General features: G+C 38.7%; 1 protein-coding gene across 1 annotated transcript; it reads right to left on the minus strand.

The window, feature by feature from the left end:
* Positions 1–608: 608 nt before the first annotated feature.
* On the minus strand, positions 609–32,552 carry LOC119722501 (cAMP-dependent protein kinase catalytic subunit alpha-like). Its single transcript, XM_038192658.1, has 10 exons — positions 32,303–32,552; positions 18,702–18,763; positions 17,809–17,937; positions 15,454–15,552; positions 11,796–11,878; positions 10,168–10,294; positions 9,941–10,036; positions 6,777–6,899; positions 5,998–6,162; positions 609–5,470 (listed from the first exon to the last, which is right to left on the minus strand). The coding sequence occupies exons 1-10, from the start codon at positions 32,349–32,351 to the stop codon at positions 5,345–5,347; spliced, it is 1,059 nt and encodes a 352-aa protein (XP_038048586.1). The 5' UTR covers positions 32,352–32,552; the 3' UTR covers positions 609–5,344.
* Positions 32,553–54,723: the final 22,171 nt, after the last annotated feature.

Genomic DNA, 54,723 nt, shown 5'->3' on the forward strand with positions numbered 1-54,723 from the left:
AATAAAACAAATCTGTTGAATGTCAAGAGAAATTGTCAAACAATGATATGGCCCGAACAATTAACCAAGTGCGTTCAGTGCGAAAAAAAAATATATTAGTCTAAACGAAAGTCAACTTTCATTGAACGAAAACAACATACTCGTTTTCCAGACGATAACTCTAGAAATACCCGATGTATCGAACTGAAATAACATCTGGTAATTTGACAAGATATTATGACACAAATCTGTTGAACGTCAGGAGAAATGTCCAGAAAATTTGAATAATATAGTTCGAACAACCCAGTGCGTTCAGTGCAAAAAATACACTAGTCTGAACGAAAGTCAACTTTCATTGAACAAAAACCAACATACTCGTTTTCCAGACAATATTAAACATTCTTTTCGGTCAAAATGAAAACGGTAAGGGGTTAACCTTGTGCAAATGTATTTTAATTAAATGGTGAAGAAAATTAGATTTTTTTTTTCTAAATCATCAAACATTATTTTGGGTCAAGATAGTCTTTTTTTAATTAACCAAAATTTCTGGGTAATAATTAAATTAAATTAGGGTAAACTTGTAACAAACAGATCAAACACTAAAAAAAAAAGGTACCACACTGCACAAATATTAGTCATAGACTTTTATTTAACATCTTTGGATCCTCAAATATTAAAAAGGCATCCATTTCTGAACACAAAACTTGCAGCACTACACTGTAAATGGGCAATCTACCAGACTGACTTACGAACAAGTTGAAGTTGATGTCATCAGCGAGAATTTAACAGCATCCTCTCTGGTCGAATATAAAAACCAAACGGGCAATACTTGGAGCAGTGGTCTTGGTTGAAATACATGCCAGCAATACTTGGAAAATTGCAAAATGCACTGTACATTTCAACAGGATAATTGATTGAAAACAGGTGTTAACAATAGGTACATGTACAGAGGGAGCTGGGCCGAGTTCAGTTTTTGCAACCTAACTTAAACTGCGAGACCACGTCCATGTCGTTTTCCCTTTGATTATAAAGAAAAACTGCCATGTTCACTCTAAAAGGGAAGGCCCATGCTGCTTTATACCGGTTTGAAAAAGCAAGGCATCCTGCCAAAATTTATGAAAGATCCTTCTAGGACATCTCGAAACCACTGGCACAAAAACACAACTCAATAGAAACTGGGTAAAAGGAACTCTCAATACAATTACGAAAATTGACTACATCTACTCTACAAAAGCGACCTTTTTTTTCGTCGAATATTACAGAGCTACATGAGGTTTTACATACACGTACAGGGTTTTTTCATCTGCAGGCAACTTTCAGAAATTTGATGCAACATTCAATAATAAAAACCCAACAGATATACTCATCTTCCAGAGAACTCTGAATTTGTTTTGTTTTTATCTTACAATATCAATGAACAAGCAGACTTTTTAATACCAGCTACACATGAATTCATGGTACACAGTTCAAGTCCAATGGTTTTTGTTTTTTCTACATTTATAAATTTACAAATGAAATAGATAACACGCTGTTTTCTCTGATTTTTGAATATTTTTGTATATAACTTTTTTGTTACAAGCATTTCTTCTTTAGTTTTGGGACTTTTTTCCAAATGGTTAGAAAAATCAGTGCCCCAAGGAAACAGCAGTTTATTTTTTAATCAATTCAACAATCTTATGACAACCAACACGACTGAATTCCAAAATTATTTACATCACATCAACTTGCCCCAAATGTCACAATTTTTTTTTAAAAATGCCCCTCCTGAATTCAACTTTAAAACCTTGACAATATCAGAAGTGTATGTTAAACCACTTCTAAATCTGAATAAATGCTAATTGAACCCAGTTCCTCAAGTACAGAAATCTGATCAAAAATTATTCATCGTATTCATTTGAGTATCTGACCACCTGTCACATTCAGAACATGGAATTATGCATTCACATTAGCCAATGGGTTTCACAGTTCTAGACCCAAACAAAAATGAAAGAGGGGGCTAAAAAATAATTAATGCATAATTAAGTTTTGAGGGCCTGGTTTAGCTTTAAAATCCCTTGGGAAAAATTCAGTAAATTTACAAACTCACAGGAAGTAAATGACACGGGTGTTAGGGTTGGGACATGGGAATACAAAATATTACCCCCACTTCTAAAATGAAGCGTTTAACAGAAGACCACTTAAATAATGTTGAATTTCACTGGGATAAAGTGGGAACAAAATTCTAAAAATCAACGATCGCTAAGGGAACCCTTAATGAAGCCTTGGTGAGATATAACTTTCGTGTTTAAGATGTCTGTGTTCAGTCTATAAATTTGGGATCCAAGGTGTGACAATTTTCCTGTCCCTGTTACCTTGGTAGTTTGTAATTTGTCATTCAAGTATCATTAAGAATGATTTCATACCATTTTGTTTTTGTTGGGTAGGTAGTTTGCTATTCATAATCACTCTTGGAGGACGACTGCATTAGGGAGTGCATCAGAATTATACAATCATAGATGTCAGATGTAACAGGGACAGGGAAAAAGTGGGCCCCAGATTTACCGAATGACCCATACAACATGGGCAGAAAGACACGGTTTTTGAGAGAAACAAAATGCGTCATAATACTTGCAGCATCTTCACAGTCCCACAATATAATATCAACAATTCTGTGAAAGGTTTTGCTACACTTACTTCCTTCTTTCATCCGATTATTTCCAGATGGACCATCACCATTTTACAAAAATTAACCTAACCCCTTGAGTAATTTACTAGGAGCCTTCCTCACTCTTGCAAAATCCAACACCATGGTAAACTCAACACCCAAACTGTTGGACTCTTGATTATGGTGGTATGCCTGACCCCATGTAAAGCATAATCAGTTTACTAGTGCAGTACTCGCTCCCACAAATTCCAACAAAACATTCAGTTGGATTTTGAAGGGTTGAGCAATAGGGTCAAGAAGGCTAAAAGTAAGTGGTGGGGTACAATTTTTGAACTATGAATACTTACAATAAACATTTTGTGCTTTGTATTTTCAAAATAGGTTGATTTTTCATGACTTTGCTATGCCCCCCCCCCCCAAGAAATTTAAAATAATTCACTCTTTCCATACTTTGGACAGAGAAATTACAACTCCTCAAAAATGCTGAGAAATGTCATGGGGCTTAAAAATGAAAAATTTGTTTGCAAACAAAGATCTAGATACTGATCTTTTAAATCGTTAGTCACATCCAAAATTTCAGGGGGAAAAAAAATCTGTTTCCATGAAACTGGTGAACGGAAAAATATTCAACAACTTAACTTTCTGAATTATGGTACAATAAAGAAAAACAGATTGATGATTGTTTTTCTCTAACTTTTCTTCCCAGAAATAAACGGTTGCCAGCGAATATACTGCAAGGTAGAGAGAGAGAAACAGGTTTTTATATTCACATGGCCCTTCAAAATGAACAGCATCTATACAAACAAATTTCTGTTTACATACAAACAAACAAAAATTAATTTTACAACCCAATTTTTTTTTACAAACCAATGTATTTTAGGACTAGGCCTGGCACCATGTTATGAAGAGGTGTCAATTTTTGGTGGGTTTGTGGCTAAATAAATTTAGTAAAAATGTTCAAAACATTGGCTGTTTTGCATTTTCTGGTTTTATTTTAACTGTCTTATCGGGATTTTTCATTGGATGAGTACAGGCATGCGTGTTCAAGATTTGCCCAAATTTAGGGACTACATGCAGATTCGAATGGTCCTAGTTTACCACACAATAATCTCTATCAATCTGCACTAGAACAAAGAACAATACGATTGTCTATTTTTTTGTTTAGCCAAATTCAACAAATATTTCAAATATTTATTATTACAAAAAAAAGTTTCGTCATTAAATAAAGTCTGAGTAATGTACATGAGGTACATTTGAATGTTCTTAAAGAGGTTTTCTAAAGAATGGTCCCGCTACTAATTAAGGAAAGTACGCCCTCTTGTGGCCAGTTATGAAAAGGATCTCAAGAGTTCTATAAATGGGTTTCGACCGCACAATGAAAAAATTCAAATTTGGTTTTGAATTGTTTTGTTTTCATGCGAGGGCAATTGCCGATCCCCATCTAAAGAAAGGACGTGAAAATCTGTCCAGAAGCAAGAACGGAAAAAAAGTGAAGCATTCCTCATCTCAACATTCGCTGGAGATACTTTTACGAACAGACACATACTGCTTACGGCACAATGTGATCATATTGCACCATAATAAAACATCATACATGTAAAAAATCACACTAAAAAAAAAAATTTAAATCAATATACACACACTACTGTGTAACGTCCATGTATAATTCACCCGATCCCAACAACGCGATTTCTCATTTTTTAAAAGTGAGAATATATAATTACAATATTTTTTTGTCAACTGTTTGAACAACAAATAACCAACAGTAGTAAACAGCTAATGAGAACATAATCTTTTACTCGCATTAAACTCGACAAACATCATGAAACATGGCAGGCAGACCTATATACAATTCTCTCTCTTATATATATTTGTTTTCTTTCTTTTTTTTTATCTCGTAAGAGGAAGGCAGTATACTCTAAATTTCCAAATTTTTTGCGGATAAAAAGTGGGCGGAAAACCCCCACAAAAATTGTCAGAGCCTTTCAAATCGAAACAAAATTCTGTAATACGTGGATTGGAAAACTGACTTGAAATGCTTTGTTTTGCTGAGAACACAAGTTAATATTCAAGACTATTTACATACTAATGTCATCCAATGCTTGAACACCCTTCCCCCCATCAAGGAAATTATAAATGTTATCGGCGAGACACACCCGTTTTCAAAATGGCCTGCCAAGTCATGCATGTACTTGGAGCGACTCAAAATCAACCCAAATAAAATTTGGTTTCCCAATTTCCAAAAAAATGTGTGGACTACTTCTAACACATACCTGAAAAACGGCCTTAAAAACCACCTTCTCCTGTGCTTGTCCTCTACAAGACGGGAACAAATCCATCATCGCCTCTGCTATTTTTGCCAGATGGAAAGAATTCAACCAGTTGATTTCGAGACGGTGGATTGGGGTAGCTGTTTTCGAGTCGGACTTGTCTTCGAGAATAGCTTCATGTGTGTCCTTGTAAAACGGACTGTGGCCGATTATTCTGGTACGTATACATGTAGACTCGTCAAGCGTTTGGTTCTTGATCTCGCACTTGATACTTGATCAGTTCTGGACTGGACTTCGTTTTATCTCCGCAAATTGACTTGGGAACAAAAGCCAGCATATGTGTTGTATCAATTGAGTGCGGTGTGGTTGGATTTTTGACTGGGAGGTGTAGGGGCGAGGGGTCTCTTTTGGGGAGGAACAAGGAGGGGTTCTATAGGGGAAGGAGTCCTGGTTAGAAATCGGCAAATTCCTTGGCACATTTTTCTGAGGAGGAGATGCGAAGGACCTCTTCTTCGTAGTCGTCAAAGTTGCTGGGATCGCTGGCGCTTTTGACTTTGGGTACGAAGGGCGCTTCGACCTGTGGAAGTAAAATTGGAGGGGAAAAAATGGATTTTTGGGATTGATTACTTTGATTTGTTTTTTTAAAATAAATCTTTAGTCCAGTGTTTTAGAGCTGTACGTAGCTTTGAATTCTGGGAATTTAAGCAAAATGAAGTTTGTGGTTGGAGGTTTAAGTACTTACGTAACACAAATGACGCACATCACATGACATTTTGACTGGTAACCTGTATCCACCAAGCACAACTCAGCATATTATATTGAGCTGAGCAGCTTCATGAAATTGGCCCCTGACTAATTAAAGAAGGCAAGAGCCATTTCTGAAACTCTGGCTCCACTCCAGCTCCTGTTATTTCCAAAATTTGGCAGAAACTGAGCCTCCAAGGGTACCCAACTTTGTAGACTTGTTTGAAGTTTAAGAATACAGCTTGAATAACTTTGGCCAAGAAGGGAAGGGCGGGGAGAAAGTGAGGGGGGGGGGGAGAAAGTGAGGGCGGGACAAAGGTCAAGGGGCCTGGGGAGGGAGGGGGGATTTCATGAATGTACCTTCTTCTGATAAATTGCGATCCAGTCCGTGCTTCCAAACCACCTCGCTCCTTTGATGTCCGCGATGCCGTTCTTGAGGTTACCATAGCGTTTGGTGAGGTCCACTTGGAGTAGGTTGCGCAGCAGTTCCTTCAGGTCAGCGCTGAAGTGCGATGGGAACCGGACCTGCAGGGTACCAGTTGGGTTTAGTATTGCACAAAACACTGCTTGTGTATAAACTCTTATTCCCACAACCACCAAGACGAGGTAAACCTAATGAAGTGGTCCCAGTGCACACAATTTCTATCTGCGCACGGAGCCCCATATGTACTTCAGACACATTCACCTACATGCGCTGAAAACTCCCAAAACCTAAATTACCGTTTTCATATCAAATGTAATGAAAATGCACTTTATTCCTAATCTTTCCCCATGCTTAGCATGCAAATTCCACAATTTAATGCATGGAATATTTTATGCCGAGTCGGAAAAGGGCATGGTACAAATCTAAGTCATGTATAGTTCGCACTACACACGCGCGAACACGCATGCGTACATGGTACGTCTCGTCCATGGGGTTCTCAAAAGTGGTCAAAAAGTGCCCTCTCTTGTTTGTGCACTGAGCGCATGGGCTGGATTTAGCGCATTTGTTGTTAGTACGGGGTAATCCTATACAATAGCACTGCCCGTCTCACAAGTGACAATCGGGGAGTCAGTCAGTCAGTCAGTTAGTGGGGTAGGTGCAAAAAGGACAAAAGGTTGGCCCTCTGGGATCTGAAATACAATATCAACTGACTTACTTTCCCTGAGACGATTTTCTCGTAGATCTGAATAGGCTGGTCGGCAAAGAATGGCGGATAACCGGCCGCCATCTCGTAGATTAAGACACCCATGGCCCACCAATCAACAGCCTTGTTATATCCCTGGGAAAGAGAGAGAGATAAAGAATCTCTTAATGAGGAAGGTGTAGAACTACAAGAATGTGAATTAATTGTATGGTTTGAAATCACGGGGTTTGAAATACTGGGCCGGGTTGAGAAATGTACATGTATAAGTGTTTGTCTGGATGTGTGTAGTGGTTTCTTGTCATGTTATGTTTTCTTCACAATTTATGTCAAATGTTACACGTAGAGCTGCATTTGGGAAATTACGTAAAATCTAACGTACGTCCGACCACATGACGTACATGTACAAGGTCGTTAAGGTGGTGGTACCTTAGTTTAGTCTGTAATCGTTTTCTACTCATTAGATGTAAACAAATTAGTGATGTATCACATTCACTTTTCCAACAGCAACTCATTAAATTGTCTGACGTGTACGTCCAAATTTATGGAATTTCCCATTTGTCAAAGTCAAATTTCACAATTTTTTGAGCTTCTGTTTTTTTAAATTTTTTCAATTTCTTGGAGCTTTATTGTTATTTCTGTTTCTTAAGAATGCTTTTAAAAATGGCTAAAACCTTTTTTTTGTGCTTTTGTTTTTTGGCACAGGTCCTATAAAAAACAACAGTTCTGAGGTAGCGAATTCATTTTAGCTGCATGTGTACTTTCTCCGTTGTCGGATCTTTACCACGAGTGATTTTGTTATTCTTCCTCTTTAACAATAAAAAAAGAAAAATTAAATGCCAAACTCCATTGCATTCCTACACAAATACAACACTGGTAGTCTGCACTTTAAGATAAAAAGAAACCGAAACACACAAAATAAACACCTAGATTACATGTATAATACCAAAAAAAAATTGATACAATTAGAATAATTATCATTTTGACAATACCATTGGACAGGTAAGGTCTAAAGTTCAGGACAGTATCTGAATTGCGGGTCGATATCCTGTCCTGTATCGGCCCAGTACCAAATAAGATAACAACCCTCCCCCTGCACAAACAGTATTACCGGCGAAAACCTCGCTGTAGGAGACACGATGGGGATAGGCTAAAGAAAACAAGGGCAGTCCTACATTGCACTGCCTCTACAACCGTGTGTGGATGGATATGCACAATGCTTGCATTGATTGGTCTGTGGACTGGCTACAAGATGTCACAGCCGTTCATTATAATGTACATGTACATGTACAGTGTTGTGTGCTTATCTGGCTGTACATGTACATGGTCCGGGCATATGCAGTATGGAATAGGACACTCATATATGCACTACATTTGCATGTTTGTCCAAAGCATGATTTTCTGAGGGTGTGTGAAAAATAGGTGCATGTACATTCTGTGTCATATTTAGTTAATGTGAACCTTTAAGTCTCCTCACTGCCTAAAATGTACATACTTACATGTACACAAACTGACACTAAGACTTGTTGATAGTTTTGAGCTGGATTACATGTATAGGCTTCAAATTGACAATCTGCGCAGGAAATAATTAAATAAAATGTCCACCAGTTTTCATGTTTATGTTCAATGAACATGTTGATAGATTAACCATTTTCTGGAGTAATTATTCATTGATTGAACCGATACAAAATTCTTCCAGATATTGATGGCAATTTTCAAATGCTCTTGAACTCCTTCTAAATCACTGTTTTTCACCATTTCATTTGCCACACAATTAATACATCTACAGCTTAATGAACTACATGTACAGTAATAATGCTTGGATTTGAACAATAAAAAAAGAGAGATAAATTTGAGGTTGTCAAAGCAATTTTCAACAGGTCATGAAATATTCATGCAATCACCTCTTTCAAGAGACATTTTGTTTTTCACAAATTCATTTGGCAAACAATTCATACATGTACAGCTTAACCTCCAACATTTTGCACTTATGTTCAAATGAAGGATACCCAGCGCCTCAACCCTTCAAAATCATCCGACAGTCCTGTCTGGCTGCTTCAAAACAATGCATTCATCCCCAATCCTCCGAAATCCTCCTCTTCTTCAAACACCATTCATCCTCAATCCTCCAAAATCCTCATGTGCTGTAAAACACCTTTCATCTTCAATCCTCCAAAACCGCCATGAGGATTTTGGAGGAGTGAGGGTTAAATTAAATGTAATATTGAAGATTTGGCAACAGATGTATCCGTCAATGAAAAATAGATTCACATAAATATTTAAACAGCTGCTTCCACTGCAGAGTCTGTCCATAAATCCGAGAAACCAAAATAAACTAAACGCCGAGAGTCTGCAAGGAAATTTGGATTCAGTGTCAGTCATAGACATTTCTGAGAAGGAATTTGCATAAATTCCAAAAGCACGGTGAATCAAAACAGCTATCAGAGAATGGATGAGATCTTTAGTGATTAAAATGAAGTTCACTTATACAGTACGTATGTACGGTTGTAACCAAGTACATGTACGTCACTTACAAAAACAACCCTGTCTGTTTTGAACACCGCGATTTGTTCTTCATAAATATTAAATGCCACGTTCGTAATTACCTTACGCATCTTGGTGTTTATAAGCGAGGCCATGTCAAAATCTAAAAATGGAAGATTTATTTTGTAGCGGAAATACAGGCTGTTTATATGAATGCACATATGCTATATTTGTAAGATATTTTTGTAAAAACTGTTTCAATTTAAACTTGAGATAAATGGAATAAAAATTCCGGAGTATTTACAAGCCACTCTTTTGAAAAAAAAAAAAGTGGCCTTTGATGGAAAATACAAACAAATATATGAACAGAAGTTTTCCGTCACCAAAATGATGTCAGCTCAATATATGGACAAATTAGTCCCAGGAGTAGAATGTTCTTTTCATAAGTTCTTAGACTGCACTGAGTACACAGAGTTAGATTTTGGTTTTGGACCACTAGCTTGAACTCTGGAGGTCGTTCAAAATGGCTGCGATATTCACTCTTTCAACTGTCTCTTCCCTTTCAAACATCGACCTTTTAAAGTACTTTCATTCAAATCTTCCAAATAATTTGATCGGCAGGACTCTGGGAGACAAGTCTGAAGTGAGTGAAACTCGTTCTGTAAAGTAACAAATACAGACATTTTGTAACTAACCTTGCTGAGGATGATTTCTGGGGCGAGATATTCCGGCGTCCCGCACAACGTCCACGTACGGCCCTTCACCCTCTTGGCAAAACCAAAATCTGTTACCTGCAATGAGTAAAGAAATAGCTCGGGTCAAATTCAGAAACAATATCCCCTCAACGGAGAAACAGAGAGAGTTGGAGGAGGGGGGGAAGGCCCCACCCCTAGGTGAGAGCGTTGTTGGTTAAACGTCTTACCGAGATGTAGCCCGTTTTGTCGATGAGTATGTTCTCTGGTTTGAGATCCCTGTAGATGACGTCCAGGTAGTGTAGGTACTCAAACGCAAGGACTATTTGCGCTGCATAGAATCTTGCATGGGGTTCACTGCAGACAAAAAAAAAGTGGAAAAATGGAGAAAAAAAAATTAAAATAGTTTCAAAAATATTATTTTTTCCAATTCAGGAAAACTAACATCTGGGGCAATTTTCTTATTTCCCTTACTTATACATGTATACAGCATTTTGTGAACATGTATATTTCTGTAAAATTTCAGCCTGTTCTTGAAGCAAAGATTATTTACAAGAATTACAAAATCACTGAAGAAGAGATTGCTCAGAAAAGGCCTTGTCCTTGAAAGCAAGTGCGTCAGTAGACAGACTCGCCAATTCCAAGAAATTTGGCTCTTTGAGGTTGTGTTCTTCACGTTTTATTTCGCTTCCGTGTTTCAGCTTCCGTGTTTACCCCTGCCTAACCTGAGGAGCTGTAGTCTCCGGATATGGTCATGCTTGAAATCATTTTGCATTTTATTTTTAATTTTGTGAGTAGGCTCGAGTGGCAAAGGATCAATATGATAAAAATGCAGATTCTGGACAGCAGCGCTATTAAACTGTGAAATCTTCACCAAAATGTACTTTAACCCTCCATTGCCCTTATTAATCCGCAAGAATATGATTTTTCAGCAAAAGGAATCACATGTTTTGGGGTAAGCTACACCAAATTAACCAATATTCCCTTGTCCTCTTATTAACCAATTAAATATTCTTCAGGATTTTTTTTTTCAGAGAAAAAACAGCAACGCATAAAACCCTCCCGACCGCACTGAAAATTTCAAAATGATATTTGAAAATATTTCTGTCAAAAAGTGTATTGGGGAAAAACAAAATTGTGGAGAGTGCAATTGGCTGCAGGGGATAATAAAATGGTGATTGAAATGCCGTGCAAATGTAAACGCTGAATACGTTTTTGCTCAAACACCTGTCTGTTTATTGCGTCTTATGAGCAGAGGCTTAGATGCAGGATTTAAGCAAAGTATTTGAAAAGAAAAAATAATATATTTTAATACCAATGCAAGAGGATTATCAAAATAAGCATAGTTTCAAGCAGCTGTCAGGCAGACACAAAATTAAAAAAAAAAAAAATTAAATTTTACAATTTTTTTCTTCAAAACTTTAGAGATTACTATACAAATACATGCTTTTAATAAGACAAGATAAGTTTGCGGTAGCACCATGTGAATAAATGTCTTTTGTGAGTATGTGTGGTTCTGAAAAGAACCGGAGGGACTCAACATTGCGAACAGTATGCTCTGCCCGTCGTCAGGAGAATGAGGGATTCCTACCGCAAACTTATCTTGTCTTAGTATCTTTCCACCATGCAAACCTTCAAATCTCATCATGCTTTTAATAAACAAACATAACTTGTTTGGGGTAGAACTACAAAAATTTGTCACAACATTGCTCACTGTTAAGCAAAGTATGTAGGCAGGAAGCCTGTTTTAATATTTCAAAGCTTGAGTATCCCATACAGAGCATAATTTTCATGTACAGTGGCTCGGTGAAATTGCCCTAAAAATCCCCAGCAATCAAAGAGGAATTTATTCCGGTACCTGAACCGCCCGATTCGCCGTAAGTGTGAGAACATCTCTCCTCCGGGTATAAACTCCAGCACCATGTACAAGTTGGAGTTGTCCTAATAAACAAAACCAAAAATAAATGGAAATAATGAGTCATTCAATTAAAAACAAGGAAAACAAACTATAAAATAATTTTGTTTGTTTTTAAAGGTTCAATAATATCTAGAATACAAGAAAACTGAAAATTGCAATTTGTAAAGGAATTGCATAAAGAAGATTTTAAGCAATGATACATGGAACGTCTTGACAATGTACATGTACTTGCAGTATTAAATGTACATGTGTGTAAACATCAACTTGTTCTCATGGAAAATGCCGTTCTTGAATTCCAAGAAATGATGGCCCTGAAATTTATTCTCTGAGTTTGCACACATAAAGACGATTTTTATTTGGATACATTTTCCCTTCCACCAAATGTATAATGCATGGTAAATTTCAGGTGCATTAACATAAGCGGAATGTTCAATGTACATGTACATGTACACGTAGCGTTCATTCATTTTATCACTATTTAGAAGTGCATGTATGTGTACACAGTATATGGGGAAATAAACAGAAGCGCCCATATACATGTACATGTCATGCAATTACCGATGCCCTACATTATCAAGATCACCAAGGACAACCGTAATAACATCTTATGCACTCGTCAGAGCGGATAGATTCAACAGCTCTTGCATCCAAGTGATGCCTAATTATTAATTTCCAACGCAACATGTCGTTCTCGACTCCTACGGTTTACATTTACCAGATAAAGCGAGGATGTAATTCACGGGGGATGCATTAATGGAAGTCTAGAATCTTTTTTTTTTAAATTTGGCCTGACTGTTCATGCAAATTCATAACGACAGTTCTCAGAAGACCCCCACAAGGCTCATTCATCGGGCGACAAGTGCGAAGGCGACGGAGAAGATGGGGTGTGGAGACGGTTACTATGGGCCGAGGTTGCCCTGGCGATGTCAGATAAACGACGATGCAATCGACGCGGGCGGATGGCATCACCGACGCCGGGGTATTAAAGACCACTTTTCATGTATGCTGAAAGATTTTTTTTTTTTAATGATGAAAAGGAGTGACTTCCTTAGTATACCCAAAAAAAAAAAAAAAAAAGCCCGTCACCAGAAATTTGATTAAAATGGCCTTCGGACTGGCAAGAATGCGACGTTAAAAATTCCCCGAAGCAAATATTTAGAAATTAAGCCACGGGTAATTCGATTTCACTCCTCATTTTCAGGAAAATCTGTCAGCCAGTTTGCGTGGCAAACTGAGTAATATAATCATGTCTATGAGCATAATCAGTGGGCATGTGTTGTTTTCAACACTACTTATACAAACTGACATTTGATCACGAGATGCACCATATTAAGTGATCTACATGTATAAAATGAACATATTACATTTTTCGGAACAGTCTCTTTCAATCAAACTGGCCTGTATTTTATCAATTTGGGCTTCACTTACAACGTATCCAATGAGTCTATGTACGTGTATATAATTAGCCCTATGTTAGAGCTGGGACATCGCTGTGATTTAATTACCATTAGTCAATGGCCAGTACTGTCAGGTTTTCAATAAATGGCGGCACGCATGGCCAGCCATCCATGTCGTTTGTAATGCTGCCTCCTGTACAATGTATCGGTACATGTACGTCCAAGAAAAATCTCTTCACACAATGCTGAGGCAACAACATTTGTGATATCCTTGTTGCACATACCTATTGATGGCAACCAAGGCAGTGAGGCCATTTACATTTCTACATAGTTAATATGAATTCTCACCAATTTTTAATTATCAAACCATTAAAAACATACATTTTAAACAATAACAACAAATCATACAATGTCATAATAGCAACCTTAGTGCCACATTATAAACAAGTTGTAGTAATGTGCGATGTCTCAAATGAATTTTCACGTTACAATGATCAGAAAAAGTATTTCAGATCAGCAATCGACCACAACTCTTGCATACTGTGCTGCAAGAATGTGCAGTAGTGATACCTATTAGAAGAATAAAGTTTACGTCCATCGTATTGCAAGAAACAACTGACGGACAAATGCCATGCTAACGACAGTGAACCCCGACAACTGTCTAATTTATACAATGTGCGTCATTACTGTGATCCTCAAAAGCTTCATAATGTCTTCTTGTAATAAGATACACGTACACACAGTGCACCATGTACATGTACAGTATAGCATTACCATGTACAAAGTGGGATACCTCAAGCCATATTAACATTAAAGGCATGCTTGTAATTCAAGTTCTCCAATAAAAGTCTAGTTAAGGACTCCTCTACATGTCCAAGATCTCTTTAGATCTTACACATTTTCATCATTCGAAAATGACTTATAAAATGCGGCCTCCTTAATCCTCCTTTCCCTGTAATTTTTCAAGAAATCCAGGAAATAGATTTTTTCCTTGTTTTTTGATTCATAAAAGATCACTATTTTTGAAAGATAAAAAGTATCTACAACACTCTCCTAAGTGCTCTCCTTTAACCATTTTGTTTTTGCCTATTTCCCCAAAATTATTGCCAATCATCACTGATCATGTTATTAATATTGATTGCCATTTACTTTATTTATGTATTTATTGCCATATTTGTTGTAATTTATTTCAGTTATAATTATTGCCATTTATTTAAATATTTACTGCATAATTAATTGGATTAATAGCAAGCTTTTGAAACATGTTTTGGAAAGTAGTGGAAGTCTTCCAAGAACAAGGAATATATTTTATTTTTGAAGTGAATGAAGTTCATGGACCTGTGACCGTGCATAAACAACGAGGTGTGATTAGGGCGGCAAAAAATAGAGGAAATATTCACTCAAGCGGGAACGTGATTAGAGCGGTTTGGACACGTGCGTTCGTTTGCACGTGACCACGGTTCTCGGTCTTTACCCCCTAGGGCATGATCTGAGGAGAAGGGGCCTCTCAAGTTAAAGATTTTTATCAGTCGCCGGAGCCATTTCTCTGAAGCTACGGAAAGAGAGGGGTTTTTTGGGGGGGAGGGGGGGGGGGGAATAATCCAAGGTCAGTGACCTATTAAGGGTCAGATGATTTCATTAAGTCAGTAGTGCAATGGTTCGTTGGACAGGGAGGAAGGTTCAATCACTACAGGTGTGCCCTTTTGGTCAATATAGCTGAACACCTTCGATTTTTGTTAAATTTGTCCCTTTTTTCCCAATTCTCTTATATGTATGATTCTTCATATTCAGGGCCAAATTTCATAGCGCTGCTTAACAGTTAGCAGAAAAATTGTGCTTACTATAGCAGAAAATTGTGCTAACCTTAAGCACTCTTTCATGGAGTGGATGTGCTAAGGTCTACGCGCATGGAGATTTATATTGTTACGTCACTGGTTTAAGAAACTTTTTCCTATGAGGTAAGCGTGCCTTTTGCTGTGCTTACTGCTTACGGTCTCCATGAAATAAACGGAGGCTCTGTAAGCAGAAAATCGTGTGCTTAGCGCCATGAAATTGGGCCCTGATCACTTTATTCAATAAGAAGATCACAGCGTCCGTTTCTTTCTCAATATCAACAATTAGCCGATGAAGGTGATTTATGTTGCTAAACAAGTTTAATTTCTTTATTTTTTTACAAATTTTGGTAAAGAAATGGTTCTTACCTTGAAGTGAAACTCTAAGCTAACAAGGAAGGGGAAGCTGATGGATTGTAAGATCTTCTTCTCGTTCAGCGTGTGTTCTACTTGCTTCAACTTCACAACCTGCGACGGGGAAAAAACACCATTTAAAAAAGTGAGATCTATCTGGACCTCTGCATTTTACGGTACGAAGCATCCAGACTTGTATGACTCATGACTCGGACTCGAGTCCGCCTCGAGTCCCATTTTCTGTGACTCGGACTCGAGTCATGATGACAAATGACTTGGACTCAGACTCGATCCTGCAGACTCAGACTCGACCTGCGTGACTCGGGACTCGAACTAAAGAGAGGTGACTCAGACTCGGACTCGATGTTCAGTGACTCGAACACAAATCTGGAAGCATCAGCCAAAGGCTGACACTGTGAGGCAAACTAATGACTCAGTTTAAATTATATTTTTTTGTATCCTTAGAGGTTTAAAATTAACATCAACATACATGACACTTTTAAACAATGTACATGGACATGTACTTCATAAAACGACAAGTCTCATAAAATGTAAAGTCAATGTCAATTTAGGACACAAACAGTTTAACTTCCTTTTTTTCTCAAAAATGTTAATAGGAAAAGGCACTGGACTTCAACACAGGGTGAAAAGTAAAATCTTATAAAAAAAAAAAATTAAATGCATTTTCTCAGTTGTTCTGAGGTGTGCACAATTTTTCTTTTCATGTCCAGATGATGGAATATCGTGAATGATTGCCAGATACAGCTAGAAACTTCCGAGTGGCCAAAATTTCAATTTCTGCCTTGATTTATATTTTAGTTCTCATTTGCTGACATGTACATTCCGCAACAACTGAGAATACTTCAATATCAATGCCAATTGAAAAAGGAACTTCCTTCTTGTAAAAAATCTCCTGAATAGAGCTTCGGTTTATTGTACCAGTACCTTTCGAAAAACCTATTGATTAGGTAATCTTTGTTGCGCTGTACGCATCATTCACTATTCATGACTGATCAAAGAGAGACATGCCACCGTGGGGAAAGCATTCTCCGACAGCCTTTTGCCTAAATGGCCTTTCCAATCGGGCTACGCTTCGCTTGACACGCTGGCTGATTAGTGACTGGCGCTCCTGACCTAAAAATAGCCGGCGCCTTAAAGGGGCAACGCTCTGCCTTCATCATTTTGGAATGACAAGGGGCTGAGTTTCATGGACAGGCTATGCAGAATAAATATTGCTTATCAAATTCTGATACTACAGATAATGTACATTTGCTTTGGCTGTAATTTTCAGAAATGGGTGGATTTGGGAGTAAATATTTTATAGCAAATATTGTTACACTGACCTGTTTAAAGTTTTGGTTCATAGATGCTGGAAAAACCACCCAAAAAATACTGTTCTCGTAACCTGGTTCCCTGACCCTACTTCAGACCAAAAATATTAATTTATAGATGTCAGGGAATTGTCAGGTCAGGGAATCCGGACTAGCTGGCTTGCACCCGTTCACGGATGTGTAACCGATTGCAAACAGAATGTGGAATAACTAAATTTGGTAAATTGGGGGCAGTATTCGGAAGTGTCAGTTTTTTCCAGCGATGGTGCAGCCACTTCCCATCGACCCAAGGTTGTGCTATTTCCAGCTGGAGCCAAATAATTCCGACATAGCCTTAGATTAGCCCCCAAAATAATAGTTCTGCTTCCGTTTACCTTGCCTACCCTATTTTGACAGCCCTACGCTAATTTTTGTTGGGGGAAAAATGAGAAAAACAACCCCAAAATCATCAATTACTTCCTTTTACCCTTGAATACATGCAGACACCTCCATATGATCGTACACAAACAAAAATTGTCCCCCCCCCCCCCAAAAAAATTTCCCTACCTACATTTACCGACCCTACATTGTGTTTTCAAATGCCATGTAATCGGAAGCAGAACGATATTTTTTTGGCCTTTATACGAACCTGCCCAACTCCATCAAAATCCATCCCTCATTTTGGTGGATTTTGGGGGACTTGGTTCTGCAGGCCTAGTTTGAAAAAATGATGGAGTATGATGGACTTGGGCCTGGAGGCCTAAAGCAAAGCAGGCATTGGAAGCAGTGTGATTGATGGATTTTGGCAGACTTGGTCCAGTACTTAGTAAAAGACAGTAGGAGTTAAGGTCAACCAGTTTTTGCTGAGTAGATATTTTATTCGCTTAGCATTTCTTTTTTACTTTTGACAGCTTCATGAATTTTCTTTTGCTGAGTAGAAATATTATGCGCTTAGCATTTCTTCTATACTTTGACAGCTTCATGAAGTTGTTCTCTTGTGCTTACTGAAGGATAAGATATTGAGATGGAAGGGGGGTTTAAGGTAAATTTGTTTCCATACCTTTTGTTTGTCGAGGATCTTCATTGCAAAAAAATTACCGGTGGCTTTGTGCTTGACCAGCATGACTCTGCCAAAGGAGCCAGTTCCTAAGGTTTTTAATCGCTCAAAGTCGTCTAGACATGCTGTGTTCTGCAGGAGAAACAGAAAACAAGAACCAAAAACCATTATGAGATGGGGCTTCAAAATATTCTTCTTTTTTTTTAACTTATCAATTTTAACAATCTGGAAAATGTGTTACTCATTTGGAAATGGTTAAAATGGTCTTTCGTGAAAATACTTTTTAAGATACAAAGTGTGCCAATAAAAGTGCAACATTCAGAAAACAAATAAGTAAAACTGTTTAATGTTTTTTCTTCTCCAATGAAATTATATATTACATTAAAGCCCGACTACATTTACATGTATTTCTCTATCCACTCCGAGTCCTTTTTACCCCATTCCATTTGGGTCCCTAGATCCAGAAACACAATCAATCAAGTGAAAGGGTGTAAATTTTACTTGGGCCACTCTCACCTGGACTGGGTTAAGCATTGAATAGGCATTGAATAGGTATTGGATTGGTGACATCACATGTGAAAGTGGCCCAAGTAAAATGTACACCCTTTCACTTGATTGACTGTATTTCTGGATCTAGGGACCCAAATGGAATGGGGTAAAAGGAGTGGATTGAGAAGAAGTCAGGCTTTAATGTAATATATCATTTCATAAAAATAAAAAAAAAACAATTTTTACTATTTTTCTGGATGGTGCACTCTGTATATAAATCACATTATATTTAGTGCGCGTGAACTAGCTTAAGTGTTGGGTAACAGAATGTACTTCAAGCACTCTTGTTACTAGCTTAGACAGCGCCCTCTAGTGCATGCCTAAGCCCATCAGGTTGTTGTACTCACTTGTGTAGGGGTGTCCCATTTCTTCTGACATTCCTCTTTTGCTTGCGCTAGGAAGTTTTTCACTGTAAACAAAAATGGAGTAAAAGGTAAACGATTAATACTTTGCTAATTCCTGTTTTGCAGCAGCTTCGCGAAATACACGTAGGCCCTAATTCAAATGGGCAATGAATGTTATCGACAAATCTGAGAGCTTTCAATTCGTCTTAAATTATATGTTAAATAACAACTTTGATCAACTAGTGTCCCTGTTTATGCATCCGTAAGAATATCAGTTTGAGTGAAAAACAAAATTGAGTTGGCATACACACAAAACATCGTTTCCAAAATCTAAATCTCACGTGAAAAAAATAGCCGTTTGTTTATTTTTTTTTTTTTTTAATAGCGCTGCTTATATATTGAACCATGTTATAGCAGATACCTTGAATGGTTTATAGACTTTCCACTGCAAAATAAAATGTGGATTTGAAAAAACTTTGGGTGTTGATCAGTCCATTTCTCATTATCAATTCACATTGAAATCAGGCTCTTAATTTTTTGGAATGAAATTGACAACCCAGGATTTTCTTCTTCTTAGATATCAGGAATTGTGTGTGAACTTTTGTGAAACTGTAGACAACTTTAGGTTTTTGAAAATTTATTAATAAAACTTTATAATAAGTGGGATGATAACGTAGGAATATGCATGGAACAGGCACATGACTGTGGAATTTTGGCATTCATTTTCTCGTCAGGTTTGGTGATACGACTAGCGATGTCGATGTCCATGCTCTGTCATGAATGCATGCAAGCAGAACGAGTGAATTATCTACTAATTACTGGTACGAACTATGAGCTAAATACGGTATGCCCTTGCATGCTAATGCACAAGGTATCAAAAGAACATCGCTATGAAATGTGGCATGCTTTTTGACAAATGAGCTCTTAGTACACAAATGGAAAGTAAAGTATAGCATAATGAAAGGTCCATATCACTTGCTAAGTTAAGTCCTTCAGAAACACGACTACATATATATGAAGAAGTCTTTTTTTTCCCACCGCATGTAGACGACTTTGAATGTATGTGTTTTAACCTTCAATGCCCAACATGCAAGTTTTATATTCACACAAAAAAAATCCAGTAAATACTACATGTACACATGCCTAATAAGTATTTCTGAACAAGCACATGTACAGTATGCATTCATCATCATGAAGAGGACAGAACATGCTGTAGGCTCCGTGCAGAAGTACCCCCTCAACGGTAAGAAAGGGAGAGTTGGGGGAGACCACTGGGAGAGACATTCCAACGCATTGCTGATGATGCCCGACGCTCACGTGAAGACGCTATGGCGTTGTGTACATTCAGGATAAATAACTTCGCACAATACTTCGCGCAATACGCGTACGATTGCGTACCAGTACGCTCACACGGTGTGTCCTGTCCACGGGGCTCTCAAAAGTGGTCAGAAAGCGCCCTCTCTTGTTGGCGCACGGAGCCCCATATGTACTTCAGACACATTCACCTACATGCACTGAAAACTCCCAAACTCTAAATTACCGTTTTCATATGAAATGTAATAAAAATGCACTTGATTCCTAATCTTTCCCCCATGCTTAGCATGCAAATTCCACAATTTAATGCATGGAATATTTTATGCCGAGTCGGAAAAGGGCATGGTACAAATCTGTGTGCTCTGAATAAACACACAGCGAGTTTACCATTGATGGCTGCCATAAAATGTACAGGTGTATGATGTACAATGTAGGTGAGTCTGTATAAATTGTTACATGTATATCCGGCCTGACATAACCAGCCCATGGTTTATCATATCTACTGGTACGTGTGCATGATTAATTTAAGTAGAAAATCAACAATCAGTGAAATTAACTCTAGGAGCAGTTTACTCTATTCGAAAGGCAATTTACAATTATCTAATTATTTATCGCTCAGAGAAACTGTTCTGCCTTAAGCAACCAATACGATCTATGCACTTTCAATAAGGGGTTCTTTCGAAACCTCATCTTCATTCCTTGCTTCAGGTGATTTTACCACAAGAGTCAGGGTTAACCAGTTAAATCTACATACTGCACTCGGCACATTTGCTACATTTGTACTTGCCGTAGCTTGACAATGGCAGAACACGTATGCAATATCAAAATCTTAGAAGTAGACATACACACCGGCACACGTAAAAAAATAGTTAGACAATATTTATTTCACAATCAGAGAGTGGCAAGGTGTAGACGCTACAAAGTACAATGCATACCACAGTCAAGAGAGAATGCATTTAACGATTATAATTTCCCTTCCACCAAGCCTAGCAAATGATTGTACAAGGTCTGAACATGGACTGAATGTGAGGGTAATAAAATACCCAGTGTGCATCCCTGTAAAATCTTGCATGCTTAACTACATGTTTGCTATCAATATAATATGGACTGGCATGCCTATTGTCAGTCCACATTTTCATTATAAAATCAGTGTCAAGATCATCACCAGTTTACACCTGGGATGCTCTAGGGAACTTCGTTGACAGGTGAGAGAAAGAGATAGTGCCTGCACACTAGAATGTCACCCTGTGGCCTGGGTCATTACTATTCATGACTTGTCCTGTACATTGACCAATCAAATCAGTCCAGTAGGACTCAAGGGGTCAAACGGCAAAGAACAAATGAGATAATCATGGTTCTGATGGTTTTTTTTTTAAAAGTATATTGCAAATTTCCCAAATATGTTGACAATTTTTTGTTTGCTTACAAGTTACATGAAATATTAGTAGCAGCACTAGAATAGGACAGGACTGTACCGGTACATGTACATGTACATGTAGGTACAGTACAACAGCGGGGCAAACTAAGGCCAAAAAAGAAAGAAATAGTTCTGCTTCCAATTACATGGCATTAAATAGGGTGGGTAGGTAGGGAAATTGTTTTTTTTTTGGGGGGGGCCTTTTTTTTGTGTATGGTCATATGGAAGACTCTGCATGCATTCAAGAGTAAAAGGTAGAAATTGATGGTTTTGGGTGTTTTTTTTCCTCATTTTCCCCATAAAAAAGATAGGGTAGGGGCTGTCAGAATAGGGTAGGTAGGGAAACCGAAAGCAAAACTATTTTTGTTTGGCCTAAAGTAATATGCACACATACATGTACATGTACATAACGTTTACATGTAATTCAAAATTCAATTCAATTTGACTAGAAGGCACATGAACATGTAGCTGTAGAGTTTATGTTACCTGCTGTACCGGTACATACATTGTAATGTAATAGAACTAAAGTTTACCCATGAAATCTACGGAAGTAAATAATACCTCACCCTGGCAGGAACTCAGATTAAAAGCCGTGGAAAATCAGAAAAATAACTACAAGTACTTACTGGAGTCTTTTGTTCCTGGTCGAATCACTAAAACAAAATTGTTGGAAAGCGGTGAAAAGCTTATATAAAAAAAAATACTTGGAAAGCTGTTGCATCAGAATATTTGGAAGCGCAAATTATCATGATTATAAATGCAATTGTTCAGGCAGCCAACAGCATAGAATGTGCCCAAAATATTGTTTTAAAATTAAATTACACAAATTGATAATTGAGATTCCTAAAAAGTAAGCAGAGCATTATCCTCTCAATTAGAAAGAACAGTCCTCTCAACCCCCCCCCCCCCAACAAAAAAAAACTGTGTGGCTGTAAGACAACAGTGATGTACATTTTCCTTAATTGGAATAAAAGCTTCCGTTGAACATTGTGCATGTATTAGGCCCCATGTACTCATTTTGCCACAGCCAAGATTGCATTTACGCCTACGTATTTCACCGACCAGCCAGCAGGGCCGATTCTGTTACACAATCCGACGATACAGGCATCGATAAGCGTTTTGCGTCTCGGTGAAAGGTATACACGTTGCGACCTTTTAGCAGGTCCGAGAACATCGGATTGGAGTTTCACCTCACCCAAGAAAGGGTGCGAAGGAAGCCGCGAGCATTTATTTTAATTGAAAGGGATGCTGGATTTAATGTGAGGGTAAGTTACATGTACCTCTCATCCCGAGACGGCACAGAGTGAGAATAAAATCAGCGGGGAACCAGTTACAAGTGATATAAATTACATGACGTATTGGCTGGTAACCTTTTTACTTGCACCAGTTACATTAAAAAGAAAACAAAGAGTTACTCATAATGCTTGTGAATTCGCATTTAAATACAATAGATACAAGTAAAATCAAGATTTATTTCTCTGCCTAAATCAAATGTGAACACGTACTTTGTCTACAGTATGTTGCACCAGACCAACCCTGTGTTGTATACATCATAGGGGTCTTTTTACTGGAAAACATGACTCGTAAATTCCAAATCATGAACATCATAAATCTTGAAACATTAAAGTTGATGGAGCATGGAACACATGTTACAATGTACACATCTGTTGACATGGTTGACTATAAATATGCAACGTAACACTGCATGGGTATGTACATGTAGAACATAACGAGCCAGCTCTCAAAAATAATGGGAACAAAAATATGTTTACTCGCAACAATAATAACCAGCAAATATCAAGCACAACAGGCAAACACTGTGCATCGTTGGCAAGCAATCAAAGAAGAAAATCAAAAGTGGGTTCACCTACATGATGCTGGTGTGATTGCACCATCTGAGTATAAATCGCGAGGGTGTGAAGCATGCAAAAAGAACAAAGTAACAGTTAGTGTGAGACACAGTGTGGGGGAGGGGGTGGGGGGCTAGAAGGGCTGGGGTGCTTGAGGGATATAGAACAGTGCTGGGGCAGATAGAGAGCATTTGGATAAAGAGTGGGGCTTGTATTTGTTGTCAAAGTTGTGGAGTGACTCCAAAATCACAAACACAAAATCGTAAAAACTTGTTCACGCTTTCTCGGACTTCAAGCAAACTTTTCTGGGGAAGAAAATGTGTCCGCTTTTTTTGTGTGCTTGCAAAATGCCCAGACATGGTTGGTGCTAATTTATGGAAGGCTAGGATTTTAATGGGTTGGGCGGCTAAATTTGGAATAAGCAGAGGGGCTGAAGAGAGACTGAAAATACTGGTGCAGAAAAAGAGAGAAAATGTAGAAAATGTTAATCTGTTACAAAAAGCTTGAAAAGTTTAATTGAACTGTGACTTACAATTGTTCATGCATTGGTTTTTGCAATACAACTGTGAATGTATTTTACAACTACCAGGATGACTGAAATATACATAGTTTATTTATTTTACAAATCTTTTAAAACTGCATGAAAAATCCTTAACTACTGGTAACTACGTGGAAGCCTTAGCCTTTCTAAACCAATATAACTGTGGTTGTATATAATAAAGACTTCCAAAACACGAAGAAAAAAAGAAAATTAATTTATATTCAAACTATCTATCCTTACTGCCATAGCACTGTTCACTGTTACCTTTTATTAGCCAAACTAACTTTGGTTAAACCTATGGTTAAACTAAGCACGACTATGAAAAATAAATTACAAAAAAAAAAAAAATTGCCAAAAAAGTAAAAAAGAACAAGCTACTGTCTCAAAGTTTTTTCCAGGAACTTTTCTGAATTTGTCAAAATCCAACACCCCACAGAAATTGCAGGGCACACATCGTACACCATTTTTTCTCAGCGAATAAAAGGGGTTGGATTTTGGCAGACTTGGGAAGGCTACTGCTAACATGAATCAAGCACATGATGGAGCCATGCCAAAGAAACATGATGGAAAGCAGCAACAAATAAATAAACTAAAATAAAATACATAAATAAATAAATAAACCCAAAACAAACAGACAAGCAACAAACACACTGCAGGAAGAATTTTTGTCTACAACAAAAAAGCAGGCATGATACATTAATTAATGCATGAAAATAAACATCACAGCAACAGCACCCTTGGAATCGAGAAATAGCATGCACTTGATGAAAATTGCAAGAAGACAGCAATTTTCTTTACCAATTTAGCATTTTCTAATATTGAAGACAACGTAAACACACTATACATTTTTGCACATGTAAACTGAATAACAGCATTGCTCTGCAAATGGACTACATCTGAGATGAAAATATGCAATATTTTCATAAGATAAATGTATGAATGTATGCGTACAAGGCCGAGGACTGTATAAATATTTTTCATAGATCACACCATAGAGCAAGGACCCACCAAGTGGCACACAGCGCATCTAAAAATAGCCCAAAGCTGTGGATTTCTGTTGCTAGACCTCCTCGCTGTGCATGTATTATGCCAGCCCAAACAAACCCACGGAAATTGTCACAGGCAAGAAGGACAGCCTCTTAGTATGTATGAAACATTGATGTGTCAACGAAAAAAGAAGATGCAGTGTGTGGCAGTGTATTTGGCTTCACTGGGAAATCTATGATGGCTGGTGCAATGTATTATTTTAATGGATTTGGGCGCTGAAGATATTCATTGTAACTGTGGATTTATGAAAATCACTGACTAAAAAATCACTAGAAAGTAGAAAATGCAATCAAAATGCAATAACGGATCGTGAAAAGGAAAATCTGCATTGTGAAACATGATTTACACTAGTACGATGTCGCAACAAGTAATAAGAAACCCCACACGCATTTTTTTTATATATTGCTCTTTCAGTTACATATAGGGCCTACATGTACATGGTTTTGATTTTCTCTTGTTTTGTTTCTGTTTCAAACAGTTATCCTGCATATTACCAAAAAATAATTCAATCGGTCTTTGCGAAAATGTTCTCTTGTGTCAATGATATTGAGAATGATTCCATTAAAAGCTGACAATTATCTACATGTATGATAAATTATTATTATTTTTTTTAACCAGTACCCGTACAGTGTGCAATTGCATACATTTATGTGCGCATGAATGTTTTTTTAGGGGGCTTCAGCTCAATTACTGCACCTATTGAGAAAATACTGAGAAGGCTTTGTAACATTAGCTGCCCGTGTTTATTTTTGGTGTATGCTTTGTAACATTAGCTGCCCGGCATTTTTTTTGCGCTTGACACCAAAAATAAATTATCTCACAAGTTGACCTACCGGTACTACCAAGGCTAGAAGGACATGAACCGAAAAATCCAAAAATCCTTCAGAGCAATTTGGCCTGGTTAGCCAGCGCTATAAATAGCATGCAGCTGTCAGACGGAATGAGAGCAATAAAGCTGAGGGCCTGCATGTCTGGTGGTGAACCTGGGTAGGAAATTGGATTCTACAGTTGTGCCACGGATAATCCTGTACGGTTATGCTAACTGATACTGTACGAGTATTTTTTGCATTGAGAACAGATTGAAAAGCAAGAATGGTAGGAATGGGGTAACATCAAAATATGGACATGTACATGTACATGTACACGCACATGGTCATGTACATGTACACGCACATGGTCATGGACATGTACATGTACACGGTCATGGACATGTAGGCTTTCATTTCAGTATTATGTACATGTACATGTATGTCAACATGTACATGTATAATGTACATTTGCACATGTGCGCATGATATGGACATACATGAAGTCTACATGTAACCATACCTGTACATTTACATACATGTACATTGTACATAATTTGAATACTAGCACAGCAATGGGATCATGCGCCCGCAAAGATGGTAACTACTCACAACAGGATGGTATATTTTTTTTTTCGTTGGATTTTTTGTGATTTATTTTTTAAAACTATATATGCAATTAAGTAGTCTCTGCATTGAGTATACTCAACCAATGCCTTGTGCAATCAATTGGTAGGGATCTTAGGTGGTAATACCTATTTGATGGCAAATTGCAAACATAAAAAAACCCCAGAATTTTGTTTTCTTCGACCAAGTTTCCCCGTTTCCCTACCCCCCCCCCCTCCCAAAAAAAATAACCCCTGATATTGTAACTGTACACGTATGTCTGCACTTGGTAACTAGTGGTATTTGATTCTCCAGTGTTCTGAGGTCCAATCCCAACTCCCATTCCCAACGCACAGGCCAGCAACATCTCCATCTTCAAATTCACCCACTTCACTGCAACAGTCCACCATGACTTCTTCATCTTCTCAAACGTAACATAACAAAAATCCACGTCTTGGGATTACCGAGGACAGGCGGCCCGTTTCTGAAACCCACCCATGCGTGTCCTAAAAAGCGGCCAAATTCAAATGCACGAAGCAGCCCGTGACTTGAGTGGTGCACTTAAAAGCAACAAATTATGGGCTACAACACAAACACTGAGTACACTGTACCTTGAAGGAAAAAATGTAAGACCGCTAGCATGTGTACATGTAACTCTGTTGGGATAACTCTGATTTTTTTCTCCAAATACCCCAAGATTACCCCGTGCCATTTAACGGAGTAAAGCAGGGAAAGGTTATATATTCCCAGAGGCCCACATGTATACCTGGACACAGGGTATCAAGTATGCTAATGTACATGTACCTGCGCAGGTAAAATGTACTTGTACATGGAACCCACGAATGGTACATGTACAAGTTTTGTATGTGTACGTTAAAAAAAAATACAGATTCGTGTAAAATTTTACCTCAAAAAATCTTATAAATGTTTCTGTGCACATGTATGTATGCATTATCCAAGGTAAAAATAACACTGTACAGAACATGAACATAACGGTACCCACATTTTAAGGTGCAATGTACATGTACAATCTTGGCTAATTAAACCAAAAGCAATCAATATTATTTCTGCATGGAACACAATAGGTGCATGTACATGTACATACTGTAGCTATCTCTATATGATAAACATCACTAGATGCTAACACTGAGGCAAGCCAATCCCTTATCATGTGATGACGTGACGGTATTAAGAGCGAACCCCTGACATCATTTCCATGACAAGATGTATCATGTTCACTTCACAAATGCCACTTACTTTTATATCGCATTACCAGGCCCGATGCTAGCCCCGTCGCACTAACGGTTTCGGCCACGAAACCCAGAAACTGATCAACGAGGGGGACGCGGGAATGCGTGCCGTCGCTATCCATGATGAGTCCGACAGTAAGACTTGCAGTGTATGTACATGTACATGTAATGACAAACTGGATTAGAGTCACATTCATGGACTCGTTTCGTCGACAGCATGAAGGTTTCCACCGAAGCGTACCATACTAATTGATAATTACTGACAGTGAAATCGATCGTCCACAAACAGAATCAGGCTTCAGTTGGGAGATCTATCCTTGAAGTAATGAATAAATAATTACTTGGTTTTTAATTTGTTTAGTAATTTACGTACATGTAATCTCGTTCAGTGCCATAGGAATTCACCATATTTACACTGAAGCAAATTACTGAAAATCTTTACATGTTTCATAATCTGTTTCGGTTACGGGATAGCTTCGTCAATTAGTGACTACAATGCTTTGAAATCAGGATTTTATTTGGTTGGTTTGTTTGATTTGTATTTCATGGTTTTTACTAATCCTCCACTGCCCAGTTCTGCCAAAAATCAAATAACCGGTTTTGCTGTGATTTGGGATTAGATTCAGCATTGTAAAGTCCTCAGGCTCCGGAAATTCCATACCAGAGTTGAGTTCCAAACTCAGAATCGGAAATACAATCCTATTTTTTAAGGTATCAACTCTCTGACTGCCACTATTATTTGGTGATTCAAGGTCCCTTTTTTGTTTTGTTTTTTAGTGCAGAACAATGTTCACTAGCATTGGATTTTGGAAGATATTCAGGAAGGCTCATAAGTCCAAGGCTCCAGTTTGAATTTTATGTTTGTAGCTAATCAACATATTTGTACACGATACTGTTACCGGTACTTTGTAGTTCCTTATGAAGCATGTTTTTAGCAAGGAATTCCTAGCAATGAGATCAATAACAGAAGGGACCGCTGTGTAATTGTTAGTGATTATCCACTTCACAAGTGCCCAGGTGCACACCCAATCAAAGGAACTGACCATGGAACAGATTCCCACAATAAAAGCTGCTGTATGACTTTAGTGTTTAGTCAAGGCATCAAACTGTGTTCTTTTTTTTTTTGGAAAAAAAAATGTTCATCTAAACCCATTCTCACATTTCAAAAGCTACCTTATGTCCTTCAACCATTCATTATGTGATTTGTGCTACATGTATTTAACTGTATAGTGTGCTACAGTTGCTATAGTATAATGAATTACAATGTGTATTGTACATGTACATGTAGGCTCATGCAATACTACATGTAGCAGGAATCCATACAAACACTACCAAGTACCATCTAGAATCCACCAAAATGACATAAAACCTGATTGGGATTTCATGAGGATTTGGGTTGGTTTACTTGGTTAGAGTTGTATGCACAAAAGTATACATTTATGCATACATCTATACATTGTACATTCACTGTACACCCTACAAAAAGGCATAAACGTAACTGAATTTGAATAAATCCAGTCCAACTAAATTTCTTGGGACATTCTGCCTTGTACAAAAAAAAATGTGACTTTTTTGGGTCCGAAAACAGCACTCACAGTCACATATTATCTGAGAAATAAATCAAAAAAAAAATTGTGATTTTTTTTTGTCCAAAAACAGCACTCAGATATTATCTGAGAAATAAATCAGACTGGCCCATCAAATTACAAATATCAGCATCGATTGGCAGGGAATGGCAGCCATCGGAAGGAAAATAGCACAGCGGTGAGAACTCCAAAGGTCAGATGACTGTTTATTTGTCACAGAGTGGAGAGGGAGTATCAAAAGAAATAAAGGTTCAACTGCGGAGAGTGTAGGTTGAATCAACAATGGAGTTCTAGTGGTAGTTAAAGGTAGACCCCTAATATGATACTTTATACGCAGGCCCACGATTCTTTGTACACATGCGCTTTGGCAACATTTTAATACAGGACCTGTCGGAAGTTTTTGCTGAGACTGTTTTTAGATAATATGCACTCACACAACGATTACTTCTGTACGTGTGTTTTTGGCTAAATTTACAAAATGTACATGATATTTCGGAAGTGTTTGTGCAGCTACTGTTAATTCTGTACTTTTCAAATACAGAATTAATAACTGAAGTTGAATAATTTGTCTTGAGGGAAAGAGTTGAGCATGTTAATCTGATTTTAAAATATTATACATGTACTGTAAATTCTTTGTTTTAAAGTATGGGATTTTTTTTTAGTTTTGATATAAATTTTCACAAGGAAGTTGTCAAATAAAATTTGGTGACGACACTTCTGTAGGCCGCGGAATTTTGGTATCAAATGTGACAAGCTTTACAATAATAAGTTCTTTGCCCCAAGGGTTTTTGTATTGTTGCTGAAATCATTCATCCATAGAGATTTTGGTTACTATGCTTTCCCACTCTCTCTCATGGCATACTAGTATTACCCAAGAAGGAATTCATTTTGTGGTACTACTACGTGCACTTTAACACACAGCTGTAATGACAAAATAATATCCCAGGAATCATGGAGGAAGGAACATTGTCATCCTGCAATGAGGAAAAGGCTAATCTCCAAACAAAATCCAGAAAACAGGGCCAAGTATTTTCCATACCTTTTGAAATATCACTTCCTGCCAATATGAGTACTTCCTTAGTACAGGTTCAGGCTTGTTGCATAGCAACTCTTCTTAAAGTGAACATGTACCGATAGTATGACATTTATACAAATTTGATGGAAAATTAAACCCCAAAATAAGGGCAAAACATGGTAGGCTACTTTGCAGCATGATGGGCTACTTCCATGAAGTCCTGCACATTAGGTAGAGTTATCAGTTCATGTTATTTCACATTTTGATGTGGAAAATACGGCACAAAAAACAATGATACATGCAACATATCCGGTCATTTCTGGAAGAATTTCATGTTGGCTACATTGTTGTAACATGCTGTGCGACTTAAAAGCATTAACCCATGTGACTGTGACTTGTCACAGCTAGAAAAGCGAATACCGCAACTACATTGTAGTAGTTGTGCTAGCAACACAGGGGTGCCTGAAGCCTAAATCAAAACTGCACAAGAACACCTGCTACATATAATTCAATGAACTGGTGAAGAAAAAACAATTTCTTATTGAATAGCAAAAAAGTCTCAAAAATGAAGAAAAAACAGTAAAAAAAAAAATCCCCGCAATGAAGCATACTATTGTAAATCATTTCTGTCTGTTTAACCCTTACCACCCCAACCCTTCTAAATCCAACTCAAGTTTTGTTGGATTCTGTTGGAGTGAGGACTGCACTAGTAAATGCTTTACATGGGGTCAGCATTACCACCATAATCAAGAGTCCAACAGTTTGGGTGTTGAGTTTACCATATGGTGTTGGATTTTGCAAGAGCGAGGAAGGTCCCTAGTAAATCACTCAAGGGGTTAGGACTACTCTAACCCTGCTAAATGCATCTTGTTGCATTTAGCAGGGTAACTGCTCATACTTATAGTCATAGTGCCAATGTAATACAACAAAATCAACTGTTGCATTTGGTTGCATTTAGCAGGGTTACTGCTTGGTGCCAAGGCTGGTATGCACTGGGTTCACTGCACAAAGTAATCAACTGTTGCAATTTGTTGCATTTAGCAGGGTTCTTATTTCAGCCAAGCTGCATGTTGTTGCATTTGGCAGAGTGCCTAGAAAACAACCTGCTGGGGGTAAGGGTTAATGGACAGATTTTGTTTGCATGCATTTTAGACGTGCAAAATATTATTCTATATATATTGTTCTGTCTAAAGCAAGCGATGACAGCCAAAGAAATGAAGCGAAATAAAGCAAAATAAAACAAGTAAAACAAAATATAAAATTAAAACAAATCGAAAAAAAAAACTACCAAATGACAAATGATGATTTTCTATGCTACAATTTAAAAAAAAAAAGCCAGCAAGGTCATTCGAAAGAAAATAATTTGAGACAGTAGGAAAAAAAAACCAATCAAACCTGAAATGTCCAATTTAAAAATAATTATCTAAAAAATGCAGGCACAGATTTCAATGTAGGGGCCTGATCATGGACTCCTGTAATATTTGAGTATTATTGAGGTAAGAGCTGACCTGAATTAATATTTTACATTCGAAAACCAAGACTTGCTAAAAGAAACCTGCTAACCTGGGAACAAATCAAATGGTTGAAAAGTAAGGCAAACATAAAATAAATGCTTTATATTACTAGGCTATCAAAAATATACCTGTGAAAAAGTTAGCTATCATTATTTCAATCTGAATTTACACAAAATACACTAAAAAAGAATAACGAGAATTTATTATACATTTCTGAGCCCCTGCAAAACACAAGAATGAATATTATACTAACTTTATATCACCTTAATCATGTTAATAAAGGCACACTATTTTACTGGCTAGGCTAGCCTAAATGCCCAAGATTAGGGATGTTACTTTGATTATTGTTCAAATGTCAACATTCAATGTCAAACAGTTAGATTTACTTTTCAGTGACAATATGGATGCCTAGCTTGTACAAATATATGTGTCAACTGTAAATTAAGGGTAACTGCTGGTCACTGTTAACTGGTGGAAAACAGAGCAACTCATAATCATATTTGCAATTTTGGACACAACAAAATTGAAACATCTATTTTGACAAGTGGCACGCACTTCACACATCTCCCACAGTTCACACAACCATGCTACAACACTTCTCACTGCTCAGTGCATTGAGCATGACACGCCAAATGTACAGACGACACGAAAAACCAACCACTTATGTCCTGATTCGGCCCCGGTTTTGAAGTTGGTGTGTTCCCCATTTTTGGTCGCTGGAAGACAGGTCCTTCCGCAGAAAATGGTGGGGAAATCCACAGAATACGGTCACCGTTTCGAGGGCAGACAACGTTGCTTATAATTCCATCAAATTTCGGAGTTACAATATCGACCGCACACTTGGGTAACCGCACACTACGCTGCAAAACATCATCAGCCGACAGCTAGATTCCATATCATGCATCACATTATGCACACACTATCGTACATGTACTGTACAGTGTGCATACACGACACATCCAGATTATCCATCCGCGACTAATAGATCCCTTTGCCACCAGAATGAATCATTGATTTCGCACACGGACATAATTTTGACTAAGAAAGACTATTTTAGTGCAAAAATACGAAGAATCGGTACAATTCTATTGTTTTTAACATGAAGTGGGCAGCTACTTTTCATCGGCGAAAGCGGCTAGCACATCAACAACGAAAATCCGCCGGATGTCCATACGGAGTTATGGGGCGGCCGATTTTCTTGCATGCACGGTGCAGTGGTGTGCCGCGCGCGTGGTGTACCCAATCGTATGCACGCACTTTGCAGTTATTCTGACAGAATAAAGTTGAAATTTCGTTTGAAAAATTCAAAAAGTCAAGGAAAGAGGAGGAAAATAGAAATATCAATTTACTCATCCAAATTTCACAGTGACAAAGAGATCCGCGCACAATGGGCAATCTTCCTGTGCGTTACCCAGAAAACCCTCCTTAAAAAAACTAAATCATTTTCCGGGGTGGTGGGAATAATTTTTATAGGTTTTTGTAGTTTTTTTGGCCGTTATCCGCACAATCTTAAATTTATTAATTTGTTGGATTGGATGGATAAAGAAACTATATTATATAGTCTCTTCCGTGGTTCTTCCGACGGCGCTCATGCATTTTCTCCATGAAAAAGTGAAAAGTGCCGGTTTGAGTGGGTCCCCAATCTCCGATCGTGTACAAAACATATGGGAAGTTCCTAAAAAAGTCGAAGTACAAACAAAAGAGGGACAATAGTGGGTTGGTTTGTTTTAAACCAAATCAGTTATATGCAAATAAGCTAAGGGTTACATTTACCATGGAGCTATAAATAGCTTCATGCATTTACCATGCATTTACCATGCATTTACCATATGCAATATAATACGGCGCGGTTTGCTTATGGGTATTATGGGTAAGGTCATGCAAGATATTCCTCCATGATGCGGTTTCAAGTATGGAGTACACAATATCGATTATTGTAAGCCGGTCTCTCGTTAAACAGCGCTATTTTAACGCCTCTCTAATCCCCACCGTTTATACAATAAATGCAGCCAAGGAGTCTATAATTCTATCCCCATGATGCGGCCAAGCGGCACCGACTGTTTGGTGGTCAATGGGATTAACGTGGTCTCGCACTACCGCTTTTAAGCTGAGGCCCATGGAGCTATTTATAGCTTATAATTATGGAGCTATTCATGGTCTTAACCGTGGGTGCCTTCCTCCATAGTCTACCATACCACGGCTGCCTAATTTCGTTCCAAAGTACAGAGCAAAATTTAAAAAAAAAGGCTAGAGGAGCCACATGTTTTATTTAATCCCCAAATTGCAACGTGATCCGACCAACTTCCTCCCCGTGACTATTTTATGAAATTTGGTGAGTTTTGGAAGGTCCGCAAATGGAATGTTTCCAGAGGTTTTGTTGTATTGTGAGAGATATTCTCCATTTTTATCATTAACCGGATTTTTTTTCAGTAGATTTCTTAATTTTCCCCATAAGTTTGTAATATAAATAGAAAAACCCTCCGCAAACATATCCTCCCGTCACGACTTAGGGCGAAGTAAAAAAAAAAAACATGTTTAGCGTCCCCGCCCGCTTCCTTTTTAGAGGCCGCCTCCTTTTTTTTTTTTTTTTTTTTTTAATGTGGTGCAATTGCGCAGAAGAGATGTTCGGTTCTGCATAGTTACATCATTTTGGTCTCATTTTCTGTTGCATCTTGCCCATAAGAAGCCAATATGTCATTTCCTGAGTCCAAGTGGCGGCCATTTTGAAAAAAGCTGGTAACCATCTTGAAAAATAGCCCGGCCGCGTTGTCTTGAAAAATGTGTCGGGCGGCCATTTTGAAAAGAAAAAAAAAAAAAAGGGCCTCCTCCTTCCTTTTTGTCAAAAAGGCAGGACGCTAAACATGTTTTTTTTTTTATTTTGCCTAGTAGCTCTGCAAAAAGCCAAGCTGGAAATGTTTCTCTCTATGTCACGAGAGGGCGGTATGTCAACAAATCGTTCTCGCAACTGGGAAACGCGAACAAAAGTTGCATACTTCACTGTATTTTTGTTGGTGGCGCACGTATCTGACAACCGTTAGGAAACAAAACAGTGGAGATAAAACCCAAATTAATTATCAAACATGAGCTAAAGATAAAAGCCGATCATTTATAAAAAAAAAACATGCAGTGAATATGTTGAGGGCGACAGACATTATAGGGCTATGGACAGTTGAATTTGAGGCTGCTATATTTGTTGGCCATGAACTCGAAGATTTATTAAAATAAAAAATAAACAGAACGGCAGAAGCCGTGTACATTACCGCAAGCTTGTATTTCTGTGTAATTTGGATGGAATTGGGCCCTAAAATGCTTTATTTTGCAATGGAACGTATAGGCATAATTTTTCAAGATGGCGATGGGCTTCACCACTTCTTTTAGGGGGTGATCATCTTTGGGTGGAAATTTCTCCCAAAAGTCATCAGAATACCTCCAAAAATGTATTTAACATAAATTGAAAGATGACGAAATAAGCTTTAATTTGATGTGTGTCTCTAAAACCAATATCTTGGAAAGTTGTGAGTATTTTTTGTGAGTTTTGGAAGTTGGGGTATTTATCACTGGGGTCTATGGCAGTTGTTTTATTCACTATTGGGCTGCACCCCTTCCTCTGTCCTCCCCGCCAGTCTGGTCCCCACCTCACACGCTATGTTCAAGCCTATAACATCTGCAGGCACTGGTCGGAAATTCTTTAGTCAACTGACAAAACAAACGCTGCCCCACACCAGGTTTACACAAAAAATCAGTTTTTCCCAACTGTACATGTCGAGTGTAGTTATTTCAATGCGACGATAAAAGCCCAACCACAAACACTGATAAGCTTCATTGTGTACACTGGGCGGCACCGTCACTGCGCCTTGCATAATAAATTAATAATTATGTATGCAGCCATGCAGCTATTTTTAGATTACAAAAATACATGGGGCTATATTTAGAAACAGTTATATGCAAATGCCCAATGTAATAAGCGAGCGATGACTCTGGTGGTTTCTTTTTTTCCTTTTCCATTTCCATAGCAATACGTGAATTACATGACATAATATAATATAATATACAATGTACAATTATTATAAAATTGCGTAAAATTATAGTTGAAATTTCAAAAGGCATCTGGATTTAAATAACAAAGTACAACTATTGTAAAGGAATACATTAAAACATTGTATATGACCGTGCTATGATTCAGACAGCGCAAACATAAAATCGGTAATCAAACACATGCTAGTGTTTGTCTCATATCATCACAATTTAAGGTGTGATGGAAATATAGACTGAGAAAATTAATCGATAGGTCCTATTGTGCATAGATGAAAACAACAATTTTATTTACACGACATATTATTTCGAAAAGCAATGCAACCAACTGCAACCAAATGTTTTACAAGACTAACACTTCAATCATTTTGATTGTATTTTCTGCGCGACTAAATTTATAACAACTGTCAAGAAGTAGTTTTAATATCATTCTATAAATTACAAAACAAACAAATATTGTTGCATTTTCTATGACTCATGTTCACCCTAGCGAGAACGAAAAATACTGCAACTGACGGGGGTGACGTGCGGTAATGTCATGGTAATTTCTCGGAACGGCCAGGGACAGTGTTTTCTGTTAGCTCGTTCCAGTCAATGACGTAATCATCTGTCGACCTCGTACTAGACGAGGCTTCATCTCAGCGATGGAAGCAACAGGTATCCAAGGGATACAAAGGTTCATGGCGTTGATGCGGTAGTCATGGTAACGCAGGAGAGGAAAATTACGCACCGAGCAGTGATAATAGAAGGATCGGTGATATATAATGGCGGTGGGATCGCGGCACGAACGAAAATTATGAAGGTTACAAAAATGGTTACGGGAAAGACTCAATAGTGTGCTAATGACTATATGAGTCGGTTTTAATTTGTAGATGCGTTATTCTTGTTGTGAGTTTAACAGCATGTGTCTCGCTTCATTTCCCTAAAACCCTGATGTCCATGATTGAACAGAAAAGTGATTGATCACTACAAAAAAGAACTATATTCTTTGAATATATGGCTTTCAAAATATTAACAGATCCCTTTTCAAGATCATAGAAGTTACGATAAATTCTGAGCCACTTTAAATTAATGACAAGGTCAACTTGGATTTTAAAACTAAGGGCGCCCTCCTTTTCTATAGTTGTTTATCATATCTTTCTTTTAAAAATCCAGAACCCAAACTTAAACTGCATTCGGTTGCATGTAATAATCGTATTTATACAACACCTGAATAAATCCCCGTCATCTGATTGGTGAATTGTAGATCACGTGACATAATATTATTCGGTATAATGCACGGTGCGACCATGCGTTATACCCATGCGTTATACCGTTTCACTTTGCGCTTGTTCCATGACGCGGTATTTGCGTGCAAAATGCATGCTGGTGTGCGCGTTCAGCGTAGCGCGTATTGTTCCAAAGAACCAGCGCTACAGCGTTGGGTTCAAACATTTTCGTGAAGGGGTAGTTCAACATCTTTAAAATCAAAATAAATTGTAGTTTATAATTTACCAATCAAATGACGAGAATTAATTCAGGTGTTGTATAAAACAAATAACGAATGTTTTACGTTCGTGCAATGGAAAGAATAATTTCATTCGGTGACAGATTGAATGTTCTATTCCACTTGGCTTCGCCTCGTGGAATAGAACATTCAATCTGTCACCTCATGAAATTATTCTTACCATCGCACTCACAAACATTCGTTATTTGTATAATAGCGTATTATGCCCCGTGCGTATCCGTTATTGTTCATACACGGCACGCGCACGCGCACGCCTGCTCTATCTACGGCAATGACTTTTTTCGGAGAGCTGGCTATTATTGTAAAGGGCGCCCTCATGCACATGTGTAGGTATATCGGTATTGTAGGTATAGGTGAGCATGTACACACGTGAAATACGTGTAGTTGGCTACGTATTTTGTACATGTAGGGCTTTCTTCATTATAATTATTCCTCCATGAAGTAAATTATGAATGGGAGAAGATGTAGCCACGAGATATAAATGGCTGCCTTTGAAGTTAAAAATTCATGTAAATGCCGCATAATCCGAAGGGAAAAAAGGATGAAGGATCGTCAGTTTATGAAGTTTATGTCACGCTAAAGTAGATTATACAAAACTGTTTTGGTGTAAATATAATACAACCTGAACTGCCCAAGTTAAAGTATTACATTTTAAAGTAAAACGAAGTCCTGAACCAATTGCTAGACATCGGGTTATCCTACTTCTATGGTGTTTGGAGTTCAGGTGTCCTAGTTCTTTCTGGTCTTATACAGTGCAAACACCTAAACACACAGGCGTGTACAAAGCTCTGGAACCAAGCCCCCGGAGGAAAAATCCAAAAATAACCTCAAATTCAATATACAGAGTTTGCAATCAACATAAACCCATAGACCAACGGCGCACTTACAATGGCAGAGTATAAGCGTACACTTTTCATTGTGGTGTAGCAACACATGGCCTTGCAAGGCGAGTAATACGATTAAGTTTACGGTCGCAATATTGATGCTTTGGATCGCTGTTCAAAATCAAGCTGCCAGACAGATTTCAGTCGAAAGAGCAGTGTTTCTTCAATGGTTCGCCATGGAAACGACTCGAAGAGAGAAGGCTTAGTGCCCGACTGATCCTCTTGTTCAAGGCACACCATTAGCTTGCCTCCATCAATGTAAACAAGTTCTCCGTCAATATCAGCCAAAGACGATACACTAGACAAAATTCAGGCCTGTCATTCTCTCGTCCTCAAACAAAATAGGATCGCTACAAGTTTTCCTTCTTGTGTCAAGAACTGGAAGTCAGGTTGGCGTAGCGGTACTTTCCTCGCCTTCATGTGACCCGGGTTGGAATCCCGCCTGGGCCAACGTGTAGATTGGGTTTTCAGTCCCTACCTGATTCCGTGGGTTTTCCCCAGAATATATCTGGGTTTTTCCTCCCACCTCTAAAACTGTAATTTCTTCTCACTGTCTCCTATCTAAGTTGGTGTGATGTTTCCCCCGGGATGCTTTTACCGACTACAATGATACAGATACAGAACTGAAGTCCAATGGAATAATATCTATCTAACGGTAGAAATTATTAGGGACTCATTAGTCTTCCTGTCTTCGAATCTAAAATAAACAACAGAAATCTCTCACAGTCACACTCAATAGACCTTTATCACGTTTCCACCATTTCAGTCATATTCCCTGTATCCAATAACAGTACTGAATGATAATTTTTTTTTGCAAAAAGGAACCAGACTATATGTTCTTCCAGCCTCGCTTTGGTTACATTGATTTGAATGGGAAAAAAGTCAAATGGCTGCAAGATGATAATGGTCTATAGTACCGCGTCATGTCCTGTGCGCGCGGGATATTTAAGGAGTTTGCACAGTATCTTACAGATGCAGATGTACCGAATCTCTTGTTAATGAGGTTCTGAAAAGAATCAGGGGAACTCAGTAGGCCTGGCCTGCTCCACGGCGTTTAACAAACCTGATTGGACCATTCAACACGTGATGCTCGCCTTCCACTGCGCATGCTCAATTATGGGATAACAATTTTTTTTTCCCAGTCGGTACACAAACACCAAACATCTTTTCCATATCATCCATGCTCCATAATACCTTTCCATTCTCTGTTTGAAATTCTCCACGACAGACAAAAATCGGCTGTGTGCAGTTTAATATCTTCTGCAATACATGAACCTCACCACGCCGGAGGCTTTTAGCTCATCAAATCTTTTGATCGTCTGGTCCTCGTCTGTAAAGAGAGACCTTCCGTCGCGCTGACTCACGATTCGTCCATATCCCTGCTGCCAGGCACGGACGCGTCACAGAAAAGGAAGCCCTACAGGTACCAGACTCTCAGTGTAAGATGCTGGATTCCCAGAAGAAGGGATTTAGAGGATTAGATTTCCCGGTCCTGCATCCCAATGACACGTCAGCCAAGGATTAGCTACTTTAATCGCCTTTATATCCGCTTGGTCTTGTACCGCAACCACTATAGAGTCGTACACCAGACAGTGCTGTTATGTACCGTTATGTTCAAGGTGATCTATGCAAGTGCTAGTGGCCGAAATGTCAAGTTAAGGCGATCTAAAACCATAGGCAAGTTGAAATATCAAACTATCTATTACCCACCCAAAAGTTGTCGTGTGGCTCATTATTTTGAGCAAGAGGTTATCAATGTATTATGTTATAATAGCAAAAACAGAAGCTAAACGCTCCGTGAGCGACCTATAGAGGACGCTCTTTAGCCTGCTAGGGAGACACGTGAGGGCGCTTACATTTTCAGCTGGTTCTCTCGACTTTTTAATCCGTTTACATTATTAGGGAAATCTGTGCGCACAAACGAGTAGAACGCCTATTGCAGGAAAGATTTTTTAAAAACAACTCCATTTTGCAAAAGGTTGCTTAGAAAAAGGTCCACGAAATTGGTTTGGAATATTACGACCGCAAAAACTATTTATACACCGGCCTCCAAATAACAACACCAATAGTACAGCGCCACTATTAATCGAAAGTTGCTATTACGTTGATAACTGGACGCGAGCTTACAGCGACACAATAACGCAATAAGCAATTAGCAACCACGTCCATGTACACATCCAATCGATTGCTGGCCTTAAACGTTCAACAGGACAAGACAAAAAGGCAGATCGATCAACCAATTAAGAGATTGTTTGTCAGAAAAGCGTATTGCTGTAACTGTAGAGGTAGACTTTATGACTATACCCGTTGGTTTGGTACTGCTGTAAAGCACAATTCTTTGATTAAATGAAACGAAGGCTCGATATATGTTCGCCATATGTATACCAAAGTGATGTAAAATCCACCAAATTTAATGTGAACAATGAAGGACCTATGGAGGAATAACAGTGTGCGTATTATACATGTAGCCTGAAAGCATTTTTTTGTTTACATTGGAACTAAGATCATAAGCTGAAGTATACGGATGTTAAAGAGAGCTCTGGCAAGCGTAACTGAAAAGCAGAATTCCAATTTTCGTTTCTCAATCTTAATTTAGCGTAAAGAAAATTTACGTGCGTACGTCAGCACATCCCATTGAAAAACACAGTGATAACCAAAAGATATGACTTTCAGTTCTTGACGACAAAACATCATCAATGAAAACGCTCTCCATGGCTACCAATCGACTGCCATGCACAACCATAACAGACATCTATTTTTGTCTCAATGGTTTAAAAAACAAACGGAGCTATTATTGGACATTGTGGCCTCGGGTGAATTAAATCGAGGGGGGTATATTATTGCCATGGTAATACGTGTAATGACAGCCAACTTGTGTGGACATAACCAGAGGGTGAACTGTTCATTTCAATATGAGAGTCAGTCGCACGTTCATGTCAAAAGCGCGCGATAGTTGAGATACCAATTTTCACCGCAGTGAAACCTGCACACAGTACGGGAATGGTTATCATGTGGTGCAAACCTGGTATTAGGTCTACTAAAGTAATCATATAACTAGCAGGCTATTTTTAGCAGATGAGGCTTCGGGAGGCTTAGTGCCACATCAGTTCATCATCAGCGAGCAGAAACGCAAAGAGCAATGCTGAAATGCACTGGTGCAGCGTGTCCGATCGTCCTTAAGCCCACGGGCTTGTAATTCAGTGCCCTGGCCGAGAGTTTGCATACGATTCCGCCAGAGGTTTATGGCGATATGACGGTATATATCACAACCTAATAGACATCGCGGGGAATAAATATAGACTGCGGTGACACAGATTTACGGGGGAAACTTATGGGGTAGCTCTTGGGAATATAAACGAGGGGCTTCGTGATGGTGTGGTTAATTACATCACGGAGCAGAGATCTAGGGGGCCTGTGAAGATTTGTCCGGGGGAATTTGGAGATGTCGGTCTCAATTTCGGAATCGGTCTCATAGGCGTCTGAGTGCACGAGGCAATGTGCTCCTATGGGCGTTATGTAAACACGTCTGCGGGAAAATCATAATTAGGCCACCCTCCAGGAATGTAGAATAATAATAACAATCTGAAGAATTAGTCAATGATAATTATGAAACAATACGTCTTGTGATTAATTAATGACTGGTTGATAGCAAAGGGGTTATAGATTGTTAACTTTAAACAGGTCTTATCGACATGCTTGTTAGCTATAAGCAACCGGACAGCGAAATTGGTCAAATTGTTTTCCAAATGTTAAAATGTTCCGTGATATCAATGAACTGGAAAATGCAATTTTTTTTTAAATCTTTCCCCCCACAAATCCCTATGTACTCTATTCTCTCATTTTGAATGAGCGAAACTAAGACCCAGACGATCGAGAGTGAATGTTGTCATAATTGTTTAGACTGAAACATTATGAAAGGAATCAATGCAGTGGAAACCACGTGAAACTACAATGTTTTTCACTTTCACCCTATCGTTTTACTAAACGATGGTGTTAATTTTCAACCTCTGGAAAAAAGAAAGTATGGTTATTTATCTGAAGGAATTCACTTAATAGCTTGAACAATTATTAAAAGCTCACTGACAAATGATTTCTGGGAGTGCCTGACCCCGTGTTGTGCACTTGTATCCCATTAGTGTCCCCTCTGAGTTTGTCACGATTCCCAGCCGTCCGCGGGACGCGGGCCGGGCCTAGCGGCGCTGAACCGAGACTCTTCCCGGGAAATTAATCTCTTCCTCACCGTGTGGACTCTGGGCTAAGGGACAGGATGGAAGCCGATTTACTGCCCAAAATGACGTCAAGTAAAAAAAAAAGTGGTAATATTAAAGTGCTAACGTTCGCTTCTTTGTTTCGAAGAAATCACAGCATATTATTTTATGAACATATTCTACACTGACAGGAGTCACAGGACTTTGTTAATATTAATCTAACCAAGTAACGGCAAAATTGGCGTAACTTCAATAAAACTATATCAATAAAGGAATAATAATATCAACACATACACCATAAACACATCCACTAAAACCTTAAGAAGCCGAAGACGTACAAATGATAGATAATTGGGTTCTTTTTACGGGTGAGGGCGCTATAAAGGCGCCATTTTGAGTTAGAAACAAACCCCAACAAAGGTCTGGTCAAAGCACCGACTTCAGTGCTGCGATTATATAATGAAGACTGCACAAAAAATTGCAGAATAAATCTTACAAAATTAATGAAAAGTGGCACAATTAACTTGTTATAGTCTGGTTCCTTGACCCCATTGTCCTTCGGACTTCAAAAATGGGGACAGGTAACTATATATAGCAGTGAATCTTCCGTACATTACACGGAAATCCGTGTAATGTATGCAAATGATATGCATGACGTATATAAGTCCGAATTCCGCCTCAAAATCACAACGGTAATGTTTGTGCACAACCAGCCTATTACAATATTGGCAATATGCCACGAATGTACGATTTCGGAGGTCAAAATGAGCTTGGATTTTTGCTGAATTTGATATCTGGCAAATATCACCAGAGAGAAATATTGCTGTTCAAAATTACCAACCTATGCAGTTGAAATGCTTGAACGTTGCTTTCATGGAGACACTGGTGATTTTTGTGTATTTTTTTGTGGTAAGACAAGCGTGAGTTTCTTGAGTTTCTTGAGTTGAATCACCGGCGTGGCGTCATGCACAAGTACAAAAATAAACAATCGTGATGCGCACGCGCAGTGGCGATCCAATCAAAGGCTTTAAATGGGAGCAAGTTACCGGTCCCTATATAATTAGGGGTGGACGGTCCATCAACTTGTCAGAGGCATAATTCAGTAGGAAAGCGCCCTCAATGATCGAGAGTCAAAAGCAGTAGGAAAACGCCCTCAATGGTCGAAACATTGAAACCGAACCCTACGTTAGTCAGGTTCCCAGACCAAAAGATTCCGACTATTTCAGAAGACTGGTCAGAAATACTATCAGAATCTTTTGGTCTGGGAACCAGACTACACCCTTAGTGCGCCCTCTAGCGGTTTTACATTGCCTTTGCTTTGCGAACACGTATCAAACAGCGTAGGCAAAATCAAATTGGTGCCGAGCAATAACTGGAAAGCTCCTCTTTAACGAATCCTGAATTAACTAACAACTGGCTAGATCCATTCCTAGATATAGATCCGATACATTACCCCGCCACATCTTTTAATCTTTAAGTGGAATGTAACACACGGTCTATAATACAACCTGGCAGACGATAAGGAATGTTTCTCGTGTTACCTTTCCCCGCCCAAAACGTTCTGTAACTTCGCCGTGCGGCACATGCAGCCTCGGGCGCCGTACCGGGGTAAAATTACGACACACGGGCGGGCCGGCCAACGAACGGCTGCACGATTCGCGATAAAAATAGGACACGGGCGGTAATCGCAGTTGAGTATGATCTGGGAGATACGGCGTGTGTAATGCGATGCTGTAATGGTTAATAAAACCAAGCGATATGACAAGTTACCGATCGCCTGTAGAGCGTGAAGAAACCAAACCTAGTCGCGAGTGCATCCCGTTAAACAGTACAGATCAAGCAGAAACATGTGCCAAGAAAACATCGGACTGACAACCATTTCCAGTCGAAAGCATAATTTTGCATTCATTTTGGCTGGTACCTGTCCCATTCATTGTGTAAAAAATATAGGTTTTACACGTGTACCTTTGTAACCCTCGCTTGGAAAATATATTTCACACTGCTGGCTGATTTGGAATTCCAGCAAATGTACCAAAAAATTAAACTTCATTTTCTTAGAATCAACAGCTTTTTTTTAAAAAAGCAAAACAGTCTGCAGACAAAGCCAGAAACAAAATGGCCGCATAGTTTACAAAAACTCGCACGCGAAGCAAACTTTTCGATGACACAACCCGGCTTCAAAATGCCCCGCCGGTTAAAAAAAAATCAACAAAGTCCGGAATTCGAACAGCAATGACAAGCTCAAACACTCAGAGACTTGGGCTATTTATAAAGAAGGATATTATGCAAACACTGTTAATGTTTAGATTGGTGCAATATATGCACGGGCACCAGTGGCGTGTAGTTTGCTATGGGTTTTTATTTGGTCTCACTATAAATATCCCTTCAACGGATCTTAGTAACCCGGGCAAATATGGGTCAGGTTGATTTTTGATGGTTGTGCCCGATTGCGGTGGCTTTTATGGGCATGTTGCACTTTGCCCTGGATAGGCCTGACGTGGATTTATCAAAACCAGGTCAATGAGGTCGGGGTGAAACTGCCGAGTAACGGACGGTCGGTTTTGTGGTCGTGGGTGGTAAGAATTATGTTTTATGCAACAGTCCACCTGTCCGTAATACTGATATTGAAGTACAATTCGATATAACTATACAATATTCCATCACAAAGTCAGACTTACTCGGAAAGGGTTAGAAATATACCTCTCTCTTCTGTACTTGCAACTGCCAAAACCTAAAACGGTAACGCTTTTATCTCTTGTAGTTGTACAAAAACTGTACGTGTTCTACATTAATACGTCAGAGGCATAACTTTAAGAAATACCAACTTCAGTTGTTAACATTGGTGAACATCCGATGTTGAAAGTTAAGAAACAAAATGATATTCTTTCAAGAAAATCGTAAGAACTGAAACCTGCATCACATGACAGCTTGATTTGTAAGCCTATACACCAAACGTATATGCAAATTCAGAAATTCAGTACTAAGAAAAGCTTTGGTGAATAGGCGTGTAGGCCTATAGCACCATAAAATTGGCCTACTAGGCCTACATAATGTACAATTTAATTAATTAATGAGCATAATTATACAAGTGTTGCTATTTTTACATTATTTTACGACATTTGATATGATACAGCTCCCCTGACTGTCATCCAATTATTGCTTCGCATTTCTGATCATCTCCAGAAGGTCAAGGCAGCTTATTTGCGACCATAGAAGCGTGGAGGTGGTATCACCGATGGGCCGTACCGTCTACGGCACCGTCAAGCCCTGGTGGGGTGCGCGCCGGGCCATGAATGATGGATGCGCGCGGTGCTTGATATCTTCCGCGGAACTCCTGAAAATCCATAGAGAAACCACACGCTGCGCGAGGACAGTGTTACGATATACTGTACGGCTTGCTGGATCCGCAAGGCAGGCAAGTCTGAATTCATAATCAGCATTCTTGCGATTAGTTAATGACTACATATCGGATGGGGATGCATTTTATACGCCTTCGCATCAGACACAGCAATTTCAAAGTCGCCATAATGAGGTATGCAACCGGCTTGATATTGATAAGAGTAAACAGAAAATGTAGGCCTATATATTATGACGCATGTAATGTGCATTAAGAACAAGAATGTGCCATAGCCTTAACAGTCCTGAATCCTCCAATTTTAATACGATTCTGCATACCCCCTAGGGAGTCAGGGTTAATGACTTGGAAAGACAAAGTTTGGCTGCAAATTAAGGCCTATGTTACATATTTTTCATTACATGCGTATAGGCCGGAACAAGGTTGCTTTAGACTTGGTTCCAGTCTGTTTGTGCTCCGCCAGGCACCAGCTGATCAAAATGGCTGTCATATGGGGAATCTCTTTAACTTTTTTAAAGGTGTTTAACACAGCTCATTATGCACAATGTACACTGTTTTCAAACGCTTCAAGGATATTCGGAGTTTTTATTCACCGTATACGTGTTTTAATCACTAAATGTCAAACAACCAAATGCCTCGTCCTTTGGACTTCGCGCCTTTTATGTCAAGGATTAGTTGGCAGTGCATAAATATCGCATATATCGCAAATATATCGACATTTAGTGCGGCTGCATGCACTCTAGACCTTTCAAATGGCGGCATCTGTTTAATAAAAAACACCGAAAGTGCTCTGATATAGTCACGCTGGAAATTTCCCATTCCATTTTAGAAAACCACTCCGAGCTGTTTTGACGTGTGTTTTAAAAGAGCCCATCAAATAGAAATGTCTAAAATGTGCAAATTAACGAGTGAAAGAGTGATGCCATTTCAGCTACGATCCAACTGTTTCAGTGTCTGAGAAATATATAAAAATTCAAATTGCTGCTGACAATTCTCTGTCCAAATTGAAAAGCTCACGCAGGGCTTTTTTGAACTGTTTTTGTTTGGACACTTGCTTTTAAAGGTAATAATATACAATATTTAATTTTGCTGTAATTATCAAAAACAATGGATGGATTTGGGGGTTAGTATTTTATAGCAACTTTTGGTACACCTATTTAAAATTGTGTGTTTATAGATGCTGGAAACACTGAGGAAAAAATTGCTGTTCTTGTAGTCTGGTTCCCTGAGCCTACTTCGAACGAAACAGAGCAATTTATAGACGTTGGGGTGGTGTTAGGTCAGGGGACAAGACCAGCTGGCTTGCACCCGTTCACGGATGAGTAACCGATAGCAAACAAAATGTGGATTAACTAAATTTGGTAAATTGGGGGCAGTGTTTGCAAAACTCAGGGTTTTTTTCCAACGAAGGTCAGCTGACCATCGTTGGAAATGGATACAAAAATTCCAATTTTTCTTGAAAATGACAGCACACCAGGTGCCATGATTTCACTTGATGCTTGAGACTATTATTCACTTAAAGTCAAGTAAGGTATTTCATAATAATTTGGTAGTTTTGTTTTGGGGGGATGTTTGCAAATGTAGTATATATTATTACCTTTAAATCTGTGAGATAAAATATGAACCCGCCTAAAATTTGCTTTTTTGTGTGCGCTTTTTACCAAAAAGGTCATTTGCCGACGTCTAGGTATACCCAATGTACCATAATTAGATTAGCATGTTTAAAGAACAGTGGCCCCTGTGACGTGCCTACTTTCAATCGGCAAAACTTCTTATGGCAAAGCAATAAAGTCAGCTTCATCCCTGCACCTTTAAAATGACCCGTAAAAATAACAGCATGTCTGCACCTTTAAAATGACCCGTAAAAATAACAGCAGCCCTGGGCAATATGATAAAACTCAACACCACAAGTTCACAACTACTGCGGGTAGATTTTTATTGCCAGCAGCAGGACTTAGAAAAAAGCTAAATGCATATGGATTCCCGATCTATTTTTAGAAGTAACAGTCGCCTGTGAAAATACCTATGGGAATAAAGTTCGTTCTATATTAGCGGTGTTGGGTTTTTACATTTCAGCTCATTATCTAAGTCTTTTTCCGCGAGCAACTGTCATGCCGCTTGACAATGTCGTACATCTTAATTGTGTCTACATTTACGATTCACAGAAAGGTGCTTGATGTTATAACGTTCGTGGTCACGTGGTATGACGAGTGTAAGGAGACGCCATGTTGGAAACTGGCTTGTTCAAATTCAAGAGGTCCTTATAATGCAAATGTGGAAATACAAAATCGTTGTCATATAAAACTTGCTTGCTTAGAAAAACATGTTACGAGCCAACAGTTCGTACATATTTATGTTGTTTGTATTGAGGGATTTCACGTGACTTCACAGGTCAGTGGTCACCCACACGCCCGCCATATTGGACGTCTACGGTTGCAGACTAGTAAATAAGGCCAAAGAAAAAAATAGTTCTGCTTCCGATTACATGGCATTTGAAAATAGGATAGGTAGGTAGGAATTTATTTATTTTTTGGCCAATTTTTTTTGTGTACGATCATATGGAGGCGTCTGCGTGTAGTCAAGGGTAAAAGGAAGAAATTGATGGTTTGGGGTGTTTTTTCCCCCCTCATTTTTGCCATAAAAAAAATAGGGTAGGGGCTGTCAGAATAGGGTAGGTATATAGGGAAACCGGAAGCAGACCTTTTTTTGGCCTAAACTGCCATGGACCTCAGTGATAAACACGCCCACTTCCGAAATTTAGGGGAAAATACTCGCAAGGTGTTTGAGACACACATTCAATTAATAATTTCACCATCTTTCATTTACTGTTCAACTTTTGGGGAGTTAGCAGGGACTTTTTGGAGAAAATTCCATCCAAAGATGGTCAATATAATTAATAATAATGCAATGTACATGGCGGATCTTTCACCGTTCACGTGATAAGGTCACGTGGTGCAGTGGCGCACCCATCAGGATTTGGCTTGGGGGGGCTTGCAATTTTTGTTTTTGAAATTTTTTAGAAGTTTCATTTTTGTTAAAAAATGTTGCCCAATATATACATGTAGTACATTTATTTGCCTATAGTAACTTTTTCTTGTGTCATTTTCTAGTAACATTTTCTACTCGAGTGTCTCCATGAAATTGGACCACGGACGCCAGTCACCGTTGAGTCACCGGAACAAAGCATCGGAGCCCCGGGCACTAGCCACGTCACTGTCACGCCCCGGGACTCAAACCCCCGGACTACCGTCTACGGGAAACTCTCCACGGCCACGCCAAGAAAATCTCTCAAAAAACTTTGATGATATGAAGCTGCAATCGTTTGGCAATCTCCCAAATTCCCTAATACAGGGAGTATTCGTGTAAGTGCGTGATTTTAAGCTAATTTCCGCTTTTTGGAGGTTGCAAAATCAATTCTGTTTTTCAAGATTTTTGAGGCATTCACTGTTTAGTTTAGTAAACTTTTTTTTGAACCGTTTTTATATGGGAGGGGGACCCCCGTTTTTAAAATCCTGGTTCAGTTATTGTCTCGTAGGTACCAGTGTGGCCCCCACTCAGACGTTTCAGGACCTATGTATTGTTAAAAGTTCAGTTGTTTCTGTATGGGGGAGCCCCATGACAAACAACCTGAATGCGCTTTTCATGGTTTGGGAGGAAATGTTGTGCAAAATAATTTCAGAGTCACGCCATATGGAAATCAGATAATGCTGCCTGTACTGAGCTGGGTAAAAAAAAGCAACGAACCGCGGCACAGATGGAAAAAATATTCAAATCACGAATTCATAAAATGACAAGGAAATCAATAAATAAAACCTACTCGGCTAAAAATAGCACGGTCATGTTTTCAGAACCTTTCAATTTGCAATGTGCGCTGTGTGTTTGATGACGGAATGCAGGCTTTTTAATGCTGTTGGATTTGACAATAAATGCAGTGGTGCGTGTTAGATTTGTCCTGCGGGTGGTGAGAAAAATGTTGGATGAAAAGCAGCCGGACGGATGTAAATTGAAAAGCAGAATAAATGTGAAACAGCTTATCCGTTCACCTCGTTTCTGCATCTTTGCAGTAAAAATTATCACATACAGTTCAATGACAAAGTGCAGTTTAACATTCATAAAATCATACACCATTTTTTACTCTACACATAAATGAATGTGGCTTTCTACACACATTAATGAAACGAATTTTTTTGACCGATTTGAAATCTTTCACTCAATTTGTTTTCCTGTCACTGTCTCATATTCGCCAATAGCGGGCGCTTCACAAGCTGATGACGATAGTGATTATTTACAGTTCTCAGAGAATTTTACCAGACAGGAAGGTTATCAAGATGCACTATAAAATCTCGATTAATTACACATGTACCTTGAATAACAGCACTGTGTAATTATTGCAGTGCCATTTTTCAACTACTCGTTAAATTCTGCTCCAACTACACGTTATATTACTCAGGCTATAAATAGGCTCAAGAAGTAATGCATCATTGGTTTCGCTTTCATCTTTAAACCTTCTCAATTCTGCTCCTTTTTTCTGCCCTGTCAGCACCCATCCCCTGACAATATCCGTACCACGTCGGGGTTTACAAACAAACGGGGACTTTCTCTTGGTGTTTTCACCGAGAAATTCCGGCCGGTTCAACGGCAGAATTCCAGTAATGCACGGCATGTAATCGGCTCCTGATTGATAATGATAATTTGTGTTGGCTTTACATAGCTTGTATATACATGCTGACCTGGTAAACCCGGGCAATAGTTAGTAAAAGTACCCGGTCTATAATCTGGCGTGTGTATACGCCAGATGTTGACCGTACATGTATATTTTTTTCCTCTAAACTTGACCTTGCGACATACAGGTCAAAGTCCATTTAAATTCTGTTCTCTAGCAAGCACATTTCAAATTGACACATCTTCTTTTAATAAAACTTATGCCGTTCCTGTATTTCCGCTTCAGACGCGCGAAACGCGCATGCGTGCATAATTACACATGTACTTTATTTCATACAGTCCATGTTAATAACTTGTACGGACTTGGGACAGTGCAACGACCGTTTGAGCCTACCGAGTGAAGCCCACTTCAGTACCGGTCTAAATACTCGACACGAAGGCTCGGGTTGTGGAACGATCCGCACTAATGTCATAAGCCGCGTACATTAGGCCTATATGACGTTTGAGCTTGATGCGATTATAACGTTGAATGATGATGTGAAATCACATTATTTCACGCAATCATACAGAGGGCAACGCACGGCGGCGAACGAGGTCTTAAAAGCAGCAAAAATGACATGGTGAAAGGCTATAGTGTCTAATATGCACTATGAACCATGCTTCGTACTACTGCTCAAGTTCTTGATCTGCCCTAACAAAAATCAGAGATTGAAAACATGAACGATGACATGATCGTTTTGATTTTGGGTTTCTTTTCAATTTTTTTTTCAGCAAAGCTTGAAATTTAGCTTCAATTTGGACTCAGGTTTTCAGCAAATGCGATGGTACAGGTTTGTGGAATACTACGCCATTTTGTTTCACGTTGCGCACGCGTAGTGTGTATCACGTGATATCTCACTTCAAATACTATTGGCAATGGTGTTTTTTTGCAAAGATGTAATTCAATTCATTTAGCATGGGACTATATGTGATCAACAGAATAAAATGTAGACAGATAGCCCTAACACAATCCCCATAATGACGTCACGATTTGTTTACGTGTACCAGGTGGGGAAGAGATCCACCAAGCTCCCATAAGAAAGCGCACGTGTACACAAAATGTGACGTCATTGCGTCTCGACGTTTAGTGAACTTTGATGATCACCTTTCAAACGAAACCCAGTTAAAACATCAACAGAATCAACATACACGATCAACGCAGTCCACACACATGTCGCGGTTGGGACACCATGAACTACTTGAAGGCACATGTACACATATCTACGACAATGTTTACTTTCTTGTCAAAATATTTCATTCACTCTGCGTTTTGCCCATGGGGTTTAGGTCCTGCGTCTCTACTTCCATTCAGGCCGTATTTTCTGTCCGTATAACTTTTGTGTCCGTGATGTATGTTTTGTCTCTAAACACATCGACGAACCAGCGTTCATCCTTCAAGGCTGGTTTTGTTGACTGTGGTACGACTACGCCGGTCAGTATTTCAGTTAATTAGAGCTTGGAAAACATTCCGGAAATTTTCACAAAAACTTGATTTTTTTTCTGATAGACAGGGGAAAACACGCTGTAATTACGCCTACGTGTTATGTTCTCATCAGATTTGGTTAATTTGTCGGTAGGTTGGTTTGTCTTTTAACAAGATAACTCAAAAGGTTAAGAACGAATTTACATGAAAAAAAATTAGGGGTGTTCCTTGGTACAAGTACAAATCAATTAGATTTTGGAAGTGATCCGGATCTGGGTCGGGATCCGGGATTTTTTTTTAAGGATTCTTCACCATTTATGTGGTATTTCTTTTGGGTGTACTGACAATATGGCGGGGAATTGTTTAGCCTTGGCGGAGGTTTGCGCTCTGTGAGTGCTTTCTGCTATTACCAACCATTAATATTGGTATTGTGCTGATACATGTACACGTAAATATATGTTGCTTCCAGTTTAATTGGTTGCACACAAATATATGCTGGTATAGTTATTAGGATAAACATTTTGAGCCACTGGTTAATCAATTTTGACAGCTGGGATTTCTAACCAGCAAAAATTCGTGTGCTTGATAAAAATTAGAAAAATTCTTTACACATAAAATTAAGGTTACTGTTTGTTTGATAAGCAAATGTTTTAACTTCACGTATTTAAAAATGTTACTGTACATGTATACGTGTATTAGTAACACGTGTCGTCAATTAGGAAATTTATCACGCCACCAGATTCCATAAACGTCTCTACAAAAGACACTACATGTACATGTGTTTAAGTCTTGCACACTGAATTGTTTGCATATCAATTTCTCTTTAAAACCATGATACCTAGGTTTTTACTTGAACATATAGATCTTCGCAAGCTGATATATTCAAGAACTCTTTTGACTGCCACTGATTCAAGAATGGAGGGCGTTAGAGGCAAATTACACATGTAACGGCCGTTATCATAGTAACAACAAAATCCCCAAAAAAGTACAGTGACTCTGTCAATTATGCACTGAGACGTAAAATCGATACCTGGGCAATTCTGAAAACCGTTTTGGCGATTGCTCAAACGCCTACAAGTGTTGTTAACTTGAGCTAAATTTAATGGTCGTATTGATCGCCAATCGCCCTGTTGCTGGTTTGTCCCGAATCGATGGGTTCGTTGTTGCTGTGCATGCATGGGGCAAACACGCGATAACATTGACAGAATCAAGGGTCGACCTGGCACTTTTGGCTGCATCCTAGTCTTCAAAAGAAGTCGCAAATATGAACAACAATAACATGAATGCACTCTGGACTTTGTAGTCTTATAAATATATGATTTCCAAAGAAAGGCATTCCTGCGGTTCGTTATGGATATAAGCTAGTCATGAACGGTTCAGGTACACACGTTCGGACGGCGTAGTCTTTGTGGTTACCAAGTTTCAACTTATACTACTACAACGTTATGGGCTTACACGAACAATCCTGCATAACCACAGTTTATTCCCATTCCGCTTTAAGATACGGTATGACAGGCAAGATACGGTATAACCAGGCAAGCTTGGTGATGAATGCATTGAGCAAGCCTAGCAAAATGGTTCCGTATATAATAAGTACATTGAGCTAATCATATTCGGAGTTGTACAAACGTTTTCCCCAGAAGAAGCAAATGGTAACGTGTGGGGTATTTGAGTACGAGTAAGATGATGCTTTTTTGTATGTAGATTTTGATTGTAAAAATATGTACGGTTTTGTTGTTTTGTATCGGTTTCTGAGATGGAATGGACCTCACTTTCAATTCACGAACCAAGATAAGAAATGAAGTCACCAAATGCATGCAACTGCAATGACTGCGCTATTAGATACAAATACAATTGCATAAACTTGGAGTCTTTTTGCTGAAGAAACGTACGTACGCCAACGCTATACAACACATGAAACAAACCAATTAACATAGGCCTACATTATAGTCTCAGGACTTATCGTGTTAATTTTTAAAAAGGCATATTTTGGTCGCTTATGTTCGACATGAGGCAAGAAAAGTCCTTCAAAAGGTCATCAACATTCGCGTGATGTCCCGACTCTACTACTACTTCTCATGTACTAGACTATCTCGACTAAGAACATGTCTCAGATTGTTGTTTTAAGAGTTCTTTGACCCCATGTCCTAAAAGTCTACTGAGTCCCCCTGCTGAGGTCCTAGGGCCAATCCGTTGACCCCCTTACAGCAGACAAGAAGCAAACAAACAGAATACCAGGAGGCTCAAGGTCTTTAGTCTGTACTTCCATTGCCTTAAGGCCTTGCAACAGAAGATTACTCTGTCAGGCCACATGGGACTAAGCAATTGTAACCTTTAACGACATCCAAATTACCGGGTAAGCCTTTAGCTCGATAAGGCTTGGTAAGGCCTTCTATAAGCGTGCACAAACTAAAATGACACTGCACCTGGGTCGACAGACAGTATTTTTATCTGAAGCCTTGATACCCATCACAAACGCAATGGCAAATCTCCAACTGCATAATACCACCTCTATGGTACAGTGGCTATATTTTCTATAATGTACACACAACATCCGGGCAAGCAGGCAGTATTTTAATGTTAAACCATAGTAGGGATTAAAAACGAAAGTCAAATACCAAAAAAATTACAATCGTAATTCGAATAAGAACGCAATGGCAAGCCACTAATATAGTTACAGTTATGTACCTTTATCAGGTACTCTAGTATAGGCTCGTTCAGAACGCACTGTGTCAAAGGTCACCGGGCAGATAGCCGAGTCTAGCGCGATAAAACAATGAGCCGTGAAGACGGTAAATAACGATAACACACGGTGGCGAAGTAGTATAATTTATGCGGGTCTCTTGCTACTATTTTGTAAATAAATGTATTTATGCATGGCTGGTTGGGAGGTGTATTACCTCATGTTTTTATGCTTTTGTCGTTTATGGCTAGTTGCCCAGGCCTAAAAATGTGGGTAAATTGAATTA

The sequence above is a fragment of the Patiria miniata genome, unplaced genomic scaffold (assembly GCF_015706575.1).
Source record: "Patiria miniata isolate m_02_andy unplaced genomic scaffold, ASM1570657v1 HiC_scaffold_15, whole genome shotgun sequence".
Lineage (NCBI taxonomy): Eukaryota > Metazoa > Echinodermata > Asteroidea > Valvatida > Asterinidae > Patiria > Patiria miniata.

Coding starts and splice junctions, on each gene's coding strand:
- LOC119722501 (XM_038192658.1), bottom strand. CDS start 32,351: ATGGGGAACACACCAACTTCAAAACCGGGGCCGAATCAGGACATAAGT. Junction 18,764..32,302: donor GCCGAATCAGGACATAAGTG/GTTGGTTTTTCG, acceptor TTTTGTTTACAG/TGAAAAACTTCCTAGCGCAA. Junction 15,553..17,808: donor AGATCCTCGACAAACAAAAG/GTATGGAAACAA, acceptor TCCCCGTCGCAG/GTTGTGAAGTTGAAGCAAGT.